The following is a 72,089-nucleotide window of genomic DNA, read 5'->3' as shown; positions in this document are numbered from 1 at the left end:
TGACAAAAAAGAACATAAACTAAAACAATTTTAAAATTAAGTGTAGGTTTTTTCTTAAGCTTTGGATTAGCACTATTTTTACAGCTAAGATTGATTTTAGTAACTTATTCTGTTTTACGATAAAATATATAAATTCGTTCATTTTTTGGTTTTTGCGTACGATTTGTTAATTTTTGCAATTATCAGAAACAGACAAACAAAACAGAATAAAAACTCCAAAACCATTCTTAGCTCTAATTAAAGTACTAATCTAGAGCTATAAAAATAACCTTTACTTATTTTAAAAATTTTTTTTAGAATATGTTTTTTTTTGTTGTAACTGAAAAGCTGGTCGCACGCGACATACCTCAGAGAATTACACATATATAGTTTGCTTACCAGTGCAGGCTTCACATTCCATGGATTTTATTACAACAGATGGTTTACTAGTGCTCCTTCCTTAATATAATGTATTGTGCATGAAATATATCCATATCCATATCCAAGCTTTTAAAAACTAATTACTTCTTGTGTTGTTGTTTTCAAAATAAGTTTCGTAGATTGTTAAAATGTTGCGCGATATTGTTGTGGAATGCGGCACAATTTTTCTACATTCACATTGGCCAAATGTTGTCCAACTTTAATAAGGAACGATGCAAATTGTTTTTAGGCCGGAGTCCTGAATCATTTTAAAAGGAGCGGCAATTTTTAACGTGCCCATTTTTTTTATTAGTTCCACGCCCTCTGTTTTGTTTCCGAGTTCACTTCGACGGGCGTAGCATCAAGATCGGCGTTCATAATGAAGCATGTGTGCTTCGTTAAGTTTGAAGTGCTTCCAGTAAATTTATACACACTGTAGCACTTTTGCAGGAAACTACACCTGTTAAGAACCTCCCCATCCTATTTTTTAATAATTGCGAATATTTCCCAAAATTTACTTCTTCCCTTTTTAGGTTGAAAATATATTTGCCATTTAAAAGTTTCGATTTAATATCTTTATGCGTAGATACTGCTGCATCCGAAAGCATCCGAACGAACACACAGACACTAATTATAAATTCAAATATACCAACATAGAAGCATCATAGACTTATGTGATTACAAACATGGAAAAGACAGCACTTGGTAGACTAAACGTTTTGTTAAAGGAGACAAACACTTCAATTGAGCTAATTGTTAATGTATTAATCTATTTACACATATATTATGTATGTACATATATTGTGTTGTACATACGCAATTTACTAAAGTACTTACGCTTTCGTCCAAGCCCTGCACTTTTAAAACTCAATTTGATGCTCTGCTGCTTCTGCTCTGCTTGCTATGAACGACGAGAATGCCAAAATTTCATTCGAATACTCGAACATTTACTCTGCATTCACTCATTCTATCCATTACGCATTGGGTTGATTTTCACTCATATTGCATACAACGAAAACAACCCTTACCAATGCGCAATTCACTTTGTTGAAACCGGTTTGGTACGCTGAATTGCAACTTAAGCTTATTGTACTCAAATAACCGAAAATTTTGAGTGCATTCATGCAGACCTCTATTACACACTAACAACTATTTCACCCACGCTGCGTGTCTCGGTTTCTATCATTCGCGCGAAACACAGCATCTTCCCGTTAGCTGTAGTAGTGGGACTACAAACTACTACAGTCAACACCGGAATAGTTGTACACTGCAACAAAATCAGTGTGCTTACGCACTGACACCTGTGACATCCACGCCGTACTCCTCGTGTTTTCCTCGCCAAGTAACTACAGCCAAACCCACTGTGTATATATCGACATAGTGGTAGTGTGTCTATATCCGCCCCGCAAAACATTTCAATCGACGTTGAACCTGAGGACAATCCCAGAAGCATAAATACCCATATTTTCGTTGATTTATCCAGAACCAGTGAAACAAGAAATAAAGAAAATAAAACTCAAAACTACTGTGTCTTTTCTTTCCCATCGAGATCTCCGCCCCGATCAGGTACGAAGATTTGTCTCACACTGTGTGATACTCGACTTGTAGGGTTTCAGCAAACACAAATTTCTTATTTCGACCCCTGGACAGCGCTAGTTACCCCGGCGTTGTGACGGTTCGTTACAAGAGGCGCCGAGCAGCAGGGACCCTACAAGTCAAGTGGAACTCAGTTTCCGTGTGGCATAAAAAGACTAGCAAGGTGTGATTTCGAATGCTAAAAAAAAAAAGAAATAAATTAGTGGTCATGAGAGTGATAGCGACGCGTTTTCGCAGTGATACCAACCCTGGAGTTGGCCTAAAATGGATTTACTACAGTCGGCGTGATGGTTAGAAACATTGGCGCAGGAAATCAAGTTCTCGCCGAAGGGAAAATCGAGGACTTGAGGAAAGCGATTCGCCGAACTAGAGATATTATACACACGGCCGCGCACACCACAGCCCAACGTGCAAGCCACCACCTCAGGCTTGAGCCAACAATTTTTACACGCCCCGCCGTTTACCCTGCCCAAGACGGAAGCACGTACGACGTCTCACATCCCGGTGCTATCTTCCACCCCTGCCACTTCAAGTCCACACAGGCCAATCGCCCCGGCACTCGTCAGTGAATCTCGGCCGAACCCGATCGCCGTCCAACCAAGCCCTTGGCCATACGGTACTCATCTGGATCGAATTCGGAAATGGGGAATCCAATTCGACGGTCAGGGTGATCCGTTGGCTTTTGTCGAGGCATTGGAGGAACGGGCTCAGGCATACGGACGCGGTCGATACATTGCCAAGGAGCATGGCCGAAGGCTTGGTGGATGTGCCGCGCGTTGGTTCCGAACCAGTGGGCTAAGCGCAGTCGGAGTTCCGTAGAGAATTTCTCGCATTTTTCTTGCTCACGCGGTACTTCGAAAGGTTGGAAGATAATATCCGCGATCGTACACAACGTGACAACGAATCCTTCAAGGACTACGTCACGGGAAATTCGGTTCTTCATGCACCATGCTGACTACAGCACGACGCAAGAGTTGGACCAAATTATGATAACGCCCGCCTCACAAGTCTCAACCAACTGATCCAGTTGGCCACGGAATTTGAATATAGCCAAGATCAAATCCAGCCACGAACCTCACTGGCGACAGCGACTGCCATTTTGCCCCGGCACCAGCCCGTCGCGAGGCATACCCGCCAACCCAGACCCCACCGACGTGGCACAACCTATTCCGAGGACCACCCGAGACAGGACCCGCCAACCATCCGTTCGTACACACTCCCGTAGGACAACCTTCGGTGCGGACGTAGCCAGGGTGTGTCGACGATGCGCGGAACCAGGACACTTACAGGCGGTATGTCAGAATCCAGCCGTGATATTCTGTTGGGACTGTGGCAAGCGAGACATACGCACGATCCATGGCTGTCGGAACAACGTGACGGGAAACGGTCACCGTCCTCTACCACGGCGAGAGGAGCCGAGGACGATAGACACCCGCAGTAACGCCGACGATATATTTAACCGTGGAAGAATCGTGGCCAAGATCCATATCGAAGGCATGCCCACCGAGGGAACTGTGGATACCGGTGCCACCACGAGTTTCATCAGTGAAGAAGTGGCCGCGCGACTTAGTACCCCCGAGAACACGTTGATTAAGGATTTCGCGAATTCGTCTCGCTGACAGATCCGTTCGGGAGGTCACGAACGCGCGTCCGCCTGGTGAATCGGAAGTTCGCATACATTCCTAGTCCTGCCACATATTGTTGAGCCCCTGATCCTGGGCCTAGATTTCCTCTGTTCTATAGAAACAACGATTAGCTACGGTACAGCCCAGATTCGTTTGGATAATTTTTTAACATCGATAAAAGCACCTTTGTACGCTCGAGCCTCGCACGCCGAGCCTATCCTGGCGACACCACTCCCTCCAGTTCCACGAAAACGAGCAGAGGCGGATCCAATGCCCCGACGGAATGACAGGGTAACCTCAATCGCGGAGCACACCATAACACTACGAGTTGGCTACAGGAAGCCGAGAGGCCACAGCTTCACCGTGCCAGGACGCGGCCTTTATCAATGGCGAGTTATGCCATTTGGGTTACATTCGGCCCCCGGCAACATTCCAGCGTACTTAGACGCCGTGATCGAGTTGACATGGAACCTTTCGCATTCGCGTACTTAGACGACATCTAGAAGAACACACTAAACATCTTAGAGAAGTGTTCAAAAGGCTCCAGCGGGCGAACTTACGCATAAACATTAAGCCTTTCGGGCACCTGAGTATAGTTGTGTGTGTCATAAATTAAACAATGAAAAGGGTAAAGACCATAAGGGGCTTTACAGGACGGGAGGGTATAGAAGAGGATCCATGACATCTAGGATCTTCGACTTTTAGGGCTTGTTCGTATGCCGATCAGATTTTTGATGTTTAAGATATCGATAAACTCTGCTTACCTCTTTTAATAATGTAACCTCAGCTCCTATAGATAACACAAACCCACCCCATTTGCCCTGAGCAACAGTCGGCCCCCGTAAGCAGAGTACGTTATCATAGGCTGTGTATAATCGGTTTGTTACATAATCAAATGGCGCCCGAACGTGGAGCCAAACAAACTCGAGAGGCGTTTGTTACAAGTTTATATTTTTTAACTCTACTTCTAATATTCTAATCTTATGTTAATAAGAATACTATTTGCATTTATATTTTTTACATCTCAGTTTATTTTCAGTATTATGTGTTGCAATACTGAGCCAAATTGCCAATATTGTGGCACCGGCAACCTTGCGATCAGAGGAGGACATCGCCGTACTCAATACGAAAATAGAGGAATCTCCATTAAAGTATGTGACGATGTTCAGGAGGATGCTCTGCCCAGATGGTATATTAAAAAAACTGGAACGGATTTTCCACAAGGATGTGCTGATGGGGATGAACTACGCCGGCACTGCAAAGATGAAGCGCATTCACAATTACCGCCATTTGAACAATGCCATGTTTGAAGCTCTCAAGACCGACAACTATAGCTTTGAGGACCACAAGAAAGCTGTGCGAGAGGCGTTTTCAATTTACACATAAGAAAGCTACAGTCGAGTATGCTCGACTGTGAGATACCCGCTACCCATTTTGAATAAAAGCAATATATTTGCGGTATTATTCTCAAAACATACCAATATACTACAAAAATACTAAAAATATATTTGGTATTATTATTAAAATATACCAAATATACTAAAAACACTAAAAATACCAAATGGTATATTAGACCCCTAGTAAGTAGGCGTGTTTGCCCATACAAAAGTATTTCTTAATAACTTCGACAATTTTTTATCTGATCGCAACCAAATTTTCAGGAATCATAAATACTATACTTGTATTGTATATACCAAAATCGCAATTCTAGTTTTATAATTACGCTTGTTATTCGATTTTTTGAATTTACGAGGCGCGAAGTGGGCGTGGCAAAAATTTGAAACAAACTTGATCTGCGTGCAAACATAAAACAATGCTGTCGAAAAAAAATTATAGCTCTATCTCTTATAGTCTCTGAGATCTAGGTGTTCATACGGACGGACGGACAGACACACAGACGGACATGGCCAGATCGTCTCGGCTGTTGACGCTGATCAAGAATATATATACTTTTATAGGTCGGAGATGCCTCCTTCTACCTGTTACATACAATTCCTGCCGGCACAAAGTTATAATACCCTTCTACCCTATGGGTAGCGGGTATAAAAATAAAAATTACAAGGCATTGGCCAGGGCAGACAATTAGAAATATTAGAAAATAATAAATAGAATATAAATATATATTTTTAGTAATAAGTTAAACTAAATTAGAGAACATAACTAAATTTTAAGTACTCATTGTTTTAGTTTTAATAAATTTAATTTGAAGTATAATAAACATTTTATTACTGCATATATTTTTGAGCGTATTTTTATTTTGCATATTCCGAACTACGCACTAGAATCTAAGCACAGATTTTCTGCTAGAGCTGGACCACATATTTTCTACAAGAAACGTCGAGTACAAATTCTGCCAGCGCAGCAAGGGAATTTAAATTTCCCTTTGGCAGAATTTATAAATCGACGTTTCTTGTAGAAAATCAGTTCCGCATATACGGCTAACTGAAAGGGATAAATTCTTTTTCTCATCTTTGTGTCTACACAAAGACGTGACTGGAATAAAACTTGTATAGTGTCTACTAATAAAACACAATTGAGTCGTCTCACCGTACCGTACATCCCGGTTTCAAACATTCGCGAAATACTGTAGTAGTGTGACTACAAACTACTGCAGTCGACACTGGAACAGTGCGTACAGTGTGACTGGGCCAGTGATTACACACTAGAGGTCTGCATGAATGCACTCAAGCAGCATTTGGTACTCTTACTCAAAGTTCTGACTGACTGAGTAGACATTGAGTAAAACGGATTTGCAAATGTGGTAAAGGCATGAGTAGAAAATTTACTCTATCCAAACGGCGACGCAATACACGAATGAGTTTCGCGCGAGTACTCGGCTAGTTATGCAGAAACATAATTTTATTTATTGTATCTGCATTGTTAGCAATGATACATCGCTTTTCAGAAATAAATTTACTAGCATCTGAAAATGCTCTTTCAGATGCTGCAGCTGCTTGCAGTATACAAAAAAATTGTGCAGCTACATACATAGTTGTTAAATAAGAATGGAAAAATATTTTTTTGAATGTGCCACCATTCAAGCAATTAAATCATCTGGTATAGTCACTGTCACATTTCATGCTTTAAGGGCGTCAATATCATTGATTTGATTACGGTCTGAATAAAATCGGAAAATGCATCGTCACACACAGGCTCAAAGATATTAATTAGAATTGGAACTTACCGAGGTTTAACGAAAATGTTCATAATTTTTTTTACAAAGTTCTATAATTTCTAATTTTTCAGTCGCTGAGCATTGCACAAGCTTATTAGTTGTGGAAAAAGGAACATAGCTGTTTTATGGTAGTTAGAAATATATGGAAGGATAATTATTGAAATTTGATCGGACAAATCGGACTTTAGTTGTGCGATACAGTCATTATCGTTTATTCTGGCAGTGCAACATTCTGTAATATTTCGAATATATGGGAATAACTAATAATAACTAACTGGATAGTTACTGCCTTCCAGTTTTTCAGACCTCTTCAAAACTGAAACTACACGGACAAATGATTTACATTAATTGCTTCATTCTGGCTGTTTGGTTTTTTTTTTTTTTTCAATTAAAATATTTGTATTTCAACCCAATTGACCTCCACTGACTTAAAAAAAATAAAAATAGTATTCCAACCTAGTTGGGCAAAGACTTTTTAAGGTAATTCCTAGGTTGGAATTGCTACCAGACTTTTTGAAATACTTCACAAGCTTGCTACATTTGATAACAAGATCCGCAACTTCCTGTACACCTTTAACTGATTTCCCCACAAAATGTGAATTAATGATGATCATGCAGTGAATTTGCCGTTATCACGAAAGGCTGCTATCATATTGGAGCCACGGTCCGTCCACTATGACAGGCTCCTCCAGGCAGCAACCAAAGTCATTTAGTTATGCCACGCATTTTCTTTAGTATACTGGTATCTTTAAAATAAAATGAAATTGAATTACCAATAAAAAGTTACATATGGGTAATTCTCTGGTAAATGCCGCGTGCGAACAGTTTTACAGTGACAAAAAAGAACATGAACTAAAACAATTTTTAAAATTAAGTGGAAGGTTTTTCTTAAAGCTTCTGGATTAGCACTATTTTTACAGCTAAGATTGATTTTAGTAATTATTCTGTTTTACGATAAAATATATAAATTCGTTCATTTTTGGTTTTGCGTACGATTTTGTTAATTTTGCATTATCAGAACAGAAAACAAAACAGAATATAAAATTCCAAAACCATTCTTAGCTCTAATTAAAGTACTAATCTAGAGCTATAAAAATACCTTTACTTATTTTAAAATTTTTTTTAGAATATGTTTTTTTTTGGTAACTGAAAAGCTGGTCGCACGCGACATACCTCAGAGAATTACCCATATATAGTTTGCTTACCAGTGCAGGCTCACATTCCATGGATTTTATTAACAACAGATGGTTTACTAGTGCTCCTTCCTTAATATAATGTATTGTGCATGAAATATATCCATATCCATATCCAAAGCTTTTAAAACTAATTACTTCTTGTTTTGTTGTTTCAAATAAGTTTCGTAGATTGTTGAAATGTTGCGCGATATTGTTGTGGAATGCGGCAACAATTTTTCTACATTCACATTTGGCCCAAATGTTGCTCCAACTTTAATAAGGAACGATGCAAATTGTTTTAGCCGGAGTCCTGAATCATTTTTAAAGGAGCGGCAATTTTTAACTGCCCATTTTTTTTATTAGTTCCACGCCCTCTTGTTTTGTTTCCGAGTTCACTTCCGACGGGCGTAGCATCAAGATCGGCGTTCAATAATGAAAGCATGTGTGCTTCGTTAAGTTTGAAGTGCTTCCAGTAAATTTATACACACTGTAGCACTTTTTGCAGGCAACTACACCCCATCCTATTTTTTAATAATTGCGAATATTTCCAAAATTACTTCTTCCCTTTTTAGGGTTGAAAATATATTTGCCATTTAAAAGTTTTGATTTAATATCTTTTATGCGTAGATACTGCTGCATCCGAAAGCATCCGAAACGAAACACACAGCCACTAATATAAATTCAAAATATACCAACATAGAAGCATCATAGACTTATGTGATTACAAACATGGAAAAGACTAGCACTTGGTAGACTAAACGTTTTGTTAAAGGAGACAAAACACTTCAATTGAGCTAAATTGTTAATGTATTAATCTATTTACACATATATTATGTATGTACATATATTGTGTTGTACATACGCAATTTACTAAAGTACTTACGCTTTCGTCCAAGCCCTGCACTTTTAAAACTCAATTTGATGCTCTGCTGCTTCTGCTCTGCTGCTATGAACGACGAGAATGCCAAAATTTCATTCGAATACTCGAAACATTTACTCTGCATTCACTCATTCTATCCATTACGCATTGGGTTGATTTTCACTCATATTGCATACAACGAAAACAACCCTTACCAATGCGCAATTCACTTTGTTGAAACCGGTTTGGTACGCTGAATTGCAACTTAAGCTTATTGTACTCAAATAACCGAAAATTTTGAGTGCATTTCATGCAGACCTCTATTTCACACTAACAACTATTTTCACCCACGCTGCGTGTCTCGGTTTCTATCATTCGCGCGAAACACAGCATCTTCCGTTAGCTGTAGTAGTGGGACTACAAACTACTACAGTCAACACCGGAATAGTTTGTACACTGCAACAAAATCAGTGTGCTTACGCACTGACACCTGTGACATCCACGCCGTACTCCTCGTGTTTTCCTCGCCAAGTAACTACAGCCAAACCCACTGTGTATATATCGACATAGTGGTAGTGTGTCTATATCCGCCCGCAAAACATTTCAATCGACGTTGAACCTGAGGACAATCCCAGAAGCATAAATACCCCATATTTTTCGTTGATTTATCCAGAACCAGTGAACAAGAAATAAAGAAAATAAAACTCAAACTACTGTGTCTTTTCTTTCCCATCGAGAATCTCCGCCCCGATCAGGTACGAAGATTTGTCTCACACCTTGTGATACTCGACTTGTAGGGTTTCAGCAAACACAAATTTCTTATTTCGACCCCTGGACAGCGCTAGTTACCCCCGGCGTTGTGACGGTTCGTTTACAAGAGGCGCCCGAGCAGGGACCCTACAAGTCAAGTGGAACTCAGTTTCCGTGTGGCATAAAAAGACTAGCAAGGTGTGATTTCGAATGCTAAAAAAAAAAAAAAGAAATAAATTAGTGGTCATGAGAGTGATAGCGACGCGTTTTCGCAGTAGATACCCAACCCTGGAGTTGGCCTAAAATGGATTTACTACAGTCGGCGTGATGGGTTAGAAACATTGGCGCAGGAAATCAAGTTCTCGGCCGAAGGGAAAATCGAGGACTTGAGGAAAGCGATTCGCCGAACTAGAGATATTATACACACGGCCGCGCACCCTACAGCCCAAACGTGCAAGCCACCACCTCAGGCTTGAGCCAACAATTTTTACACGCCCCGCCGTTTACCCTGCCCAAGACGGAAGCACGTACGACGTCTCACATCCCGGTGCTATCTTCCACCCCTGCCACTTCAAGTCCACACAGGCCAATCGCCCCGGCACTCGTCAGTGAATCTCGGCCGAACCCGATCGCCGCCAACCCAAGCCCTTGGCCATACGGTACTCATCTGGATCGAATTCGGAAATGGGGAATCCAATTCGACGGTCAGGGTGATCCGTTGGCTTTTTGTCGAGGCATTGGAGGAACGGGCTCAGGCATACGGGACGCGGTCGATACATTGCCAAGGAGCATGGCCGAAGGCTTGGTGGATCGTGCCGCGCGTTGGTTCCCGAACCAGTGGGCTAAGCGCAGTCGGTGTTCCGTAGAGAATTTCTCGTATTTTTTATACCCGCTACCCATAGGTAGAAGGGTATTATACTTTGTGGCCGCAGGAAATGTATGTAACAGGCAGAAGGAGGCATCTCCGACCCTATAAAGTATATATATTCTTGATCAGCGTCAACAGCCGAGACGATCTAGCCATGTCCGTCTGTCCGTCTGTCCGTCCGTCCGTCTGTCCGTCTGTCCGTCTGTCCGTATGAGCACCTAGATCTCAGAGACTATAAGAGATAGAGCTATAATTTTTTTTTTGACAGCATTTGTTATGTTTGCACGCAGATCAAGTTTTGTTTCAAATTTTTGCCACGCCCACTTCCGCCCCCGCAAATCAAAAAAATCGAATAACAAGCGTAATTTTAAAGCTAGAGTCCCGAATTTTGGTATATACAATAATAACTTTAGTATTTACGATTTCTGAAAGTTTGGTTGCGATCAGATAAAAATTGTCGAAGTTATTAAAGAAATACTTTTGTATGGGCAAAAAACGCCTACTTACTAGGGGTCTTAGCTGCTTTGGCTGACAATCTGATATATTGTGCCGTCTATGGTATATTTTGAATACGGTACTACGTCGATATACCAAATATACCATTCGGTATATTTTTAGTATTTTTGCAGTATATTTGGTATATTTTGAGAAAATACCGCAAAATATATTTCTTTTATTCAAAATGGGTAGCGGGTATCTCACAGTCGAGTACACTCGACTGTAGCTTTCTTACTTGTTCTTGCTCACGCGTACTTCGAAAGGTTGGAAGATAATATCCGCGATCGTAAACAACGTGACAACGAATCCTTCAAGGACTACGTCACGGAAAATTCGGTTCTTCATGCACCATGCTGACTACAGCACGACGCAAGAGTTGGACCGAATTTATGATAACGCCCGCCCCGAATACCAGTTCTACGCCCGCCGACACGAGATCACAAGTCTCAACCAACTGATCCAGTTGGCCACGGAATTTGAATATAGCCAAGATCAAATCCAGCCACGACCTCACTGGCGACGGCGACTGCCATTTTGCCCCCCGGCACCAGCCCGTCGCGAGGCATACCATTCCTAGTCCTGCCACATATTCTTGAGCCCCTGATCCTGGGCCTAGATTTCCTCTGTTCTATAGAAACAACGATTAGCTGCGGTACAGCCCAGATTCGTTTGGATAATTTTTTAACATCGATAAAGCACCCTTTGTGCGCTCGAGCCTCGCACGCCGAGCCTATCCTGGCGACACCACTCCCTCCAGTTCCACGAAAACGAGCAGAGGCGGATCCAATGCCCCGACGGAATGACAGGGGTAACCTCAATTGCGGAGCACACCATAACACTACGAGTTGGCTACAGGGAAGCCGAGAGGCCACAGCTTTCACCGTGCCAGGACGCGGGCCTTTATCAATGGCGAGTTTATGCCATTTGGGTTACTTGAAAGAATTACGGCCAACTTGAAAGAATTACGCCAGTGCATCGGCATGGCTTCATGGTACCGCAGATTCTTTCCAAATTTTTGCTACAGTGGTGCAACCCATGTCGCAACTCCTCAAAAAGGGGCGAAAGTGGACATGGGTGAAGAGCAACAGGTCGCTTTCGACGAAATTAAAAACTCCCCTGACCACCGTGCTAGCATGTCCTGACTTCCAAGTTCAGTTCGTGCTACAAACTGACGCCAGTAACGTAGGAATCGGAGCAGTCCTGACCCAGGCGATCGACGGCCAAGAACGGGTGATATCCTACGTTAGTCGACGGCTCAACAAAGCGGAGGAGAACTACTCCGCCACCGAGAAGGAATGTCTCGCAGTGATCTGGGCCATCAGGAAACTTCGTTGTTATCTGGAGGGTTACCGATTTGAGGTCGTCACCGACCATGTGGCAAGTGGTTGAATTCACTTGAGTCATCACATGGACGTGAAGCGCGATGGCTTTAGAGCAACAGCAATATAAATACGACTTGCGATATCGACCCGGAAAGCATAACGTAGTCGTCGACGCCCTTTCCCGACAACCCCTTACCAGGCTGGCCATGTTAAAGGAATAGGCCCAACCTTGTTCTTGGTTATCACGGCGCATGCAACAGGTGAGTGAGGAACCACAGCGCTACCCGGATTATACAATCAGCGACGGCAACTGTTCCGACACATCGTGCATCGGTCCGATGATTTCGACGACGTCACCTGGAAGTTGTGTGTACCTCGGGCCATGCGACCTCGCGTTCTCCACGAGTGCGTAAGACGATTCTTCGGATCAGTCAGCGGTACTACTGGCCAGGTATGCATCGGGACGTCAAGAAACACGTCCGGCAATGCCTGAGCTGCCAACAATTTAAGACATCACAACAGAACCCCACCGGACCCATGCATACTCGACCCGCGGAAGAACCCTTCGTCGTCATTGGAGCCGAGTTTGTCGGCCCACTTCTTTTCGTTCCAAGCAAAGAACATGGAGACGCTCTATCTTTGCGATTCATCCCCGCCGTCGACGAACCCCGGACTGCCAACCTGCGCCGGAATGGCCCCCGACAACACGGAGCCCCACTACTCCCCGTGGCCCGACATCGACTCTTTCTTCGCATCTGGCCAGCCCATGGCTTATAACCACGTCAGCGAGGAGGAATCAGAGGAGGAAGAGACCTACGAGGCGGACGAAGCTTACGAGGAGGAAGAGAGCAGCGGCGCAACCCGGCGGCCTGGTCACCCCGGCCTGGGACAACGTCGCGACCCACGGCAAGGACGCGGACGAACCAATTTACGTCCATCAGGTGGGGCCGTTCCGTGACGTACGAGCCGGCCATCCGACCGTTTGCGGGTAAACGCGCGTTGACCGGGCCGTGGTCGACGTCATCCTCCCTTCAGGGGAAACCCCCACCACATACTTCGACCTACCAGAGCAATGGAATTACCATGGACCAGCCATTGTCGACCGCCCAGTCCATCGTTTCCGCCGGCAGTACGCCAGGATTCCCCCCACAAACGAAGAGGCAGACGCCCTCTCAGACCTGCTGGAAGCTCTGGGGCAAGCTATGGTGTCAATGGAGAGAGCGCGCGAGGACAATGAACTAATGTCAGAGGTAGCCCGCGGAAGCGAGTTGGTGGAGGCTCCCATAAGCTGGACAGTGGAAACACCCCACCCGTCAACTACCCGGGGCCTAGTTGAGGAGGTCCGTTGTAGTGAGGGACGAGGTACGCAAACCTAACTAACTGGATAGTTACTGCCTTCCAGTTTTTTGAGACCTCTTCAAAAACTGAAACTACACGGACAAATGATTTACATTAATTCCTTCAATTCTGGCTGTTTGGTTTTTTTTTTTTCAATTAAAATATTTGTTATTTCAACCCAATTGACCTCCACTGACTTAAAAAAAATAGAAAATAGTATTCCACCTAGTTGGGCAAAGACTTTTTAAGGTAATTCCTAGGTTGGAATTGCTACCAGACTTTTTGAAATACTTCACAAGCTTGCTACATTTGATAACAAGATCCGCAACTTCCTGTACACCTTTAACTGATTTCCCCACAAAATTGTGAATTAAATGATTCATGCAGTGAATTTGCCGGTTATCACGAAAGGCTGCTATCATATTGGAGCCACGGTCCGTCACTATGACAGGCTCCTCCAGGCAGCAACCAAAGTCATTTAGTATGCCACGCATTTTCTTTAGTATACTGGTATCTTTAAAATAAAATGAAATTGAATTACCAATAAAAAGTTACATATGGGTAATTCTCTGGTAAATGCCGCGTGCGAACAGTTTTACAGTGACAAAAAAGAACATAAACTAAAACAATTTTAAAATTAAGTGAAGGTTTTTCTTAAAGCTCTGGATTAGCACTATTTTTACAGCTAAGATTGATTTAGTAACTTATTCTGTTTTTACGATAAAATATATAAATTCGTTCATTTTTTGGTTTTTGCGTACGATTTTGTTAATTTTTGCAATTATCAGAACAGAAAACAAAAACAGAATAAAAATTCCAAAACCATTCTTAGCTCTAATTAAAGTACTAATCTAGAGCTATAAAAATAACCTTTACTTATTTTTAAAATTTTTTTTAGAATATGTTTTTTTTTTTGTAACTGAAAAGCTGGTCGCACGCGACATACCTCAGAGAATTACCCATATATAGTTTGCTTACCAGTGCAGGCTTCACATTCCATGGATTTTATTACCAACAGATGGTTTACTAGTGCTCCTTCCTTAATATAATGTATTGTGCATGAAATATATCCATATCCATATCCAAAGCTTTTAAAAACTAATTACTTTCTTGTTTTGTTGTTTCAAAATAAGTTTCGTAGATTGTTGAAATGTTGCGCGATATTGTTGTGGAATGCGGCAACAATTTTTCTACATTCACATTTGGCCCAAATGTTGCTCCAACTTTAATAAGGAACGATGCAAATTGTTTTAGGCCGGAGTCCTGAATCATTTTAAAGGAGCGGCAATTTTTTAACTGCCCATTTTTTTATTAGTTCCACCGCCTCTTGTTTTGTTTCCGAGTTCACTTCGACGGGCGTAAGCATCAAGATCGGCGTTCATAATGAAGCATGTGTGCTTCGTTAAGTTTGAAGTGCTTCCAGTAAATTTATACACACTGTAGCACTTTTTGCAGGCAACTACACCCCATCCTATTTTTTAATAATTGCGAATATTTCCCAAAATTTACTTCTTCCCTTTTTAGGGTTGAAAATATATTTGCCATTTAAAAGTTTTGATTTAATATCTTTATGCGTAGATACTGCTGCATCCGAAAGCATCCGAAACGAAACACACAGCCACTAATTATAAATTCAAAATATACCAACATAGAAGCATCATAGACTTATGTGATTACAAACATGGAAAAGACAGCACTTGGTAGACTAAACGTTTTGTTAAAGGAGACAAACACTTCAATTGAGCTAATTGTTAATGTATTAATCTATTTACACATATATTATGTATGTACATATATTGTGTTGTACATACGCAATTTACTAAAGTACTTACGCTTTCGTCCAAGCCCTGCACTTTTAAACTCAATTTGATGCTCTGCTGCTTCTGCTCTGCTTGCTATGAACGACGAGAATGCCAAAATTTCATTCGAATACTCGAAAACATTTACTCTGCATTCACTCATTCTATCCATTACGCATTGGGTTGATTTTCACTCATATTGCATACAACGAAAACAACCCTTACCAATGCGCAATTCACTTTGTTGAAACCGGTTTGGTACGCTGAATTGCAACTTAAGCTTATTGTACTCAAATAACCGAAAATTTTGAGTGCATTCATGCAGACCTCTATTACACACTAACAACTATTTCACCCACGCTGCGTGTCTCGGTTTCTATCATTCGCGCGAAACACAGCATCTTCCCGTTAGCTGTAGTAGTGGGACTACAAACTACTACAGTCAACACCGGAATAGTTTGTACACTGCAACAAAATCAGTGTGCTTACGCACTGACACCTGTGACATCCACGCCGTACTCCTCGTGTTTTCCTCGCCAAGTAACTACAGCCAAACCCACTGTGTATATATCGACATAGTGGTAGTGTGTCTATATCCGCCCGCAAAACATTTCAATCGACGTTGAACCTGAGGACAATCCCAGAAGCATAAATACCCATATTTTCGTTGATTTATCCAGAACCAGTGAAACAAGAAATAAAGAAAATAAAACTCAAAAACTACTGTGTCTTTTCTTTCCCATCGAGATCTCCGCCCCGATCAGGTACGAAGATTTGTCTCACACCTTGTGATACTCGACTTGTAGGGTTTCAGCAAAACACAAATTTCTTATTTCGACCCCTGGACAGCGCTAGTTACCCCGGCGTTGTGACGGTTCGTTACAAGAGGCGCCCGAGCAGGGCATAAAAAAGACTAGCAAGGTGTGATTTCGAATGCTAAAAAAAAAAAATAAATAAATAAATTAGTGGTCATGAGAGTGATAGCGACGCGATTTCGCAGTAGATACCCAACCCTGGAGTTGTCCTAAAATGGATTTACTACAGTCGGCGTGATGGGTTAGAAACATTGGCGCAGGAAATCAAGTTCTCGGCCGAAGGGAAAATCGAGGACTTGAGGAAAGCGATTGGCCGAACTAGAGATATTATACACACGGCCGCGCACCCCACAGCCCAACGTGCAAAGCCACCACCTCAGGCTTGAGCGTACTACGTACGACGTCTCACATCCCGGTGCTATCTTCCACCCCTGCCACTTCAAGTCCACACAGGCCAATCGCCCCGGCACTCGTCAGTGAATCGCGGCCGAACCCGATCGCCGCCAACCCAAGCCCTTGGCCATACGGTACTCATCTGGATCGAATTCGGAAATGGGGAATCCAATTCGACGGTCAGGGTGATCCGTTGGCTTTTGTCGAGGCATTGGAGGAACGGGCTCAGGCATACGGGACGCGGTCGATACATTGCCAAGGAGCATGGCCGAAGGCTTGGTGGATCGTGCCGCGCGTTGGTTCCGAACCAGTGGGCTAAGCGCAGTCGGTGTTCCGTAGAGAATTTCTCGCATTTTTCTTGCTCACGCGGTACTTCGAAAGGTTGGAAGATAATATCCGCGATCGTAAACAACGTGACAACGAATCCTTCAAGGACTACGTCACGGAAATTCGGTTCTTCATGCACCATGCTGACTACAGCACGACGCAAGAGTTGGACCGAATTTATGAAATTTATGATAATTAATTCCCCCGGCCAACTTGAAAGAATTACGCCAGTGCATCGGCATGGCTTCATGGTACCGCAGATTCTTTCCAAATTTTGCTACAGTGGTGCAACCCATGTCGCAACTCCTCAAAAAAGGGGCGAAAGTGGACGTGGGGTGAAGAGCAACAGGTCGCGTTCGACGAATTAAAAACTCCCCTGACCACCCGTGCTAGCATGTCCTGACTTCCAAGTTCAGTTCGTGCTACAAACTGACGCCAGTAACGTAGGAATCGGAGCAGTCCTGACCCAGGCGATCGACGGCCAAGAACGGGTGATATCCTACGTTAGTCGACGGCTCAACAAAGCGGAGGAGAACTACTCCGCCACCGAGAAGGAATGTCTCGCAGTGATCTGGGCCATCAGGAAACTTCGTTGTTATCTGGAGGGTTACCGATTTGAGGTCGTCACCGACCATGTGGCAAGTGGTTGAATTCACTTGAGTCATCACATGGACGTGAAGCGCGATGGGCTTTAGAGCAACAGCAATATAAATACGACTTGCGATATCGACCCGGAAAGCATAACGTAGTCGTCGACGCCCTTTCCCGACAACCCCTTACCAGGCTGGCCATGTTAAAGGAATAGGCCCAACCTTGTTCTTGGTTATCACGGCGCATGCAACAGGTGAGTGAGGAACCACAGCGCTACCCGGATTATACAATCAGCGACGGCAACTGTTCCGACACATCGTGCATCGGTCCGATGATTTCGACGACGTCACCTGGAAGCTGTGTGTACCTCGGGCCATGCGACCTCGCGTTCTCCACGAGTGCGTAAGACGATTCTTCGGATTAGTCAGCGGTACTACTGGCCAGGTATGCATCGGGACGTCAAGAAACACGTCCGGCAATTCCTGAGCTGCCAAAAATTTAAGACATCACAACAGAACCCCCCCGGACCCATGCATACTCGACCCGCGGAAGAACCCTTCGTCGTCATTGGAGCCGAGTTTGTCGGCCCACTTCTTTTCGTTCCAAGCAAGAACATGGAGACGCTCTATCTTTGCGATTCATCCCCGCCGTCGACGAACCCCGGACTGCCAACCTGCGCCGGATGGCCCCCGACAACACGGAGCCCCACTACTCCCCGTGGCCCGACATCGACTCTTTCTTCGCAAGTAGGTAGGATATGGGAGTTCCAGGCCACTTTTTCTGCTCTAAATGATGATTCATCAAAAAATCATGGGGCTTCCGGGGGCACATTTTGAGCTCAAAATCGTGACTCATCAAAAAAAAAAAATCAGCTCTCGAAACCGTGACTAATCTGTTATCAGTTCAAGTTTACTACGCGTTCAAGGTTACTACGCCGGTCATGAGCATGAGTAATGTTATCAGTTCAAGGTTACTACGGCTTTACTACGTCGGTCATTTCGCCGGTCAAAAGATTGTGAGTACTACTATAGTAATAGTATAGTAATACTACATTTAAATGAGTAATACTATAGTAATAGTAGTTTTAGTCAGTTGATTTTCTAGCAATCGCAACGTCATTACGCCCGGGCAAGATCATGAGTAATACTATAGTAATATTACATTTAAATGTGTAATACTACTTTTAATCAGTTCATTTTTTCTTGTGTGTGTGTGTTTAACCCCGCAAAGTCGCGAGTGGCGCGTGTGCGCGTGTTTGTGTGCTGGCGGCGGGGGGCTGTTGTGGAGGGTTGGGCGTAGGTCTGGATTTGACCGGAGGTCTGGATTTGAGCGGAGGTCTGGATCTGGATTTGCCCGGAGGTCTGGATTTGAGCGGAGGTCTAGATCTGAGCAGAGGTCTGGGTGGAGGCCTGGATCTGAGCGTGGGCATAGCTTATCTGTAAGTGTGCAGCAACATTGTAATTGTTTTTTCCTGTCTGTAGTTGATGTTTCTTAGTTTATCATATTCATAACTAGTATGAGGCCCTTTTGTTTTTAAGTGCAAGTATTGATAATTCCAAATCTCGTAAGCTAGCATTTTTTAATAGGGGGTTAAAAAATGTATACCAAATTGAAAGTTAGTTTTAACTTAAACGTTGAAGGAATCATGAGTGGCCAGTCCCCAGAAATTGCAACAACTGTTCGGTCTGATGAAGACGAAATGGATATAACCCGGAGCGACAGTACATCAAGTGGTAGTTCTATGGAAAACCATGTTGGATCTGATGTTGATGATGCAGAAGAGCTTTTCGCATTAATGGCTGAGGTAGATGATTACATTGCATTAATAGAAGATGAGTATGAAGCAGAGGATGATTGGGAACCCATACCACCAGCAGTAATTAATATGATAGAGAACCGCTTAACAATAATACAAAATGGGGTTAATGCACGACGACTACGACTACAACAACTCAGTGAAGCAGAGGCTGCTAGAGTTAACGCACCACGACAACAACAACAACAACAACAACTCGATGAAGCAGCGGCTGCTAGAGATAACACACCACGACAACCACTACAACAACTCAGTGAAGCAGAGGGTGCTAGAGGTATTACACCACGACAACAACTACGGCAACTCGATGAAGCAGAGGCTGGTAGAGATAACGCATCACGACGGCGCCGAGTACGACGACGACTACGACTATAACAACAACCCCAATGAAGGCTGTTCAGTATGGGACTGCGGCCAAAAATACTTCTAGTTGTTATATTGCTAATAAAAATTTTGCCCATAAATCTATAAAAATATTTTTTTATATAGTATTATCAATTGTCTAGATCGGAATACTATATCCTATAGCTCCCATACAAACCTTAGTATGGCTTATATGCCGATAGTGCCATTAATACTTCGGTGGAGTTACAGTACATAAATTTTGATTATCTGCATAGAAAGATATGTATAAGACTATTTGTTCATTACCTTTCTGCTTTCTTCTACTAAACTGCAATTACTTATCGAGTTTCATGCATTCGTGCCCTCTTCTGTGCACCAAAGATCAAAGTTATACTAAAAGCCGTAGTTATAAGAAGCGCAATAAAAAATGATAATATAAAAATAAGCGAAAAAAATATGTAAAATTGTCCACAAAAACAAAAAAAAATTCTTCAAAGGCAAAGAAGGAGCAGCAGATTGCGTCGCAAAATTGACCTTGAAAACAGTAAGATAGCTTGAGTTTATTAATGAGTATATACACATCTGCCAAAATCTGCAGTTTAACTTAATATTTTTATTACCTGAAAACATTGGCAAATGCACTGATATCACTCATAAAGGGAATCGGGGGCAACATACCTAAAAAATCTACTTAAACAGAGATAATGACGATCACAATTCACTTTAATTAGTATTAATAAAAATAAACAATAACAAATAATTAATAATGTGAAAATTAATTTCAGTAAAAGATCTTGTAAAAGTAAATATCTTCAACTTTAATATTATTTTTTTAAATATTTCAAATTGGTGAATATTTTTGCGATACGTCCGATCCATTTGACCTTCACTTTTGTTTCGACAAAAAAAGCCCTCTAAACGCAGTTGCAGCAGCAAAATTGAAGACGTAATTCACACTTTGCATTCTATTTTTATGTCCCGTTAGATTTCCAGGAAATATCTAGTTTACCGCTAAGAAGCTTGGACATTTCGATAACGATTTGTTTAGGAAATGTAAATTTTTGTTGTTATGACTTTTTTATTAGAAGCCTATGGCCGAACCACTGTGCAATGAAGGCTGTCTATAACTAAAAATAAATAAAAATGCAATAAAAAGTTGAAACATATATTTATAAATTTGTTTATTTAATTATCAGGTGGTATTCTAACAGCATCTAATTTATAAACATACACTCCATCTTTACTTGCATTAATATTAAATGTCGTTTCAGGTACATAAATTGTGTTTTCTGAATAGAAAAATTGAATGGTTTGTTCAGGAACAAACAAATTGCAGGAAATAGTAAAAGTTTCATTATTAAATGTCCAGTTATCTATAGCCTTATTCATTAGCAATACTCCATATAATTTCACCATCAGATAGTCCACTTCTTCGCTGAGTATAAACTTAAGTGAGTTGATAGCTTCCGGTTGAAACATTCCTTCCCAGCAGCTGCAGTCACGACCAGGATTTGCTTCGCCATCAGGAAGTATTCCGTAAATTCGCTCCATGAACCAATCCAAAGACGACATTTCTCTAGCGCTTTTAATGCCCAACTAAGAGTATTTAAATTAATCGCCACTTGAACTTGCATTATGTATAGTTTTTTTTATTTAGATAGAATGTATATAATGTATATATAATGTATATAATGTGAATAATGTATATATATATTTTCAGTATATAGTATGTAATTCATGACTAATATTATTGTTGTTATTATCATAAATTATAATATGTTGGATATAATCGAAAATCCATTTAATAAAAATATGGTATATCAAAAATAAATTCATAAGAATTACATTGAGAGAAAAAGGTAATTGGTAATTGATATGTATTGAGGAAGTATTGGGGTTTTTATTACATCAGGATAGTCTTCCGTCATGTCATTGAGGCTTGTAGTTGGTGTAACATCATTCGTTCTCTCTATCTCTTCTATTGGGGTTACATCTGCGCTCTCTGGCGTTGTTGTTGTTAGCTCTTCTATTGTTGTTGTTGTCAGCATATTTTCGGTTGTAATTTTTTCTTCATTATATATTAGCAAGCTATTAGCTTGAGAAAAAATCACACAAACAATAATATATAAAAATCTCATTTTTTTTGTTTAACGTGTGTGGTTGTGGACAGCTCCAAAGATGTAAGCGAACTATTTAATTGAAATCGCCCCAACATATAGTTGACCATTTTATGTATACTAGAAGCCCTCATTTATTTTATCAATGCATATATGCATTATATTGATGGCATTGACCTTTAATTAGAAATAAGTTTTATTTCAAAGCGTTGTAATTACATATGTATATGCATATGTATGTACTTACAAAATGTGATAAGAAGTCATAATTTGCATTGCCTCATGTTCATCGACCAGCCTTTGTTGTTGTTGTTGGATTAAATGGGGTGAATCATCTACTTCGTCTTTTGTTATTTTATTTTGATTTAAAGTAATATTTAAATTTTCAATGTTTTCGAGGCGCATATGAATATTTAGAAGTTTTTCTTTGTCCTCAGGTGATAAAATGTTTAAATATTTTTGAATAAATTTAATAATTTTTGATGGAAGTGACACATTTTTTATTTATTTATTTATTTATTTATTTATTAGTCATTCAATATCCATATGTAAAACTTGAATATAATCATTGATGTCAGACGTTCCAATGTTTTCTCTCGACTGAACCAATGGCTGGGCGTGTGCTCTGTTTTCATTAAAGTCTCGTTCATATAAATAACCTTTCTGTTTTTTAGGTTCAGATTCATTATAATGAGTGCATAAGATTCTCAACTTTCTATTTACATAATCACTTTGATAAGTACACCGAATATCAACCTCACTTGTCAAGTATTTTAATTTAAAATATCTATGAATCTCATGAGGCGATTCAATTATACCACCAATATTGTGTTCTTTTCTAATTAAATGTTGGCGGAAATTTTCAACGGCTTCATCGACCGTTGGAAAAGAATCTGGCATTTTTTCATACGTATAACGTTTAATTCGATTATTATTATTTTGCCGCACATCACTTTCAATATTTATATATTCAGGATTAAGTTCAAAAATTAAATTTACTTTGATTGTAAATGTTTCGTTTAGAATGAGATTAAATGTGGAGTATTTAATATTAGTTTTATATTCACATTTTACACCTTCTATTATAATAATAACCATCGCAAATAATAACACATTTATTTTCATTTTTATTTTTTGTATAATTGTTTATTGGGCGATAATTTATTCTTTCTTCTTCTGCGCTTGCTTAACAACTGATTTCATAAACTCTATATTAAAATTATTGTAGGGCGTTTGCTCTCTCTGTTATTAAATTATCACCAGTGTTTTCCATTTACACCCAAGTAATAGTCATGTGGTGGTGGTGTTTGCCCTCTCTTTGTTATTATATTATCGCCAGTGTTTTCCATCCACACTCAAAGTAATAGTCATGTGGTGGTGTTTGCCCTCTCTTTGTTATTATACTCTTATCGCCAGTGTTTTCCATCCACACTCAAGTAATAGTCATTTGATAAGTTTGTGTGTAGTTGTTGATATCTTCGTTAAGAATGATTTCTTGGAGAGTTTGTGGATCTTTTTGCACAACTGTTCTCTCAATCTCTCCGTTTGCCATTAACCGTTCAATTACCGTAGTCTCAAAATATTCCATACAATTAATGTTTAACGTTTTTTTCTCATAGTTGCTTGTATATACACAACGAACTGTTATAGTTGTAGATTTATATTTTAGATTAAAGTGCCTGTAAAATGGTTCCGATGCATTCAATATTCCACCGATATTTCTCTCTTTTCCTATAAGATTTGTTTGAAACAATTTGATTGCCTCATCTACTGTAAAACCATCACCCCCATCATCGTCCTCACCACCAGCATCGGTGTTAACAAAAGGACTCGTTGTTGTTGTTGTTGTTGTTGTTGTTGTTGTTGTTATATTTGGAGCTGTAGTTGATGTTTTAATTTCACTCAATTCAGTTTTAGGAATCTGTTGTTTTATAAACTCAAATGAAAGGTTGACTTTTATCAATTCATTATTTGATAATGTAATGTTAAATTCTATACTTTTTTCATTTGTATTGATACTTTGATTATTAATATTCAATGGATTACAGTTTCCATAATTGAATAACAAAATAAATGCGAAGATTATTGTTTGTAGCATTTTGTTTTTTTTTTTATTTTTTCCTGCTTGTTATAGTACCTCAGTTGAGGTCTCATTTACTACTACTACTGATGTTTAAAAATATTGGCTCTTTTATAGTATTTTGCGAACCACGTTTGTCAATGGAGTATATTCAAATAATTTATCATGAATTATCAAACAATATGCTGATGTGTTAGCAGGGATATTATTTAGTGTTTTAACATCAATTCTTATATCAATAGGTCCACTTTTCACTGACTCATTTTGATGACTCACATCTAAAACAATAATAGGAGCTTTATCTTTAAAATGCTCAAGTGTTAACAAAGGTTGTGAATCACGTCCATAATAACTTTTTTGAAAATTTGCATACATATCATATAACAGGGCATATCTATTCAATGAAAAATTTTGATTCAATCCATCATACGGGTATACTTCTGAATTTAGGTAAACTTTCACGTCATTTAAATCACAATGAATGTACTTTTTATTATTGTTTTTAAATGCGATAATAATATAACGAGGTCGTTCAGTTTCAACAGCTAATTTTACATTCCATATAAAGGAAGTATTTTCAGGAACTACTGGATTATAATAGATATCCCAACTCCTGAAGGATATAAATAATGGTGTTTGTTTGTCTATTAATTTAAACATATATAATTTATAGGCATCAGATAATTGAACATGGGGCATTTTCCATACAATGCTAGTAATTTTCATCTTATTTTTTGAGGAGGTCATGCTAGCATCAGTACTTTTAAAAACATCATCATTATCCTTTGATCGCAATAGAATTAGTTCATGTTTTCCATTAAGTAAAATTTTGTTATAGTCTTCAGCAAATCCAAGTAACATGTTTAATGGTACGCAAAAATTAAAGTTCCCCTTTTCAATTTGTAAATCTTCTTTCATTGACCATCCAGAATTCCGATATATAGTTTCTTGATTATGATTGATTGATAAGAAGTTTTTTAAATCAGTTGTAATACCCAAATGTCGTGTCCGATCAATTTCAATTCCATTTAATTCATATCGTATCTCATTAAAAAAGGTATGCCATACAATTATTCAATAAAGCTATTTTAGTTGGGATTGAATCATTATTTCCTGTGATATGCCCTTGAATATGTAGGAAACTTTCGCTTGGTAAGACATATAAATCTTGATTTTGTATCGCAATCCGAATTTCATCATTGTTTTCGTATGAACGTAGATAAGATGAATAACTATGATAGTCTTTTTTTATTATTGAATTATCAATAGTAGGTTTCTCCAGTACATTAATTATATGTGCCATTTTTTTTTTTTTTTATTTCAATTTAAAACCTAAATTTAATAAAAATTGTTTATTGCACTCAGTTAATGGTTTTTGTTTGTATGTGTGTTTTGATTTTCTATTAGTTTTTCGTCCTTGTTTTTGTCGTATATTCCAATCTACACCCGATCTGTTCAACGTTGGTAAAGCAAGTGAAGATGGATTTAATGGTAATTGCTTATTATTGTTATATATAATCATGTTTACATCGGTTTCAAATGCAATCGTATTGTAATTCTTTCTCCACGAAAATTAATTAGGTTACCGTTTTGATCTACGATTCTTAAAGTTATTGAATGTATTTGTGATGTATTCACTGGTAGATAAATAACATGTTGCGGTGTCTCAGTTATTTTGAAGCCTGGACTAACGACAAGTGAAAACTGATGCAATGTGTGTGATGCTTCATTATTTATATATGTTCCATTTATAATATTACATTCCACGCATATGTTATTGATTTTTGTAATATCAATTGTCTTATCTGAGTAATGCTTTATATTAGGCTCCAATGTTTTAGAAGAAAATCCTAATAAGGATCCAATTGACCGATTTTTATTAAAATAGATTATTTCATTTGATGAAAAAATTTCCGATTGTAGAGTGTTATAGTTTGGACTTAGATATAATCGATGTTGTTTTTTATTTTCAACATTTAATCTATCATATTCACTCGTCAACAGATCGCTAATATCACCGATTTCATATGAACCAACCGGAATTGTTATTACATGATTCCCAATATGAAATAGATTATTTTCAACATCAACGTTAGGAATCGAATGATATGTATCCAAACTTATTAGGCCACAACTATAGTTTCGATTAATATCAATTGGCGGAAAATAATTTGCAACAAGTACTGATGTATCACCCGTTAGTGTTAGTGTTATTGACATCTTAACGTCTCAAAAACGAATGAATTGTGAATAGCCTTTACATTTAGCTACAAGTTAATCCATGAATTGTGCTCAGATGAGAATCCTAACCATTTAACAAATGCCCCTACCATTTCGTCGTCTGATAACCTTTTCCACTAGATAAGTGTGTGGAAATTTAGTTTTCATCAACTCATATTCATAAAATCCTCCTTTAATATTATGTCCTTGATAATCTTCTAATATATATGTAATAGGATTTGTATTTTGTATTAATTTGATTTTAAAGATCTCAGTTGTCCAGTTTGGAGTATAACCTTTTTCAAACATATGTTTATATTTACTTATACGCACATAATCATCAACTTTGAATTTTGGTTTGTGTGTAATTTTTAAATGATTGTAAACAGTATTGAGAAGGAATTTTTCATTTGTTAAGTTTACATCATTTGGTGTCATCTTTATGGTTCTATGATATGTATTATTATATTTATCAATTAGGTTCTGATAAATTGTAATCCATTTGTAGGTGCCTTGATAGCTGAACTCTTTCCACATCATATTTTTTATTGTTCTGTTAAATCGTTCGATTATACTTGCTTTTAAAATGCTGTACGTTGAGTAATGATTAATATGATTCAATTTCATCAGATTTTGAAATGATCTATTATAAAATTCTTTACCATCATCTGTTTGCAAGTTTTTTGGTTTTCGGTGTGAGTCATCGAAAATGCTTTTCATGCTTTTCGTAACGCTGTCTGCTGTTTTGTTTTTAATAGCCACACCCCACGCGTGTTTCGAAAACGTGTCAATAACAGTTAAAAGATAACGATAGTTTTCATTATATAATTCATAATTTATCATTTCAACTAAATCCGCTTGCCATAAATCATCAATTCCTTTGGTTATAACACGACGTCTAATAAAATTTTTTCGTCCTTGTTTATGTAACTCCTCGACGATTTGTCTCTTATTCTCATTCATGTCTACACTCATTATCATTTCTTTTTACTTGTGTTGTATATCTTTATAATGTTTTTTTAAAATTTAATAATTGGAAATTTTATTTTAATTTTTGTTACTTCTTCATCACTTATTTTAGATAACGTGACTATTTCAAAGATAACATCTTGAAGATTTTTAAGATTTTTCTGTAATTCATCTATATATTGATTGTAAATTAATTTTGAAAATTCGTCAAACACCGCTCTTATCAAATTTACATTATCATCAACATTCGTTTCAAGATTTTTAGTTAGTTGAATAATTTTACTATTAACAACTTTTAACTGTTTTTCCAACCTTGCAATTTCATTTTCTATCTTTTGTTGTTGCAACATGTTATATTTTTTCAGAGCTGTAATGTTTGTTGAATTTGATTGTGAAGAGGTTTCACCAAATTTGTTAATCTGATTCATTTTATTATATTTGCTTCTCTAAGTTCTTCTATAATAGATACAATTTCGTTTTTATGATTTTTATTCCCAGCACTCTCAGACGCTAATAGTAAACGTAATCTTTCTATTAATTCATTTGGATCATCCCAATATTTATAACCTTTATCCTTTTTTAAATAAGATTTTGTGGTAAATATACCTCTTCCGCTAAATGATAGTTGTGGTTTAATTAAGTTTTTAATGATACGTTGATATTTAAATGATTTAGTTCCTTTAACTTGTGAATTATCTAGATAATTTCGTTTATGTGCGTTTGTTGCTAATAAAATTTTCTGATAATTTTTCAAATCTTTATTTGAATAATGTAACGGTTTCATGTGAAATAATAATTGAAATAGACCGGGTGTTAATTTCCATTTTGTTTTATTAATAATAATTGTTTTATTATTATATTTCAATTTACTATTTGCATAATACCAATCTCCATTTTCATTCACATTTAATCCATATAACATATCCAATTGTTTTTTATTTTTCAAAAGCATAATGTTTTTCAAAAAATTTGATTTATTAGGGGCTATTTTAGTTTGTTTTTTATCAATAGCATTGGAATATACATCATCAAATTTAATTTTTTTCCTTTCCCCTCCTTCTTGTGATTTGTTCTTTCGTTTATTGTTTTGTTGTATTAATTTAAGATTTTCAGCGCTTGATAACTTCTCAAATCTAATTTTTTTCCTTTGATTATCTTCTTGTAATTCGTTCTTTCGTTTCTTGCTATTGTTTGAGTGTGTTAATTTATTTTTTTTTCTTTGATTACCTTCTTCGGATTTGTTCTTTCGTTTGTTGCTTGTAAAAATATGGTTTAAATTTAAATTAACAGGATTTAATTCCCTATAACTGCTAATATGAGGTTTTACATCAATATCATCAACATCATCGCCATTATTTTGTATAGTTTTAGATAATTTACTTTGAGTTATCTTACTATCAGAATCAGTTTGTTTCATTTGTTGTAGTGTTTTGTCATCATCATTGTCAACATTGTCAACAGGTCTTGTTAATAAATCAGAATATTTTTCTCTTTGGCTCTCTAAAAAACTATTAAAGCTTTTAAAGGCCTCATCAGAACTATCAGAAAAGTCGGGGAGATCTGGAAATTCCTCATCATACTGTTGTTGTTGTTGTTGTTGTTGTTGTTGTTCGTTTGAAGTGCTTCTTATTGGGTTATAATATATTTTTTTTCTGTTTATGCTTTTTGCTTTTCTCGTTTGAGTATTTAATTTAATATCACTGCTATCTGAGCTACCTATACTAACTTTTCTTCGCTTAACCTTTACAGTTGAATTATATGTAGGATATTTTATTCTTTCATGTTGTTTTGTATGCTGGGTTTGTTGATATGAATTGTTGCTTCTGTTGTTGTTAGTCTGATATAGATTTTTTTTCATCAAATTTTCTGCAATTACATTCAATGGTTTTGTAATTGGCTTAAATGTATTTTCCAACATATTCATTTTATCCATTTCATCTAACTTTATACTCTTTAATTTTTTGTTCAAGACTATTCTTGTTTGAACCAGATCATTTAAAACATTCGATTTTTTATCTAATTTTGCCATTGTTGTTGCTGTTGTTATTCGTTTAAAGTACAATTATTTACTAGATAAATATCATTAATATCATTACTTTAAATAACTGATCTGTAGCTGATTCAAAGCTGGTCAATAGCTGGTCTAGAGCTGATCCAAAAGCTGATCATAAATGTATAAAACTATCAAACCCTTTTCTATATCGTCCTTTGTCAATATCATTATCTTTACTTATAACAACAAATTCAAATTTATGTTTCCAACATTCCTCACAAATTTTTATGAATTGCTTAAAAGTCATATCACCTATAACGTGATCATTATAAATATGTTTAATATTCATTTCATCTTGTTTAAATATTATAATTAAATTGGCATTGTCACGTATTAAGTGTTTTGGTATTTTCGTATAAGTTTGGCATAGATAGAAAGAGTCTATGTATTTATGACGGCCCATACAAAAATAATCTCTTATTGTAGTTTGCTTATCACAGATTACGTCATCGAATATCATTATTGAATGTGGTTTAGCTTTATCTGGACTTAAAACTTTTTCCTTGTCCGAAAACGTAAACAGTTGTATTCCCTTAATTGGTTTAATTAGTTTCATCAAATATTGATACTTGGGTTGATACAATGATTTTGAATAGATGTAAATATTTTTAAATCGAAGGCCATTAGGACTTTCGATTAAACTTATCATAACATTAGTCTTTCCACAATTAGATGGTCCCACAATTAGAGCACGTATCGAATTGGGTAATAACGGGCTATGCACAATTTTTTCTGCTCCTATCACGCTCACCACAAACGTGGTCAACATTTCGTATTTTGATTTGCTGCTGTTGCTTTATTAAACGCATTTTAACAACTAATAATAAAAATCACTATAAATATTTGTTTATATATTGTTTTTATTTAATATATGTTCGTTAACGAAACAGATCAGTCATACATACATACATTGTAAGTGTGTGTGTGTATATGTATGTTTAACAACTAAATCATATACACACATACAAAAATATATATTTATAAATAATGACTATAAATTATAAACAAAAATTTAATTCAAATCAGTGTAAAACTGGTGGTGGATTCGTTAACAACTTAATTAATAATTTACCCATCGAACTTCATTTGCCTGGCTATCAATTTTGTGGGCCAGGCACAAAACTTGCTGAACGTTTGGAACGTGGTGATAAAGGTATTAATCCATTAGATGCAGCGTGTAGAGAACACGATATTGCATATTCACAATTCAAAGATTTAAAAGATCGTCATCGTGCTGATGATATATTAGCTACAAAAGCCTGGGGACGTGTTAAAGCAAAAGACAGTGGTATCAAAGAGCGTGCTGCAGCTTGGTTTGTGACCAATGCTATGAAAACAAAAGTTAAATTCGGATTAGGAATGAGGAACAACAACAAAAAAAAATCCCATCAACGAGGTAAAAGAAGGCCAATTAATCGAAAACAGCAACAACAACAACGACGACGACGCCGTCGTCGTCGTCGTCGTGCCCCCCGTTCAACAAAAGCAGCACTCTCTAATAGAAAATCATTTGTAAACATTGTGAGACAAGCAACACGAATTTTGAAACGAAAAAATCCAGTAGATTTGAAAGAAGCAATTCAAATAACACAGCAATCAATTCCAGAAAGTTTTCGCCATCAGAAAAAGAAGTCAAACGGGAGATCAATCATTCCGAGAGTGATACCAATACCGAAAATTGGTGGATTCCTACCGTTGGTACCAATTATGGCAGCACTTTCAGCACTTGGTGGTCTTGCAAGTGGTGGGACAGCTATTGCCAAGGCTATAAATGATGTTAAAAATGGAAAGGAACAATTAGCTGAAGCGACACGACACAATCGATATATGGAATCAATTGCTATGGGAAAGGGTCTTTTCTTGAAACCATATAAACGCGGATATGGGTTATATTATTCACCATATCCCAAAAAAACCTTTAGATTTGCTACCCAAACGAGCGCTTACCGATATTGATTTAATTGACTTTGCTAAACAACAAGAGTTTAGACACTTTCGTGGTGTTTTTATGCGTGATCGTTTGCCAAAGAAACCATGGATCAATGAATGTGGCATAATAAATTTAGATAATGATAGCGGCTGCGGTACGCATTGGGTAGCATATTTTAAAAATGGAAATTATAAAGAATATTTTGATAGTTTTGGGGATTTGCAACCGCCGATTGAAATTGTCAACTATTTAAAAACACCTATTGAATATAACTATAGAAATGAGCAAAAATTTAACACATATAACTGTGGTCATTTATGTTTAAAATTTTTATTGAGAAAAAATAAAAATATATATAATTATTCATACACTTTTGTTATTTTATTTATTTTTTTTCTTTTTTTTTTACAATTATTTATAGTTTAAGGTATATCTTTATGACCCCATGCAAGGGTGTCTTTATTATTATCTGTTATATAGCGCTTATCATCTAAATAGTTTAATGTTACTTTTGTGTACTCTTGGGTATAAATTTGGTGTAAATTTGATTTAAATAAGTACATTGTTCCAAATTGTTTTTGTTTTCGGTATAAACATTTGCGAAAATCATCAATAGTTAATTTTGAAGTTACACTCATCTTTACACCTTTTATTTTTTTAATTTCCGTAGTCACATCATTATTTATATTATTTATTCTTATTGAGTACATTTTTGATCTAAGCCCAATAAATTCTTTAATTATATTGCCTTTGCATTCATCTTTCATCATTCCCAGTTTTTTTTTGTTCAACAATGGTAAATTAAAAATATTATCTTCATCATATTCTGATGTATCATAATGTTGGTTAATATCACTACGAATATCATTATAAAAATCTATAGTTTTAATATCATAGATAAAGGAATCAGTATCCATATACATTAAATTGATGTTTTCGTGATATTTAGGTATCATATAATCATAGTGAAAACTATACATTTTATATTTTGATAATTCTAGGACTGTGAAACCAATGTAAACTGGTTTATTATAGACAACGTGGGCTTTTTTCATTTGTATTGCAATCATATTATCAGTAAATTGTAATGAGTTTTTAAAATTAAATTTTGATATTAGTGCTCTAGCCCCTAATCTTTTACCTTTACTCTCCCAATCACATACCAATTTAATTGTTTTCCTCTTATCAACATTTTCCATAGTTTTACCATACACAGCGTTGTTTAGTAGTTTAAAAAAATTTTTTTCAAATTCATTAACAGCCAATGTTCTATGATGATTATTGCATTCGATATATTTTTTAAGCCAATCAGATTGTTCAAATTGTAATATTCGGTGAATTTTCTTTAAAATCATTCCATGTTTAATACATTGCTGTAAATTCCTATAGTGAATTACATATTTATACTTGTGCGTTAAATCAGCAACCAATTTTGTATTTTGGATATTTTCATTTCTTTTGTTTTGTGGACAAAATGGTAAATCATTATGAATGTTGTGTAAACCTTCGCTATATTCTAAGTCCACTTCTAAGATACAACCAATTGCAGAATCGTCTGTGTATGTGTTCAAATCAAATGTTTCTAAATTTTCTTCTAACCATTTAAAGTTTTTATATGGAAGAGCTTGTGACATAGCATATCCATATAAATTATTAACATCTAAATATATGATATAATTTGATTCTTTGTTACTATCATAGTCTTTTAAATATTTATTATTTGCAACTGAATGACGTTTACTACATTGAACAAGACCACCTCTAATCCCTTTCATTACAAAATTATACATATCAATGTCGGTTAGTAATTCTAATTCTATTTTAGTTATTTTTAACATTGCATCCCATGATAGGCCTGGTGTTGTATAATATTGACATGGGTCTAAATTGTAAATTTTTTTACATACTCTTCTAAAATTCTCAAAAACGTCACATAACAAAAGTACGTCTACCTTTAAATACAACAATAAATAATCTAATAAATTGTCACATTTAAAGACATTCCATACATTTTGGGCGTACTCATAATTTTCGAGTGAACAGTTCTTATCTGTTAATTGATTATAAAAGCTTTCACGTGATGGTAATTGTGTATCTTTCAATCGTTCAATTGAATTTAAATAGCTATATGGAAATACACCCTTACGTTTTATTAAATTAAATTCTTCAGTTATTTGGAAAAATGATTTAATAGTGCATAAATTTGAATCTGTTAAATAACTTGCTAAGTTATCTAGACTTGATGGCATAAATCTAAATGAATCCAAAAATCGAAGTTCTATAATTTCATTTTTCCCTATAACAATTTTCTTAGATATAGAAATATAAAATTCTTTGTTTAACGGTATTATATTAATTTCACCTTCAATATTTGATAATTCTTTAACAAATAAATGGCAATCGTACGCTGAGAGATTATGAAAAAATATTGGGAAAAATTTTGGTAATTTAAAATTTATATTACATTCATTATGTGCAGCACCTCTATATTCTCCTGTTAAATGGCAATGATCTACAACTTTATCATTTTCACTGAGTAAATTTCCACATATATGACAATTTTGTTCTAAATTAAAGGAATTTAATTGCTCAATTGTTAGTTCAAGTGGCCTAATTTCTTTTAAATGATTTTCATATAACATCAAACAATCATTATAAATGCTATCTATAAATTGTGATGTGCAGTCTTCACCATGATATATTCGATATATATTCAAGTTATTATTGTATGAACATTTTATGTAATAGCTATATGCATATGGTATATGCTTTTGAATTAGATTAATATTATCTGATTTTTTTAATATTTATCTCTTCTAATATACATTCGAAATCAGCATATACTACAAAAGGAACGTCTAATTGTTTTTTGTAATTTTTTAAATTTTAATATCGAATCTTCATTACCAGCTTGAGGCATCTCAGTTACAATTTTATTACACTCCAGGCTATGTTGCTCCAGTTTGTTGGCATCATGGAAATGTTGTAAACATGTGCGGCATAAATACATTTTTCCATTATGTTTCGTCAATTGTTTTTTCAGCATTCTAGAGTCAATTAAACGAGAATAAACAATAGAATTTTAGGTATTTTCTTAATGTGATTCAATATTATATATATATAGATACCTTGAAATATTTTTAATCCAAACATAGTGACATTTATCTTCCTTTTCGAGCAGCAACAAATATATGTTGTATAATACATTAGTGGTTTTATTCTTGGTAAAATAATATGGTCCGATTATTGTGGTGTCATCTGTATCCAATCCGAAAACAGTTATACTTATTTCAGGATTATTGTCTTCAAATATTTTAATGCTATTAACCGATGTGGGAAATTCCAATCCACTAAAATTTAATGTTGTGTTATTTATAATAAATGTATCTTGTTGAATGTTGTGAATTCCTTTTTTTTGATATAGAGAAACTCTTTCTTTGTGATCGTTATTGATGTCAAATAAGGCTGATATTAATGCCCACTTAAAACAATATACATCATTATTTTTCACATTGACACATGCATTTCTCTTTAATATTTGCTGAGGTAAACAAATGTAATTTGTACCTCTTAGAGGTTGGTATTTATTTATGTTCACTTCTAAATGCATGATTTCAGTTAATGACCAACCGCTGTCTCGTTCTTGAAATTCACTCATTTCATTTTTTATATAATTATATAAATTATTAATCATTTCATTTAAAGTCTCATCGTTATCACCCATTGTTGAATGCAATGTATTCATTTTAGTTTGGTGTGATTTAAGTTCAATTTTGCAATCGTCTTCACTTTCTTTAATTAAAACGTAGTTGCAAAATAGTTCAAAATTAAATTTTATATTAACATGTTTTTGCAATGCATCTTTTAATAATTGTTTCACCTGTTCATCGATTGATTGGAAAAATAATGTAATGTTTAAACTACTTTTGTTCATATTTTGAATTATATATGTTTCAATTCGACTATTAAATACACTTTTCACACATTTTAAGTTAGCATTTATTTGCACGCTAGATAATTGTTTATGTAAGTTTGTCCGTAAATGATGTGACCAGTTAACATTCGCAACATTTTGGTCACATACATCACAGTATCGTGTTTCGCCAGATGTTGTGTTGACTGTATTATGTTTCATTCTTATATGCCGTCTTAAAGATGGGTTGAGCTGAAAACTTTCCCCACAATATTCACAAATAAATAAGTCCATTTTTATAGTTTTTTTTTGTTTAGTTTTTTGTTTAGTTTTTTATTTAACTTTCTTGTGGAGTCAATGAAAAATGAAATGAATACTGTGGTCCGATTTTTATTTTACGAAAACTATATCGTCCAGTTTGAAGCTCCGTGACAGTTGAACTAGTCAAACGACTATAGCGTTCTGGCAGGAAAACGATGTTTGTGTCACAAGTTAACATGAGGCGAAGTCCATAAACAGTCCTCTTCAACTCAGCGGTGTTGATAACGACATCCACATCATAGGGTATGTCCCGAACGCTCAAAATGGTTCTTGGGTAAGAAAGCATCACAGCGTTGAGTTCGTCCAAAATATTTGCCATTATTGTTGTTGTTTTCTTTTTAAAAAATTTAATGTAAGTATACGGGAATCTTACTTGTTAGTGAGCTTTTAATGAGTTTTTCCCTCATCTTTTATAGCAAAATTCTTGTATATAATGCTCTTTGTTCGCAGTTGACGAAAGTGATTATATATATTATATATATATATATAATGAGCGTGAGGATGCACTTAATTTCCGGGGGGCTTATATAACGATCATGGGATTGTTTCCCGTTTTTTCCCTCTCTTATCAAACAACGAAGACGTTTGATTTTTTCGCGTGGGTTGATGTTTTTTCCATTCTGATTTTTCTGCTGACATACTTTTATTTATATATATATATATATAATGAGCGTGAGGATGCACTTAATTTCCGGGGGGTTATATATATATATAACGATCATGGGATTGTTTTCCCTCTCTTATCGAACAACGAAGACGTTTATTTTTTTTTTTTTTTTCGCGTGGGTTGTTGTTTTTTTCCGTTCTGATTTTTCTGCTGACATACTTTAAAAAACCTTATGAGAACAAAGACCTATGTATGAGGGTTTTTTTTTTCGCGTGGGTTGCTGTTATCATACTTTTGTATACGGAAAAACTATGAGAACAAAGGCCTATGTATGTATGTATGATTTTTTTTCGCGTGGATTGCTGACATCACACTTTTGCACACGATGACAACGATCCCGAACAGAGGCTAGCGTTCTGTTAGAGTGATAAAAAACTCCATACTAATGCTTTGCGGCTTATAAATACTGCCTCACATTCAGCTGCAGAAGCCAGTGCAAAAAGTTTTGTCAAACAGTTGTCCCCATAATACTGCTTGCTTGCGGCTTATAAGTACTATACTACATTCAGTTGTAGAAGCCAGAACAAAAAAAAAAATTTAGTCAAACAGTTGACAGTTGAAAAATTTAGTCAAACAGTTGAAAGTTGACAGTTGAAAAAGTAAAAGTGAATATATAATGGATGACTACTATTTTTATCAAAACTCTCAATACGTTGTTCTTGATGATGATGATGATGATGATGTAGAAATGAATGCTGACGCATCTCAAAATGGTTGTTCTAACGAACAACCACCACCACCACCACAACAACCTCAAAATGGGAGTGAACAACTGCCACCAGCACTACCACCATCAGCACAACAACAACAACCACAACAACAACAACAACAACAACCACCAACAACGTCACGTGTGAATGAAGAACAACATCAACAGCAACCACCAACACCACATGAGAATGATCAACCGCTAATATTACAACAACCATTAGCACCACAACAACAAAATGGTAACCATTTTTTTTGTAATAGTTGTAAAAAAAAAATTAAAAGAGAGGGGTGGATTTTACCTCTAGATAGAAATGAATTCTGCCTTCCATTGTTTGCAAATAAATATAATTACCAATATGATTATCTAGTATGTAGAAAGTGTAGAGGTGATTATTATGAAACCATAATAAATTTAAAGATAAGGGACATAAGAGAAAAATACCCAAAAACAACAATAGAACCCTTAACAAAAAAAAAAAAAAATATGAAGAAACTTAACAATTTTTTTCTTCTCTTGGTTAGTGCGTCTTCCAGATCACCCGGAGCTGTGACATCATCGGGGGTCCCCTTATGGTATACACACACACACACACATATACAATATTGTAATACTATACTATACATACATATATAATACTACCACACACACACACACACACACACACAACAATATTTTTTATACTGCACACGACATATAATATTTAGATATTTTAAATATATATGTGTGAGCATAACCCAAATATAGAAAGTAGACTCATTGATAAATGCGTTCGTCCATGTGCCTTCGTTTCCCAAACCCAAGAAACTCTTGGGGTTTGGAAGCGAACACACACTGACGAAAGTATTTCTCAATGAGACTACTTTTTATAATTGTTTTATACATACATATATATATATATTTAAAATATTGTTATACTATACACACACACAATATTTTTATACTGCACATGATATATAATATTTAGGTATTTTAAATATATATATATATATAATTACCAATGCATATGTATGCATAAAACAATTATAGAAAGTAGACTTATTAAGTTTACTCATTGCGAAATTCTTTCATCAATGTGCCTTCGTTCCCTAAACCTAAGAAGCTCTTGGGGTTTGGAAGCTCTTGGGGTTTGGAAGCGAAAACACACTGACGAAAGCATTTCTCAATGAGTCTACTCAATGAGTCAACTTTTTATAATTGTTTTATGCATACACATATATATATATATATATATATATATATATATTTAAAATATTGTTATACTATACACACACACACACACACATATTTTAAATATATATATATATGTGTGTATGACACAATTATACTAGGTAGTTTCATTGATTAGTGCTTTCGTCATTGTGCTTTCGTTTCCCAAACCTAAGAAGCTCTTAGGGTTTGGAAGCCAAATCACAATGACGAAAACATTTCTCAATGAGTCTACTTTTTATAATTGTTTTATACATACACATATATATATATATTTAAAATATTGTTATACTATACACACATATATTTAAAATTTATTATGGGACAAAGCCCTCGCAAGTACAAAATCTGTAAAAGTTATAATCTATATATAATATATATGTAATAAAAATAAAAAAAAAAAAACATTTCTTATTTTGTTTTATTTATATATGCAATACAGTTCAGTAGTAAAATTGGAAGCAAACATGTCAACACGTACAACCGCTGATCAGCTAGACATGTTAATCACACAAATACATAAATTTTGTGAGGAGTTTAAGGATGTAATTTCTGAAAAGGATTTAAAGAGCATAAATGCTACGCTAAAATTACTATATTTGTTAGAACACGTTTCAATAGCTCTAACAACAACAACAATAACAATGGAAACACCGCGGAATTCATTGGAGCAATGTATTCAAAGCAATTGTTTCAACCCTCGCAACATTTGTCATCGCATTGAGAGTGTCATAAGAGCAACACTAAATACAATGCAACATTATCGCAATTTAAATACAAGAATGAACAATAACACAGAAAAACAATAACAATGCGGATAAAATTTTTCTATAATAAAACAACATATATAACATACAAACAAAAATATTATTTTTCATTTTATTTAAAATACTCTTAGACGTTAATATTAGAAAGATGGTATCCTTGGTTTGGTTCATAGAACGTATGAATGGAATAATCCCTAATATCGAAACAAATCCTGTTTCCTGCTGGGAAGAAATGTTTCAACCTAAGAAGCTAAATACACTAAAGCTTATACTCAGCGATGAAGTTGAGTATCTGTTGGTAAAAAAATATGGAGTATTCAATAATACTGTAATTGATTGGACATACAATATTGGAACATTCACAATATCGTGCAATGTATTTACACCTAAACAAATAGTTCCAGTTTACTATTTAGGTATTGAAATAGAGGAACCAGATGCTAAATTTCAATTTATTGCAACCAAAGAAGGTCTTAAGATTTATAAATGTAATATAATTGATATATCATACGATTAAATAAATAAACAAATTTATATACCTCAACTTAAGTTTTTGTGTGTTCTCCACCCAGACCTCCGCTCAGATCCAGATCCAGACCTACGCCCAACCCCCCACAACAGCCCCCCGCCGCCAGCACACAAACACGCGCACACGCGCCACTCACGACTTTGCGGGGTTAGTAGTTGAAATAACCCGTTTTTATACATAGCACATTTCTGTACAAGGAAGTACTAATTAGGGTCACATGTCATTAATGTCAATTTAGGGGTAATAAAGATGCAATTTAATTAGGGTAACCTCTTGAAATGTCAAGTGTGAGGTAATAAAGATGCAATTTAATTAGGGTTAGTTGTGGAAATGACAAGTGTGGGATTTGTCTGACGAATCGTACGCGACCCGAGACGGGGCGATGAAAGGATCGGGATCGGGGTCGGGGGCGTTTCGTCAGACAAATCCTTCGGAGTCGGGGTCGGGGTCGAGATCGCTTGTCCCGAGACGCTCTCGGGGTCGGAGTCGAGATCGCTTGTCCCGACACGCCCTCGAGGTCGGGGTCGCAATCGGTCTCGTACTCGAGGTCGCAATCGAAAACGATTCGTAGATCGAGGACGAAAACGTGCAACGAACACGTACTACGATACGCTCTCGAGGTCGTGTGTCCCGAGACGAGACGGTGGGGGGTCGGGGTCGCAGTCGAAAACGATTCGTAGATCGACGGCGAAAACGTTTAACGAACACGTGCTACGATACGCTCTCGAGTTCGAGACGAGACGGGGGTCGCAGTCGAAAACGATTCGTAGATCGAGAACGAAAACGTGAACGAACACGTGCTACGAAACGCTCTCGAGATCGTGTCTCCCGAGACGAGACGGTGAGGGGGTCGGGGTCGCACTCGAAAACGATTTGTAGATCGAAGGCGCCTTGCACGCTAGCTAGCATCGCTAGCTGTAAAACGATCGTAGGCGCCACGCTATCTATAAAACGAACGAAGGTGTGGCGCCCACTTGTCTCGTCATTTCGAATGTATTCGAAATCGGAGCGGAGGAAGGACGTTGTGATGACGTGACGCAGCGCCACATCCAAGACGATCGAATACGTGAACGTCTAACACGAATCAACGTTACGAAACGTGATGAAATATATTCGGAAACCCAACGCTACCTGAAAAACGATCGAAGGCGTCTTGCACGTGACGCATGTGATGTAATTCAGACGAGAGTACAACACCATTTCCAAGACACTTGAAGATAAAATAGAAAATCTGAAAGAAAACCGAATAGAGCTGTAAAAATTCCATTTCCCGTAAAGATATAATATTCTTCTTTGGATGTTCTGTATGTAACATAATTTTATTTTCAAATACATTGTTTAAAATCGATTCTCTAAACTAACATACATTTTTATAATTTTTCTTGATTTTTGTGAGCGAACAGTATAGAAATGACAGGCACATGTATCGACTCCATCCTCCACATCGTTATGAGCCCAACAGCAGGATGCGAAATGTTCACCATGAACATTAGAAACCAATGGTCCATCACATATTCTATTATTAAAATATTTCAATGATTCTGATAAATATTCCATGTGTTCAGGAAAAAATTTTATCGTTAAACATTTTCATAAAATTATTTATGCCAGTTATAAGTTGTTGTATCGAAATATGAGTTGTGGAGTTGGTATTGTTTTCAATCAATATCATTTTAAATTTCTTTCGATCCGTTGACGTCTACTCGTAATGATTTCCAAAAGGTGAATGAGGAAATATTTTGAGAAAAAATTATACGATACGTTGAACTAATCCGGTCAGTGGGGTATATTCAACTAGACGATCGTGAATGAGAAGGCAATATACCTTTGTATTCAACTCACTTGGTACTCTTAATTCAGTTGAAATTTTAACATCAATTGGCCCTGATTTGACCGACTCGTTTTGATATGAAAGATCAACAACAACAATAGGAGCCTTTGACTTGAAGTCTAGTGGTGATAAAAGTGGACGAGGCTCACGGTTGTAGTAACTCTCTTGGAATTTCACGTACATATCATACAAGGCAGCAAACCGATTTTCATTGAATTTTACATTTAAATCTTCATATGGATATACTTCAGAATTTAAATACACTTTTGCATTTCTCAAATTGTTTGTAATTAGATTGCCATTTAATGTAAACGCAATGACTGCAAACCGTGGACGTTCTCTATTTGCAGCTAGCTTAACGTTCCATACATGATGAGTCCCCTGTACCAACGAGGGATTTATATAACAATCCCAACTGCGGAATGAAAGTGGAAGTGTAGCTCCACTTTTGACTACATTGAACATTTTAATTTTAGTAGTATCGCTTGGAACAATGTGGGGTACTTTCCAGCTAATGTTCTGTATAGCAATTTTATATTCAATACCTCCGACCGTTTTTTCAAACATTTCATTCATATTTTTAGCTAGCAAGAGAATGAGTTCATGTTTACAATTTAATATAACTTTTTTATGATCTTCAGCGAATCCCATTAGCATTTTTAGTGGTAATGAAAAGCTGAAATGACCTCCGCAAGATATACTCTCTCCTCCACTCCACCCGGCATTACGATAACATAGAGACTCCTGTCCACCAATGGAAAGAAAGTTTTTCAGAGTAGATGAGATTCCAGTAAACCGTGTTCTATCCAGTTCGCATCCGTTCAATTCATATCTTATTTCATCAAAAAATAGGCCATGCAATTATTTTTAAGCAAGCCGGCAACATCATTTGTTGTACTTGTGCCCGAATTTTGGTTAGTAATTTTACTAAGTGTTCCTTCAAACTGGAGGAAACTTTCAGACGGTAATACATACAAATCTTGGTTTTGTATTGTAATACGAACTTCATCATTTGTTTTGAAGTTCTGCTGATATGGGTAATAAGTGTGATATTCTTTTTTCGTGATACTCTCATCATTGTGAGGTTTATCTTGCACGAAAAAAATTTCATTCATTTGAAATGAAGGTAGTAATTTTACTGAATATTAAATCCAAGTGATTTTAAAATCAGTTTATTTTTTAATGATACCGCAGGTCGTGGATATGATGGTCCTCGAGATGATAATGATGATGGTGTTTTCACTTCACCTTTACATTTAGTAATGGGAGTTGTGAGGTGATGTGACGACCTTTTATATATAAATAATCATTCTGTTGCTCGTAAATGAAGACGAATTGATATAGTTTCCCCTCGAAAATTGATTAATTCCCCCTCCTGATCAGTTATCCGTACTTCGAGCGTGCTTATTTCTCTAGTGTTGATAGGTAAATAAATCAAGTTTCGTGGGTGTAATACTCATTTTATATCCCGGAGGAACATTGATTCCAAATTCATGAAGCACATGATTTGGTCTATTACCTACATATGAACCACTGATAATGTTACATTCCAATCTAATTGTATTTACTTTTAAAATATTCACAGGATTATCTGAGTCATAAATTTCAGCATTGTGCGGTTTTAGAATACGTGCACCAAATCCAAAAAGCTTTCCAATACTTCGTTCACGATTAAAATATACTGTTTCTTTTTTAGTAGTAACTTGAACTTTCAGCGTATTATTGTTGGTTTCTATTTTTAACTCATCATAAGAACCATACCCCTTTAGAACATCAATAATATATGTTGCAATCTCTTCGAGTTCATACGATCCAACAGGTATTTCTATACATTTATTTCCAATATGAAATAGATTGTTCCCTCTATCTACGTTTGGTATAGAATTGTATGTGTGAAAGTCAATGAGAGCACACTCATAATTTCTATTTAATTCAATTTGTGGGAAAAAATTTTCGGTTATAACTGATGTGGTTCCATTTAATGCAAATGTTAGTGATGTAGACATTTTGAAGTCTGAGTTTGAACTGTTGTTTAATCATCATATCATTAGTTTTATATTCATATTTTTAAAGTATAATGAATTGATCAAAGCCTTTTCTGTATCGCCCATTTTTCATATCATCATCTTTAGAGATTAGTAGAAATCCAAATTTCTCCTCCCAGCATTTTCGTGAAATTTCCATAAATGATTCATAGTCCATGTCACTGTTTACGTGATCTCGATATATATGACGCATATTCAAATCATCTTGTTTAAACATTATAATAAAATTAGCATTGTCACGTATTAAATGCTTCGGTATATGTGTGTATGTTTGACATAAATAGAATGAATCAATATTCTTATGTCTTCCCATACAAAAATAGTTTCGGATATTATCCTGCTTTTCACATGCCACATCATCGAATATCATAATGGAATTATTTTTAGCTTCGTGCGGTGATAACACTGCATCGTTTCCGGAGAATGTAAAATATCCCATTCCTTGAATTGGCTTGATAAGTTTTTCCAAATATTCATATTTGGGTTGGTATAAACTCTTTGAAAATACATAAATATTTTCAAATTTGAGACCATTGGGACTCTCTATAAGACTAAGCATCACATTGGTTTTTCCACAATTTGATGGTCCAACAATTAATGCTCTAATTGTATTGGGTAGCAAAACACTATGTCGAGGTTGTTGATTATTCTCTCCATGTCCACCACCCTCAATGTTTCGTACTAGTATGCTTTTCTTATGTCTTAAAAAACGCATGTTAGTGAGATAAGTACTTCATTCAATGGGAAACGTTTGATGATTGAGGTTGCTATAAAATGGCCAAACGTTTTTATAATTTAATTAGTTCAAAATCAAAATTCAAACAGGGTAGTGGTCTTGTAAACAATATAATAGACTCTCTACCTTTTGAGGCTCATATACCTGGATACAATTACTGTGGACCTGGAACAAAGTTAGAGAAACGATTAGCACGTGGTGATCGTGGAATTAATGGTTTGGATGAAGCGTGTAGAGAGCATGATATTGCATATTCAAACAGTAAAGAGTTGAGTGAACGTCATAAAGCTGACTCAGTTTTAATTGAAAAGGCTTGGAATCGTGTAAAAGCGTTAGACAGTAGTATTGGAGAGAGAGCAGCAGCATACTTTGTAACAAACATGATGAAGACGAAGAAAAAATTTGGAATGGGATCAAATCAGGAGAGAAAGAAAAGAGTGAAAACATCATTGACTACAATAATCAAAAAGGCTACAAAGGAATTGAAAAAGAATAAACCGCTTGATATCTTGAGTGCAATAAAAGTTGCACGTAAAGCAGTATCAAACTCGATGGGATGTAGGGAAAAATGTTGTTATTCCACGTATTATAAATGTACCCAAGATAGGTGGGTTCTTGCCACTTGTCCCAATTTTAACAGCTCTGAGCGCTGTGGGTAGTTTGGCGTCAGGTAGTGCAGCAATAGTAAAATCTATTAACAATGCAAAGATGGCTAAACAACATCTAGAGGAAAACAAGAGGCATAATAAAAAAATGGAAACGGTTGCATTGGGAGCTGGCTTGTATTTACAACCATACAAAAATGGATATGGTATATCATTTGCTAGAAATAATCAAAGTCAAAAACGCATTCAAAAAAACTAATAGGTATGCTACCCAAGAGAGCATTATCAAACTTTGATATAATGAAGTTTGCCTTTAGAAAGATTCCTCATTTTCGAGGTGTTTATATGAAGGATCAATTACCCAAATTTCCACATCATTTCGAGTGTGGAATAATAAATTTAGCCGACTCAATATCGAATGGAACGCATTGGGTAGCATATTACAAGAGAGGATCAGATTCTTATTATTTCGATAGTTTTGGGAATTTACAACCACCATTAGAAGTAGTCAGATATTTAGGAAAAAATATTAAGTACAATTATGAACGTTTTCAAAATTTTGGGACTGTAAACTGTGGACATCTATGTTTAGAATTTTTAATGTGGTGTATGTCGGTTGAAGAGTAGGGAGACACTTAAGAGTGGGATGGTTGTCCTTCTCTAGCACTTGAGAAGTCCTACAGCTAGCAACAGCTAGAAAGTCAACCAATCAAAGGAAAACGTCCTTAGCTAATGAAAACCTTTGAAAACAACAGTGGAAGGGGGAGTGAGAAGTATAAAATCAGCTACCCACTCGAAGGAAAATATCATTCAGTCATATCCACTCATCACTCAACAACACCAGCAGCACCAGCAACAGCAACAATATCATCACCATCATCAACATCCTCACCAACAGCAGCATCAACAACAACGAGAACTGCACTATCAGCAGCAACAGCAGTACTAGACACACACACACACACACACACAGACCCCAAATAATCAGGATGAATCCATCGTTTGAGGTTAGCAACGGAGAGGAGATTAACTTCACCGAAGTTAATCTTCCTCTTATTACTCCTCTTGCTGAGGACATTCAATTCCTCGCAAATGACATGGAGATTGAATCAACACTGAAATATTTGAATGGAATCAAGAAGAAACAGAAGCTCCCTTTCCGCGCTCTTCCAAGGAATACGGAATTCAGGATATATGAAGCGTCGAAGGTTCCAAGTAAATTTAATACCAATTCACTAAAATTAACATTGGAAAACTATTTAATTTATCTTCCGAAATGTTATGATAAAGTTGAAAGTGCATACATTAAAGAATTAAATACTGGTAATTATACCATAACAAAACAGGATGATGGAGAAATTCTTTTCAAATTGAAAATGTAATAAAATATATACAAAACAATAAATTATATTAAGAAAATAAAATAACAAAATTTTTTAAATGGGGACTGCTAAATTTGGGGAATTTCAGCCTTCTTTTTTCAGCTTTCTTTTCCAGCTTTATTAGTTCTGATACTTATTATAAATAAACGTGATGAAATATAAATTCGAAAATTTTTTAAATGGGGACTGGTAAATTTGGGGAATTTTCAGCTTTCTTTTTCAGTCACTTTTCTTCTTTTTACATTGTGTCAATAAATGTAATTGAAAATTTAATTTCATAATTTTAGATGGGGATATGGGAAATTGTAACAGATCTGTTAACAGAAACAGGTCCGTTACCAGAACCGGATACCTGATCTGTATAACCAGGTCTGTTTAAAAGAACAGCTAGCTGTTCGATACAACCAGGTATCTGATCTCTACAACCAGGTCTGTTTAAAAGAACAGTTACCTGGTCGATACAACTAGGTATCTGATCTATACAACCAGGTCTGTACAACCAGGTCTGTTTAAAAGAATAGCTAGCTGATCTATTTAACAGTCTGATAGCTGATCTATACAACCAACTCTCTTCATAAAAACATGCTAATGTATCTGTTTATTGGTTATATATGGTTATGTTTCGTAAAATAGATCACAGTACACTAATGACCACAAGACTGAAATAATCATTAATCCACTAACAGTTGAATGAGATAAATTTGAAAGAAAATGAATCAAAAAGTTTTAACTCAATTAACTAAAAGCCGAAATGCTCTAAAAAAAAAAATTTTCTGATCTTAAACAACTCAAAAGTCAGAATAGTATTGGTCTGGAGGAAACATTTAAACCTATAACTGAACCACTACATGAACTTGTGAATGATAACAAAAAATTTCATACATTGATACCATCAGAGTTTAATAATGTTGAGACTGGAAAAAAAAACTATGCAAAACTACTCTCCAATCGATCGAGAGAGAAACACACCACCTAACAAGAAAAGGAAACTCACATTTCACAGTGCTAAGAGTCAATTCTCGAAACCTAAATATGATATTGAGAAGGCATTGGATTGGGGGATGGATAGTATTAATGTTCAAGATGATGATGATGATGATGATCAATTCTATTCTCAACCAGCTATAGAAGACACATCGTTTGAAGGCTTACCTCATACCTCGAAATCGTTAGCGAGAGAAGGTTCTCCTTATTCATCAACTAAGTTTATGAAGCAAATATCCCCCCACACTTCGCTTCCATTACCGGTTCAAGACTCACCCCATTCATCATTGCCGTTAATGAGTCAAGAGCCCTCTCATTCATCGAACGTGTTATCAAATGAAACAGCTATACATTCAACGCCTTCGATAGCGAGTCAATCAATCCAACATGAGGACAACTCAAAAAATTTGAATATCAGTGAACTGGCACGGGAAGATCTTTTGGATAAGACATATGGTCCATACAAAAATGCAAGTGGACAATTAATGTTGGGGAATTCACATATTAATGTGACTCACAAAAAAATTGAATTGGATGATGGGAAAAACTGGCGTCTTACAAGTGGATTATATTCATTAATATTCCACCGCCTACCTCAAAATTATAATCCAAATGATCTAGAAATATATAATGAAATTTTATTGATAACTAATGTGCACCGGAGAAATTTTAATTCCGATGGACAGATCAGAGGAACAAGGCAAAAGAAATATACAAAAATTATTAAACCGCTCTTAACAAAATCACGTACTGCCGAGTCTACACATAAATTCTCAAAATCTATTGTTTCTGGAACTGGTTTCATGTCACTCGCGCGACGAATAAACCCAATTATGTATATTGGGACGATCCAAATGAGTTGGTTGAACGATTACAACTCTTAATTGCCTCTCAAACAGCTGGAAATACGAATCATACTAATGAAATTACATCAATAATTGAAGAATTGAGAGAGGCTCAAATTATACACTAAATTCATATATAATTGATTGATAATATTGAAATGAACTTATAATCATCATGTCTGTTGACAAGTTTGGACGTTATGTAAATGATAAGCAGATCTCTATTCATTTAAAACGACGTGAGAAAATACCAGGACTCTACATTGATAATGATGGAAGTTATAATATTCAAGGAAGACGTTTAAAAAATGGTCGCTTACCAATTGAGAATGCCGACTTGGCGATAAAAGAATATGTAGACCAAGTTGTAAACGATTTGAGAAATTTTCTAACATCAATGATTTCAAGTCATCAAGAAAGGAATGAGAGATTATTATCCGATAAATTGACTACAGTTGATCAGCGAATAATCAAGACTGAGAAAACTACATCAGATATTCTTGATAAAATTATACGCTCTCATATTCGAAAGTAATAAATATGTCTAGACGGGGAATAATTAATGAAATACATGCTCCTTCACGTAAGCATTTTCTTAGACGTAGAGTCATAACAAAAGGGATAAACGAATTATGGCAAGCTGACTTGGTTGAAATGGGGAAGTATGCACACTCAAACAATGGGTATCGCTACATGCTAACAGTGATAGAGACACATTCTCAAAATTTGGATGGGGGGAAGCAATAAAGTCTAAAAATGCAAAAGATGTTGCTGAGGCCATGGAGAAAATATTTCAATCAGGGAGAGGATTCCCCAAAAATCTTCAAACAGACGATGGAAAAGAGTTCTTTAACACACCAATTTAAGATATTAATGAAACGATATGGAATCAACCACTATTCAACATTTAGTAGTCTAAAGGCCTCAATTGTTGAACGATTTAATAGATCATTAAAAGACCTAATGTGGCGTGAATTTAGTTTCAATGGTACATACAAGTGGGTTGATATATTCAAATCACTAATTTCCGTTTACAACAATAGACATCATAGAACTATACGAATGCCACCCGTTAATGTAAATACTAAAAATGAGAAACATATTTTGAAAACCGTCTACAATAACATTAAAATGTTTGCGGGAAGCAAATTGAAAATGGGTGACTATGTACGCATCAGCAAGTACAAACACGTATTTGAAAAAGGCTATACTCCTAATTGGACAACTGAAATTTTTAAAATAAGCAAAGTACAAAATACTTACCCAACAACATACTTACTACAAGACTTCAATGGGAATCCAATTCAAGGTGGTTTCTACAAAGAGGAACTGAAAAAAACAAGTTTTCCTAACACTTATCTGGTTGAAAAAGTGTTAAAAAAGAAAGGCAATAGAGCTCTAGTGCGCTGGTTGGGCTTCCCCAAAACCGAAGACAGCTGGATTCATAAGAATGAAATTTTGTAATATTATAAGATTGAAAACAATTTTGTGTTTTGTATTTTTTCTTTTTATTTTATCTTCAAGTTATTTATAATTTTTTATTTTTCTTAATTTACTAATATGTACACTTAATTTTAAACATTTTTTATTTTTTTTAATTTATACATTTCAATTTCAATAAAGTATTGTTTATTAATCTAATCATCTAGTTTTCTTTTTTTCATATTATCTATTAACAAGAAATGACATATTAATTGTCCTTCGTAAATGTTGATCGCACTTTCATTATTATCCAACTTTCTTTTAAGATTATTTATTTTGTTCACACTAGTTTGGTTACTGTGTGAGTTCTGTAGTGCAAACATTTGGCTGCGCCAAACTCTTGACTCCGCTTCTAAAATTGATATGGAACTCTCAATTTCAAAGGGTATTACTAAATAATGTGCTCTTGCTATAGTTGAAATCTTATCTTCTTCTATTATTCGTTTATCATCCTGACTATCTAATGTAGTTTTTGTTACTTCGACTGTAGTGATTTCATGCCCTCTAGACCTAAACAACTGCATACTAGAACGTTCTTGCTTTCCTGTATACAAAGTATTTGAATAATTTGATAATGAAATGCCCATCAAACAACATGCCTTTACCCCCTTATTTTTTTTGACGCATATTTCACCAGAGTTATCGAAATTTTCATAAGTGTATGCATACATTTTTGAGCGTAAACCAACAAACTCAGTCATTGGTTTACCATGCAACTCATCCTTAAAGAAACCTAATCGTTTCTTATTACATTTCTTAAACTTATACAACTCGGCCAATTCATCTGGATATTCGGACGTGTCAAACTTTAACTCCACATCATCCCGAATATCTGCATAAAAATCATTGTGTTTTTATGCTATAAATAAATGAATCCGTATCCATATAATTTAATTTGAGTGCTTTCCCAAACTTAGGTTTCATGTAGTCATAATGGAAGTCATACATTTTATATTTTGACATCTCCAACACTACAAATCCTAAATAAATTGGTTTATCACAAATGTTGTGTAACCTCTTCATTTGAATTGCATACATAGTTTCACTGAACCTTGATGCACTATGAAAATTAGATTTTGATATTAAATCCCTGGCACATAATTTGGGTCGTCCTAACTTCCTATTTTCAACTGGATAGTCCCACTCCGTTATTATTCGTACATCCACCCTTTTTTCACTGTTTTCCATGGTTTTTCCATAAACAGCATTGTTCAATAATTTAAAAAAATCTTTTTCAAAATTATTTTTGGCTCTGGTCCTATGCTCAGTGTTTATATCAATATATTTTTTGAGCCAGGCTTTCTGCCTAAATTGAAGGATGGAGTGAATTTTTTTTAATTCCAAGCCATGTCTCATACACTGTTTTAAAGTCTTATAGTATATGATATAATTCTTCTTTTCAGCGAGATCGGCTATTAACTTGGGAGTTTTACAACTGCTTGATGGTAGCTTGTTATCCGGACAGAATGGTAGATCATTATGTTCATCATGAAGTGAGTAAGGGTAATCTAGATCAACCTCTAGAATATATCCATACTCACTATTTTCATGAATATTTTCTAGATTAAAACTCTTAATCTGATTCGTGTCTAACCATTTGAACTCACCGTAAGGTAGTGGTTCAGACATAGCCCATCCATACAAATTGTTTGCATCCACATACATTAAAAATTCCGATTCTTTAGTAGGATCGAAATTTTTTAAGTATTTGTGGTTTGCTTTTGTATGTCTATGACTACATTGCACCAACCCACCCCGAATTCCACTCTTAACATATGTAATCATATCAATATCAGTGAGTAACTCGAGTTCAATCTCTGTGGTTTTTAACATAGCATCCCACGACAATCCTGGTGTAGTGTAATAATGGGCTGGGTCAAGATTGTAAATTGAAGAACAAATTGCCCTAAAATTTTGAAAAACGTCTGTTAACAATAAAACATCAGTTTTCAAATACAATTCTAAGTATTCCTTCAATGAACGACAATTAAAATGATGCCATACTTGGATGGCATGAGCGTAATCCTCTTCTGAACATTCTGACTCTGTTAAATTACTATAGAACTTGGATCTCGGTGGGAGAGAAGTTTCATCTAGTTTTTCAACAGAATCTAAATATTCATATGGGAAAACTCCTTTCCTGCGAAGTAGTTCAAAATCGGACTTGTTTTTGTACTGTGATTTCAGCACATTAAAATTCTCCTCACTCAAATTCCCCGCGAGTGTGTCTAGACTAGAGGGCATGAATCTGATAGTATCCAAAAACCTGATTTCTAGCATATTTTTCCTTAGAGGGAGATATTTAGAAATTGAAATATACAATTCCTTATTCAAAGGAATAACTTTTATTTCCCCCTCAATTTCTCCAAGTTCTTTAACAAACAAATGAGAATCGTATTTGGAGAAATTGTGAAAGAATACGGGGATAAAATCACCCGTCTTGTAATTAAGATTACAGGAATTATGGCTGCACCTCTATATCTACCTGTAAAATGACAATGATCTTTCACTCTATCATTATTTAAAATACCCTTACATATGTGGCAAATGCTCGCTTTCCTAAAATTATCTAACTCATTATGACTCATGTGCATTGGAACCACTATTTTCATGTGGTTCTCATACAAATCGGACAAATCTGACGTTAAATTTTTAATGAAAGTGCGAGCAACATCACCTCCTGTCTTCGAAACAAACTTATCTAAGCCAGAGTCAAATGCACACTTTATGTAGTATGCGAATGCTACTGGCACATGCTTATTAATAATTTTCGTGTTTACACTTACATCTAATGATACTGGTTCCAATATACATTCAAAGTCTGCATACACGACGAACGGAACCTCCAACTGACGGTGATGATTTTTAAAGGTGATCTTCTGATCCTTTCTTGGTCCCTCGGTAACCATCCGACTACATCTCAATGTATGTTGAGCCGCCCTCTCCTCACTCGTCGAGTATTGTAAGCATTGATTACAGAACCAACGCTTAACTCGATGTTTACCCAGTTGTTTGGCAAGTAGACTGTGAATGAAAAATGAAATTGTAAGGTGATTGTGATATTTTCAAATTTAATGAATGTACTTACGATGAAATATTTTTAATCCACACATAGTGTCCATGAATACCCGCCGTTGGTCCGTCGACGAATAACAAATTAATGTGGATTCTCATTTCCACTCCATCGCAGTAAAGTGGTCCAATTATTTTGTCAGATTCCTCATCATACCCGAAAACATTTAAACTTATGTGAGGGTTTCGTTGAGTGAACTCTTTTATTTTTCGAATTTCCATCGGGAATGTTAATCCATTGAAGTCAATCTTTATGTTATTCACCTCAATTATTGGAGACGTAATCTCAACACCATAACTATTACAATGGTATGATCTACTTATTGGTTTGAGGGCTGATATAATTGCCCACTTAAAACAGAAAGCATCTTTGTTTTGTACATTAACAACTGCCTTTCTATTTTTTAATTTAAGCGGAAGCTCAAAATGATTAGATCCTTTTGTCGGATCACATTTGTAAACATTAAGCTCCAGCCTAATAATTCGTGTCAAGGTCCATCCACTATCCTTTTCCTGAAACTCACTCATTTTTGCGTCTATCACATTTTTATGTAATTCAAAGAAGCGGGTGAAGTCGGATCCAGTCGTAACCTGAGACATTGTGCTCTGGAACGATTTTATTTCTTGTTGAATATCATACTCTTTTATTAGCATGTACTCAGCAAACAACTCAAAATTGCATTTGGATGATAGGTGGGTAGTCATCACGCATTCCAAGTGAGGGATCAGTGCTAATCCAGCCTCATTTAGGAATTCCATAGGCATCCTTACATCCGCTCCCTCATTCTCAAACATGTATTGGAGAATACGTCCCTTGTATCCATTCACAATCTGCTTGATTCTTCCGTCCACCGGACGGATAGACTTGTATTTATGTATATCAGTGCGAGCGTGGAAATGCCATTGCATACCTGCAGGTAGGTAATGCTGGCAGGAATAGCAATACTCCCCATTGATGGTGTTGGTGGTGTAGTTGAAGTTGTTGATATTCTCGGGATTCATGTTGATGTTTTTGTTTTGTTTCTTTTTTATTTGTTGGTTGAATGTAATAAACTTTATTTTATTTGTAGTATTGTTTTTAAAGTATTTGATTGTGTATTGTAAAATTGATTTTTACAATGTTGTTTAATAATTTTCGAATTTTATAATTTGTTTAAACAAACTTGATTTTGAAAGTTATTAACAATTTTCACTCCACAATTATAATTTGTTTTCGACGAGCGTTTATTGTTAATACCGAATGTTTAAACAATTTTTCACTAGACAATTATTCACTTAACAATTTTTAAATATTGTTAACTTTGGAGAATCGCGGAGCCGATGTGTATCTTCGAGTCACAAACTAGAAGTGATTTTAAGGATTTTAGGGTTTTGGATGAAAACCGAGGAAAATTGAATAGTGGACGAATATCCTTGGGTATTCATGGTGTATTAGTCTCATTCCATCTTGGTTATAATATTCGGCTTTTCTTTCAGATTTTCTATTTTATCTTCAAGTGTCTTGGAAATGGTGTTGTACTCTCGTCTGAATTACTTCACGTTCCCATCCTTTTAACGTTCATCACATCGTCCTTCCTCCGCTCCGATTTCGAATACATTCGAAATGACGAGACAAGTGGGCGCCACACCTTCGTTCGTTTTATAGATAGCGTGGCGCCTACGATCGTTTTACAGCTAGCGATGCTAGCTAGCGTGCAAGGCGCCTTCGATCTACAAATCGTTTTCGAGTGCGACCCCGACCCCCTCACCGTCTCGTCTCGGGAGACACGATCTCGAGAGCGTTTCGTAGCACGTGTTCGTTCACGTTTTCGTTCTCGATCTACGAATCGTTTTCGACTGCGACCCCCCGTCTCGTCTCGAACTCGAGAGCGTATCGTAGCACGTGTTCGTTAAACGTTTTCGCCGTCGATCTACGAATCGTTTTCGACTGCGACCCCGACCCCCCACCGTCTCGTCTCGGGACACACGACCTCGAGAGCGTATCGTAGTACGTGTTCGTTGCACGTTTTCGTCCTCGATCTACGAATCGTTTTCGATTGCGACCTCGAGTACGAGACCGATTGCGACCCCGACCTCGAGGGCGTGTCGGGACAAGCGATCTCGACTCCGACCCCGAGAGCGTCTCGGGACAAGCGATCTCGACCCCGACCCCGACTCCGAAGGATTTGTCTGACGAAACGCCCCCGATCCCGATCCTTTCATCGCCCCGTCTCGGGTCGCGTACGATTCGTCAGACAAATCCCACACTTGTCATTTTCCACAACTAACCCTAATTAAATTGCATCTTTATTACCTCACACTTGACATTTCAAGAGGTTACCCTAATTAAATTGCATCTTTATTACCCCTAAATTGACATTAATGACATGTGACCCTAATTAGTACTTCCTTGTACAGAAATGTGCTATGTATAAAAACGGGTTATTTCAACTACTGGGGTTCAACACACACAAAGAAAAAATGAACTGATTAAAAGTAGTATTACACATTTAAATGTAATATTACTATAGTATTACTCATGATCTTGCCCGGCGTAATGACGTTGCGATTGCTACAAAATCAACTGATTAAAACTACTATTACTATAGTATTACTCATTTAAATGTAGTATTACTATACTATTACTATACTATTACTCACAATCTTTTGACCGGCGAAATGACCGACGTAGTAAAGCCGTAGTAACCGGCGTAGTAACCTTGAACTGATAACATTACTCATGCTCATGACCGACGTAGTAACCTTGAACGCGTAGTAACCTTGAACTGATAACAGATTAGTCACGGTTTCGAGAGCTGATTTTTTTTTTGATGAGTCACGATTTTGAGCTCAAAATGTGCTCCCGGAAGCCCCATGATTTTTTGATGAATCATCATTTAGAGCAGAAAAAGTGGCCTGGAACTCCCATATCCTACCTACTCATGTGGACAGACGGACAGACGGGCATGGCTAGATCGTCTCGGCTGTTGACGCTGATCAAGAATATACAAACTTTATAGGGTCGGAGATGCCTCCTTCTACCTGTTACGTTTCCTACCGGCACAAAGTTATAATATCCTTCTACCCTATGGGTAGCGGGTATAATGATTCCTGAAAATTGCGATCAGCTAAAAATTGCCGAAGTTATTAAAGAAATACTTTTGTATGGGCAAAAACGCATTAGTTACTATGGCTGAGAATGTGGTATACTGTGCCGTCTGTGAAATATTTAGATTAAGGTACTATATCGATGTGCAAAATATACAATTTGGCATATTTTAAATATTTTTACAGTATATTATGTTGGTATATTTTTTGCTTTTGTTCAAAATGAGTAGCGGGTATCTCACAGTCGAGCATACTCGACTGTAGTTTTCTTTATTTTTTTATGTTCTTTGCATGATCAGCTTAAAAGTATGCAATATTCTGTTCTCATGTTTACATAAATTAAGAACGTAAACAGTACATTTTACTTATTTGCCTGCTGCAATTCTCAAGTGGTTTCTGTCGGCGTTTGACGACCCGGATGCCATCTGCATGGCGATTGAGTCGCTCATCACGGACGTTGGCGTATGCGTGAGTGTCACTGAAAGATTTGGCTGTCAAAGTTTATTACATTTTTTAAATAAAACATATTTCGTTGGGATTAAAAAATTGCTCATTTAATAGCCGGCAATTAAATGGAACTGCGTTCATAAAAGCTATTTAAATATATATTTTGAAATTTAAGGTTAAAAGTGCCGTAATTAAAATCACTAAACTAATAATTGAAATATTTGCTAAAACTCACTTTTGATATGCAAAAGTGTGTTTTGTTTTTTTTTGTGGCTGCAGTTTTGGCTTTATGCCTGTATTTAATCTCTTTGAAGCACCCTCAACGGGTAAAATACGAGAGCTCTTCTTCTTCCAGCTTCCCTTAACAAATTTGATGGTGACATATGATTTTTAAATTCAATTTCAAAGAGGGGGAAAAAAAAAAAGAGGAAATCATAAACATGAACTGAAAATTGCCTGAACATAATTACAATAGCAAATAGAGAGAGAAAGAGAGAGAGAGATAGATAGATAGAGAGAGAGAGAGAGATAATATTGTGTATTTAACAATATTTTTTCAGTCTCTAGCTCTTTATATAATAGATATGTAAGTACATACTATATAATAATAAATTTTACCAACGATCTGGTCGTCTACTTGCGTGCGCCCTTCTCGATAAGTAAGTTCGCGGTCGTGAAGTGGCCGGCACGACTAGCCTCCATAAGAGGCGTACGTTTGTCCGCCGTCATATGCTCCACATTAGCGCCATAAGATAGGAGCACACTAGCCGCAACGGTGTGTCCTTTCTTACACGAAATCATGAGCGCCGTTTCTCCATTTTCCATCTCTGCATCCACAGCCGCACCGTAACCCAATATCAATTCCACCATTCTCTGGTCCCCCTTGCCAGCTGCCATCATTAGATATGTGTTGCCATTTGAAATGGCCCCATTAATGTTGCCGCCGGCCTCAATGGGCAAAGTGGTAACGTCAAGGTGACTATTGGAAATTGCACATTCCAGCGGCGATGGCAGTGGAAAGGTGGAACTATTGATTTCCGCTCCGTATTCTAATAATAACTCCACTACTGCCACTTGGCCACCTTTTGAAGCCGCTGAAAGAGCGAAGTTCAAATCATCAGCGCCAGCTTCCAGTAGGATATACACCAATTCGGGATGACCCTTGTAACTAGCCACTGACAATGCACTCTCGTTGTGCTCATTGGAGCGGGTGTTGATGCTTGCTCCACGCTCGAGAAGCACCTATGAGAGAGACATTAAACATTAGATTAATCAGCAGATTAAAATGTGAGAGTAGTTTATACATTCTGTATACTGCCTATGACTCGATACTAACCTTGGCTACTTCCACATGCCCGCCACATGCGGCCTTCATCAGCGGTGTACGTCCAACCACATTGTGCTCATTCAAGCTAGCGCCGTGGCTTAGCAGTACATTTACCACATCAAGATAACCGCCCGAGTTACCACCACTGCTTCTTCCCCTACCTCTGTCTCGCCTCCGCCCAACAAACCGCCACGAGCGACCCATATGGGTCACTCGGTATGTTAACATTGTTGCAACATTGTTGACATCCGCTGGATATGCTGATCCACGTCTGGACTATTTTGCCGACTAAGCGAAATAGCCCAACGGCAGCGATCAAGCCAGCTGCCTTTCGAAATCCGCCGACAATGCAGATTTCGATTCCATTCCATATTCCATGTACCATAGAACCTAAGCATTTTTTATAATAAAGAATTATTCTCAACAAGCAATTCAAACAAGACGGTTGTCATATCTTGGAACTTAATCTCATAATTTTATTATAACTTGGACTCAAGACTCATAACTGGCGCAGCCGCTTTACGGACTTCTCCCGGAGGATGAAGATTACAATAATATTCCTAATGTAAGATAGTTGTTAACAAAATGTGTGTAAAAAAAAAAAAGAAAGAAAGAAAAGAAACTTTGTGCAAAAGAAGAATGTATACATAACATAATAATGAATTAAAAAAAAAAAAATGTTGGACAGTGAGTTCGGAAATATCAAATTGTAATGCCAAACAGTGAACTATTAACAAAATAAGTGAAACAAAAGTTGTTTAGGTATGTGTAAAGTGTAATTTAGTTTCAACATCAATCGAGAAAATTGTGAGTGAGCCGACGCATTAGCCGCCGCACGAACGTTGTGCCAACAATTTGGTTTGATCATTTAGTAGCAAATCAAACTTCTTGTTGGACCCGATACGGTCTGACGCAGGTTCAGGGCGAACATGTGTCGACAGTTGGTGCGATACAACATGTTGCGAGGTTTGGTGTTGGCTCAAATCACAACAAGTGCACAGCCATTTAGGGCAAATGGTTTGAGCTACTCGATGTCGTGTGTTGGGGTTGCTACTGCAGTCCTTAAGAGACATTGAAGAAACATTACTTATTCACTGTACGGACAAAAGGGATGAGCCAACCTTAATGCGCGAACTGCACGGTTTGGCTCAAAAGAACCTCTCTATTCAAAACCTTTATGACCAGATTTCAAGATGCAATGCAGCACTCCATAGGTTAGCGGAAAACGAGGAGTCTGAACCATTATTGGTAAGGACTAAAAAGCAAATGTTTTCCAGTGCAAGTCTGCACGTGTTTTTGACGGGCCTTAGAGGTCCACTTGGAGGCACTATTAGGTCTATGAGACCTGATAACCTCAGAGAAGCCTACAGATTGGCAATTAAGGAGAGGGACATTTACATTAGACAGAGACAAGACAATTCCGGAAAGCGGAATTGGAATAGCGCTAATCCGACTTCAGACACTAACTCAAACAATAACCAAATTAGAAAATGGAAAAAATAATCAACAGGGAAATAACCAAGACAATCAACAAGGAAACAATCAATACGGATATAATCAACAGGGAAATAGTCAGTACAAACACAATCAACAGGGAAATAATCGTTACAAATATAACCAACAGGGTAATAATCAGAACAGAAATGGCCAACAGGGATACAACAATAGCAACCCTTTTAATCAGAAGAATCATTCTAATACCAGGGCAATTCAAGGCCCTCCTACTCCCACAACATCATCAGGAAACGCAAACTCACATTTTACTGAACAACAACAATACGAACTGCACAACATTAGCGAGGGAGAAAATTTTCAAGGACCGGCCTCGATCCACAATCAGGGTACTTAAACAAAGATAAATATGGCCCTATACTTCCCTACGTAGTTATCAATTTGAATAACAAACCTTTACGTTTTCTGGTAGACACAGGGTCCTCCGTCTCTTTTATTAACCCTGATTTAATCCCTATAACAGAACACATAGAATTGACCAATCCCGTCATAATAAAGACAGTTATTAATACACACAAACTCTACACAAAGGTCGATGTTCCGCTATTCAAAGAATTCAAACACCACCAACGCTTCTCCATGATTTTATTTCACTTCCATGATTTCTTCCATGGCTTGATAGGCATGGACTTACTCTCACCAATTAACGCCGTTCTCAACCTGCCTGAATCAAGTCTCCAAACTACACTATGCAAATTACAGATTTTTCAAGAAAGAAACCCCGCTACCAAAGTTCACATAATCGAAGAATTTTCTAAGGTCGTGTTATCTTTACCTGTAAATTTGACTAACGGCACCTTCTTCTGTGAGGATCTTCAAATTAATAACAACTTGATAATTTCCGGTGGCCTTTATGAAGCCAATGATAATAATAGTTTGATGGAGGTGGTAAACTATGCCGACCACAGACAGAACTTTGTACTAGATTCACATTTAAAAGTCGATCAATATCATAGAGATCAATTTTTAGAATTTGATCCTAAAACCAAATCAAAGACGATCCAACCACCAAATGTAAAAGACGAATCAATGTGCATTAAATGCGATCATTTAAATGCCGAAGAAGACTCTGCTTTAAGGAAGCTTTGCAAAGAGTTTGCTAATCTTTTCCATACTGAAAACCAAAAACTTTCTTTTACAAACCACATTAAACACCAAATCAAAACCACTGACGACATTCCTATCTATAATAGACCGTTTAGATACAGTAGAGTTGAAAGTCAGGAAATCCAAACGCAACTAAACAAATTACTCGACCAAGACATAATTAAGCATAGCCATAGCCCCTGGAGCGCTCCTATATATTTCTGGTGCCCAAAAAATCGAATGACCCTACAAAAAAGAAGTGGAGATTGGTCATAGACTATAGAAAGCTTAACGAGAAGACCATAAAGGATAAATATCCAATGCCGAATATTAACGAAACGCTAGACAAGATCGGTCGAGCAAAATATTTCACGGCCCTTGATTTAGCAAGTGGTTACCACCAAATCGAAATGGAGCCAAAAGACTCACCCAAAACAGCCTTCACGGCAGAAGGTGGTCACTAAGAGTTCATAAGAATGCCATTTGGGCTTACTAACGCCCCAGCTACCTTTCAACGTATTATGGATAATATTCTAGCCGACCTCAAGGGAAAATGTTTTTTAGTATATTTAGACGATATAATTGTCTTCTCTTCATCATTGCAAGAACACATAAATGACTTACACAGAGTACTCTCGAAACTAGCTGAGGCAATCTTAAACTTCAACCGGACAAATCCGATTTTTTCCGTAAGGAAATCGAATATTTGGGACACGTAGTCACGAATGAGGGGATAAAACCTAACCCAAAGAAAATTCACGCGATTAAAGCGTTTCCAATTCTGAAAACCAAGAAGGAAATTAAATCATTCTTAGGCCTCTTAGGTTATTATAGGAAATTCATTAGGGACTTTGCTTCAATCACCAAACCTTTGACACAGCAACTAAAAGGAAAGACAATGGTCAAGATTGATGAAGAATACATCAGAGCCTTTGAAAAATGCAAAATCTTACTTCGCAATGACCCAATCTTACAATACCCTGACTTTACAAAACCATTTGTACTAACAACGGATGCCAGCAACGTGGCAATCGGGGCAGTACTATCGCAGGGCCAAACAGGCATTGAACGACCCGTATCATTTGCTAGTAGAACACTGTCCGACACAGAGAGAAATTACTCTACAGTGGAAAAGGAAATGTTAGCCATCATCTGGGCGACAAAATACTTCAGACCATACTTGTTCGGCAATAAATTCAAAATCAAGACGGACCACCGACCCTTGACATGGTTAATGAACTTTAAAGAACCCAATTCCAAGTTAGTTCGTTGGAAACTCCAACTTTTGGAGTACGACTATGAAGTGGAATACAAAAAGGGAGCTGAAAACGTAGTGGCTGACGCGCTAAGTCGCGTCGAAACTAACGTCCACGACTTGACACCCAAAAACAACCAGGACATTAGAAGCTCCAATTCCCCCCTGAACGAATTCAATTTACAAATTATACTCAAAACAGGACCCAAACCTAACAAACTCACACAGTCAATATTCAAGAACAAAATCAGAAAAACCTTCACCGAAAAAGAATTTACAGAAGAGATTCGGTCAAAATTTTCAAAGATCAGATCACCCCGCATAAGACTTACGCTATCATGACGAATAATGGCATATTCCACATTTTCAATCAAACATATACAAAATATTTTGCGAATTCAGGGTTATACAGAATAGTTAGGTGTAACGTACTACTAAAAGATTTAACTACGACAGAGGAGCAAGACACTTCTATCAAGGAATATCACTCCCGCACAAATCATAGAGGTATAGATGAAACACATAATCAATTTAAACGACAAGCGTACTTCCCATATATGAAACAGAAAATTGCCAAAATTATAAATGACTGTGACATTTGCCAGTCCCTAAAATACGACAGACAGCCCCAGAAAAACAAATTCCAAGTAACCGAAACACCGGAACTACCATTATCTATTGTCCATATCGACTTATATACCATAAACGTAAAGACAATTTTAACCATAATCGACAAATTCTCTAGATTCGCTAGTGGATATACAGTGCCAGCTAGGGATTGTATAAATATTGTAAAGGCTCTTACAAACTTTTTGAATACATTCGGTATACCCCAAAAAATAGTACATGACCAAGGAGCCGAATTTTCTGGGAAGATTTTTAAAGACTTCTGTTCTCAATACAACATAGATACACACATTACTTCTTTCCAACAGTCTTCAAGTAACGCTCCAGTCGAAAGACTCCATTCCACATTGACAGAAATTTACCGTATTATATATGAGGGTAAAAAGAGGGAAAAACTAGAAATCAATCATGATGATATTTTGAATGAAACCTTTATAACTTATAACAACAGCATACACTCAGCTACGAAACTGACACCTCACGAGCTCTTTACTGGAAGAACACACACATTCCTAAGGGAAATAGAATTCAACAACGAACATGACTTTTTAAAAGAATTAAACGAATTTAGGGCCAAACTATACCCAGAAATAGCACTAAAGGCCCAAGAAAGGGTCAAAATTAAGACAGACAAACTCAACTTGGACAGGGAAGACCCTATTCCTGTAGAACAAGATGACATAATATTTAGGAAATAAAACAGAAGGAACAATCTAACACCTAGGTTCTCTCAACATAAAGTGTCGGAAGACAATGGGGTAACAATTACCACCACTAAAGGACAAAAATTACACAAAGACAAGATTAAAAGAAGAACTAAAAAGAAAAGTGACTAATTTAATTCCCCTATTTCCTCAAACTAACTTTTCAGGATGAGCCTGTTTTCGGCCCAAGAATTCCAGATTCGACATCCTGCACCCCAATCCCCTTTCATAAAAATCGATCTAGGAGATGCAAAGGTAATACGCTCTTTCCGAACTATAGCGCACACGATAGATTTAAACGATTTCATCAAAAATATTAAAAAAATTGAGGAAAATATTAAGATTACAATGGATATGACTTTTTCCAAAGAATTAATTGCATCCTTACAAATAAAAATTAAACAATTATATGATAGGATTCATTCTATCCATCCGAATATCAGAAAGAAAAGAGGAGCCATAAATGGCCTCGGTAGTTTAGTTAAGATCATTACGGGCAATATGGATACCGCGGATGAAAGTAAAATCAACAACAAACTCCAAGAAATTGAAGGAATAGAATATAATTTGAGTAATACCATTAAAAATCAACTTATTATTAATATCAATATAATCGATAGATTTAAGAATATTACTGAACATATAAACAATGAACCAAACACTATCAACACATTTGTAAACAATTTTAAAGACAACGTATATACTACGTTAACACAAGAACACAGAGAAATACACATGTTACAATACTTTAATCGCATGGGCTATAGTATAGACGTTTTAAGTAATCACTTGAATAATATTGCCGAAAGCCTTCTCTTAGCTAAATTACAGATCATTCCGAAATTTATTTTGAGTCCATTAGAAGTCCAAGTTATTAAAGACATTCTTTCGGAACAAAACATTAACATAGAAAATGAGGAGCACATTTACAGGCTCATCAACTTGGAAACAACTAATGAAAACAATAAAATCATTTTTAAAATTAAAGTACCGATATTCGAAAAAGAAGTCTATACCCTAGCACACATGGTCCCATTACCCTTAAATAATATACAATTTGTAATACTTCCTAAGTTTTTATTGTTCAATCCAAAATTTCAATTTATGTACTTAGAATCTAAATGTCCTAAAATTCATAATTTGTACGTTTGTAATAATGCGGAGTTTGGGCGGACGAGCAACGGAGATTGCATCAGGAAAATTTTGGAGGGATGGCCTGCTACCTGCGACATGCAAGAATCCGGAAACGACGAAAATAAATTGAGCCGGAAATTTGACACATTATCATCATGAACGCCATGAACGTCAACATCAACTCTTCGTGCGGCCCTTATACCACTATCAACGGCACAGCGGTTATTAGCTACAAAAATTGCACCGTAGAGATAAATAATATCACCTATGACGATTCCGAAGTTAATTTCCTTGAGGATGTGAAGATCTCCTTACCCAACCCAAGCCTAATACTGGTTAAGAATAACACAAGAAAACTTAATCTACGTCACTTGGAGCTGCAAAATCTGAACAACACTCAAGAGATTCTAGAAGTCAAGGAGGCAACAACAAGCCACATAATCTCTCTGTACTCATGGCTAGGAATAACTAGTGGCCTGCTAATCATCATATGTCTGCTGAAAGGAAGAACCATAATTTTCACTCCAGGCGAGACACAACAACACGTCGTTCCGACCGTTCCTTCGTTCTGGCCGTCACTATATTCCAGGGGGGAGGAGTTACCACCACTGCTTCTTCCCCTACCTCTGTCTCGCCTCCGCCCAACAAACCGCCACGAGCGACCCATATGGGTCACTCGGTATGTTAACATTGTTGCAACATTGTTGACATCCGCTGGATATGCTGATCCACGTCTGGACTATTTTGCCGACTAAGCGAAATAGCCCAACGGCAGCGATCAAGCCAGCTGCCTTTCGAAATCCGCCGACAATGCAGATTTCGATTCCATTCCATATTCCATGTACCATAGAACCTAAGCATTTTTTATAATAAAGAATTATTCTCAACACGCAATTCAAACAAGACGGTTGTCATATCTTGGAACTCAATCTCATAATTTTATTTTAACTTGGACTCAAGACTCATAACTCCCGCGCTGGCAACCATGAGCGCCGTTTCCCCATTTTCACATTTTTCATTCACGTTAAAGTTTTTCCGTAGCATCAGTACGACAATATCCAAATGACCGAAAGCAGCCGCTTCAATTAGCGCTGGTCGATTTATTTGATTTTGGAATGAAAACATTTTTAAGAAAATTTTTGTCAGCGCAGCAAAAATGAAACACAATTGTGAGAAATATTTGACAGGCGAGAATAGTGACGGCTCGAGAATAGTGATGGCTCGATTAATCGTATGATACATATTAATCGATTAATTTGTTTCAATTAGCGATTTAATTGTCTCGAAAAATGGCTTTCGATTTATTGAATCATTAATCGATTATACTACTGTGGAAAAAAGTAAGGTGAATTTGTTTGTAAAATGAAAAATCTTTATTTATTCTTCTAAATCAATATCATGCCCTTCAAAGTAATCCTCTCTCGATAAAATACACTTATGCACACATTTTTTCCTATCCTCGAAACATGTCAAATAGTTCCTTTTCGGTATAGCCAACAGTGCCTTCTTTGATTTAGCTTTTATCTCCTCAATCGACTCGAAACGCGTTCCCCGAAGTGGTCTCTTCAGTTTTGGGAATAGTCAGATGTCACACGGAGCCAAGTCAGGCGAATACTGTGGTTGTGGAACGATGTGCGCCAAATTTTTGACGAAATGGTCAAGAAAAACGTGTACAGAAATTGGTCGTTTTAGGTACCAAACGAGATTAACCTTTTCGTAGGCCCAAATGGTCTTTCAAAATGGTTTTCACAGATCTGATAGCTGCAAGCGGGAGTCAGCACTGCAATGTGGCACAAATTAGGAGGAGCGATTTGTAGAGCTACTGCACCGCCGCCACCTCAAATTGCATTGGGAGTTGTCCCTAAGAGGGAAACCAAGGAGAACGCCAACATTACCCCAGATGTGGTATATGTGCAAGTGACCGTGCGACCACCTGAAGAAATGTCACCGAAGCTGATGACCGTGCCATAGATGATTGTGTTGTTTAGTATATGTATCTCGACATTGTTCATTTTGGGCCTTCTGCCACTTAATTAGTGCTTCTTTGTATTCTATTTTGTTCATGTAAAGTCTTGTTTGCGTTCATATATACATATATGTTGAATGGAAGATAAATTGTGATGTAAATTTACATATGATTTCGCGATATAATATACCAGGTATCAGATGTAAATAAACTTCATTAGTCATTTGGTCGACCCACATATATCTTGTTCGTAAACACTTTTGTTTTCTGTCATGAATCTGCAATTTTAAAATTACATTTATAATTGTTTACAATGTAAACAATGGATCATCTGGCATAAAAGCTCAGATCAACATTTGAGTAGAAAGCTTTTGGTAAGGGCTTTAAATTTTTTGCTCCACAGCTGCAACCACAACAACAACATAACAACACACACGCTTACAGCGGTGAAGCAGAAAAGTCTACCGATGACACAAACACAAGTGCACAGCACTGGCACAAAGTCAATTGTTTGTTTATATTTTATTTTATTTAGCGACCGGCGCGAATTTGTTTTGTTTTCTGTTTTGAATCACTCGCGTTCAACAACAATTAGAGTCCACCCGGGGGCGCCATGAAAAATCACAAGAGTTTTTATGATTATTAATATTCCGCTTTATTCGCGAACACAAAGAGTAGGCCTAATTGTTGTTGGTACAACGAAAACGAAACGAAAAGAGTGATGACGCGCTGATAAGTTCTTGATTTCAACTGTCTTTATAATTCTATGCTAAGTTACATTAAGCCTAACTTAACTAGAGCGGCGAAGCGAGGCGAATTCACTCAGAGAGCAACAAACGAAAGCTTTATTGCGCTCTCGCTTCGCCCTAATTCTAACAACTTCATTTGGTATTTCATGCTCTTAACTAATGTTACTCAAATGCGTCAACACCAAATATACCATTTGGTATATTTTTAGTATTTTTGCAGTATACTCGGTATATTTTGAGAAAAATACTGCAAAATATATTTCTTTTGTTTAAAATGGGTAGCGGGTATCTCACAGTCGAGTACACGCGACTGTAGCTTTCTTACTTGTTTCTTTAATAACTTTGACAATTTTTATTTGATAGTAACTACATTTTCAGGAATCAAAAAGACTATAGTTCTTAATGTATACCCCAAAATTCGACTCTAGCTTTATTATTACGCTTGTTATTCGATTTTTTATTTTCGGGGGCGGAAGTGGGCGTGGCAAAAATTTGAAGCAAACTTGATCTGTGTGCAAACATAACAAATGCTGTCGAAAAAATTATAGAATATAGAATATATTTGGAATTTATAGCTCTATCTCTTATAGTCTCTGAGATCCAGTGTTTCATGTGGACAGACGGACAGATGGGAATGGCTAGATCGTCTCTCTCTGTTGACGCTGATCAAGAATATATAAACTTTATAGGGTCGGAGATGCTTCCTTCTACCTGTTACGTTTCCTACCGGCACAAAGTTATAATATCCTTCTACCCTATGGGTAGCGGGTATAATGATTCCTGAAAATTGCGATCAGATAAAAATTGCCGAAGTTATTAAAGAAATACTTTTGTATGGGCAAAAACGCATTAGTTACTATGGCTGAGAATGTGGTATACTGTGCCGTCTGTGCAATATTTTGATTAAGGTACTATATCGATGTGCAAAATATACAATTTTGCATATTTTAAATATTTTTACAGTATCTTATGTTGGTATATTTTTTGCTTTTGTTCAAAATGAGTCGCGGGTATCTCACAGTCGAGCATACTCGACTGTAGTTTTCTTTACTTTTTTTTATGTTCTTTGCATGATCAGCTTAAAAGTATGCAATATTCTGTTCTCCAATTACAAATTTGGCATACTTCCAGGTTTGTTTACATAAATTAAAAAACGTAAACAGTACATTTTACTTATTTGCCTGCTGCAATTCTCAAGTGGTTTCTGTCGGCGTTTGACGACCCGGATGCCATCTGCATGGCGATTTGAATCGCTCATCACGGACTTTGGCGTATGCGTGAGTGTCACTGAAAGATTTGGCTCAATCTTCCTGAACTCCGTGAACTGCCAATACAACACTGAGTTGGCACCGTACCTTGCTTACTTAGATTCCGTGCTACTACTTGGTGGTAGCAATCCGGTTATCTTTGGCTTAGATGCGAACGCAATGTCCCCCATGTGGTTCAGCAAATAGCTCGAGCGTGCTCGTGGCGACTTGAACCACCAACGGGGTGAGCTGCTAACTGAGTGATTCCAAGAATCCCGAGCGGGTGTGCTGCATGAAGTCAGCACTTTGTATACGTTCGATAATCACCGCGGACGGAGTGATATCGACGTCACGATTGCCAACTAAGCAACATCTATGTGGGCCACATATGACTGGACAGTGGGCGAGTGGGACCTCAGTGACCATAACATTGAGGTGACGCGAGGCCCCAGAGATACAGTCGAGAGCGATGCTCCTGTTCCGTCCAGGAACTTATCCAATGCGTGTTAGCAGTCGTGCGTGAACTTGTATGCAATGTTGAGAAACCCGCAGGACTACACGGAGATGTCCGTTGACGACCAGTTGCCTGCGAGGCGTGCACTGGTATACAGTGTATGCGATCATGTATTTGGACGCAGGCAGCCGAGAGCCGTTCTTAGTACGAAACGACGTGACGTCACTCCGCGGTTGCGCTCAACCTCCAGGCCAATCTCGTTGAACTTCGCTCCATGTTGAATGGAATAAAAACTTTGATGTAAATTTACATATGATTTCGTGGTATAATATACCGGGTACCAGATGTAAATAAACTTCATTAGTCATTTGGTCGTCCTACATATGGGCAAATCCCAGAAACAGTCCACCAGCGACCAATTTTTAAACTTTATATGGAACATTAAAGTAGATATCAAATTATAAGAATTTAAAGCAAAAAAAAAAATTTCGATCATTATTAATGCACAAATTTGTATCAAACCCAATTTTATTTATAATTTTCATAATTTTACTTACATTCGTGCTCTGCGCACACCTTCAAATCCCTATTGTATATTCTTCACAATTTTTTGCATCTGCTTGGGCTCACATACAAATCAAAAGTAAATCACGTTGAAATAATTGTGAAGCACATTTAGGAATATAATAAATAATGTTTAGTTCAAATTTAAAGATTTTTGGAAAAAGGCTTTGTTAAAAATCTATAAACATTATTAAGACCAAACGATCGGTTTTTGTCTTCTAATATTCTTAACTTTCTTTAGGATATTAACTTTCATAGGGTTTATTTTGCAGAATTCGCAAAAAATTGCGTTTGAAATGAAAATTTTAAAACTAACTTTCACTTTATGTAGCTTGCGACACGTCACAATTTTATTAATTATTTTCAAAACAGTGACTCCAGTGAAATTGAATCTTATACCCTCCGAAAGTACTCTCAATTCTCTATAAATCTTAAAAAAAAAACCCCAAAAAATTGATTTTCATTAGCTAAAATCGTGCGAAGGGTGGGATTTGCCCATATATACATATATTAAAAAAAGAAGAAGAAGAGAATTTTTATTTATTCTACAAAAGAAATAAATACTTTTTAACAAAATAAAGAAATACTTTTAGAGCAATAGAATATACAAATTTTGTAAATCGGGCAGCTGATTAACAAAGCTATGCAAATAAAATGAATAAATTGTGATTAATTTTAAAGCTGCGATATCATGAATACACACATTAGAAAAATTTCATTGAAAAATGATTTTAAATATACAAATTGAATTTGAGTTTCATTTCAATAAGGAACAAATTTCAATGTATAGAAATTTATGAGAATAAAAACTAAAATTTATCAATTTTCTGAAAAATGCCAGAATAAGCATTGAAAGTTTTTATAATGAATTGAATTCTATGATATAAAAATCTATTATAATGTCATTTATTAATTTACGTTACTTTCTATATATGCCAAATTTTTATTTTTATTTTTTTTTTAAATTCATTAATTTAAATGACGCCAAACTTGCTTTGTTTTGAAATTAGCTTAAATGCTATTTAGTAATTTGTTTTGTTTTTTTTTTTTTTTAATTTAAGAATACTTGTTTTACAAATTCTTCTAATTTTAGAAATAAATACTTTTATTTTATATTAATATTGCAAACATATTTTAATTCGAAAAGTTCCTCATTATAATCGTTTTTTGTTAAGATATTGTATTTTATAGAGTTTTTTGCCATAAAAATATTTACACAGATATATTATGAAAATGATTTGAAATGTTTTTTTTTTTCATTTTCGTTTATCTTGTGGTTTGTTTTGTGTGATGTATTTCAAACACGTTTTAGAAAAATTATGGCGTTAGCTGCTGTGCAAAACATAAACAAAACAAACGCATAAAAAACAGAAAAAGAATGAATGAAAAGACAAGAAACGAAAAGAAGAGAAAAGAGAGGAAAATAAAAAACTATTATTCGCCGCATTTTGTTGTTGTTTCGCTCGACTTGTCCAAATAAAATAAATCTAGAGTTTGAAATGATTATTTCTCCTCTATTCTTCTCTCCCTCTCCCTCTCTCTTTCTCTTTATTGTTGTTTTTGTTTTGGTTTCTTTGTGAAAAGAATTCCGACCATTCCGATGTTCGCTTCGGAGGAATCATTTCTGGTTCCACATAGAGATCTATTAATATAATTTGATGCATTGCCTTCATCGTACTCTTCGGTCAGTCTTCTTACTCTTCTTCTTCTTCTTCTTCTTCTTTTTCTTATTGTTGTTGTTGTCTTTGTTCTTTCGTATAAACGCTTCATATGCTTCACCTCTCCAATGGGGCTTAAGACCTTATGAAATATAGATCGAAAAAAAAAATGATTGCCAATTAGAAATCTCTTTCATCTTTTTGACAAATTTTGCTGTGACAGATTATTTTATCGAAGAAAAACTAAAATCAAAAAGTGTTCTATACTTTTTCAGTTTTTTCTTTCTATATTTTTGAAGTGTTTTCGAATGAATTATTTGGATTAGTTTGGCTGTCAAAGTTTATTACATTTTTTGAATAAAACATATTTCGTTGGGATTAAAAAATTGCTCATTTAATAGCCGGCAATTAAATGGAACTGCGTTCATAAAAGCTATTTAAATATATATATTTTGAAATTTAAGGTTAGAAGTGCCATAATTAAAATCACTAAAACTAATAATTGAAATATTTGCTAAAACTGACTTTTGATATGCAAAAGTGTGTTTTGTTTTTTTTGTGGCTGCAGTTTTGGCTTTATGCCTGTATTTAATCTCTTTGAAGCACCCTCAACGGAAGCATAAAAGGTTGGCAAATTACGAGAGCTCTTCTTCTTCCAGCTTCCCTTAACAAATTTGATGGTGACATATGAAATTTAAATTCAATTTCAAAGAGGGGGAAAAAAAAGAAAAAAAAAAAAAGAGGAAATCATAAACATAAACTGAAAATTGCCTGAACATAATTACAATAGCAAATAGAGAGAGAAAGGGAGAGAGAGAGAGATAGATAGAGAGAGAGAGAGAGAGAGAGATAATATTGTGTATTTAACAATATTTTTTCAGTCTCTAGCTCTTTATATAATAGATATGTAAGTACATACTATATAATAATAAATTTTACCAACGATCTGGGCGTCTACTTGCGTGTAGACGTACACCAATAGCAATTCCACCATTCTCTGGTCCCCCTTGCCAGCTGCCATCATTAGATATGTGTTGCCATTTGAAATGGCCCCATTAATGTTGCCGCCGGCCTCAATGAGCAAAGTGGCAACGTCAAGGTGACTATTGGAAATTGCACATTCTAGCGGCGATGGCAGTGGAAAGGTGGAACTATTGATTTCCGCTCCGTATTCTAATAATAACTCCACTACTGTCACTTGGCCACCTTTTGAAGCCGCTGAAAGAGCGAAGTTCAAATCATCAGCGCCAGCTTCCAGTAGGATATACACCAAATCGGGATGACCCTTGTAACTAGCCACTGACAATGCACACTCGTTGTGCTCATTGGAGCGGGGTGTTGATGCTTGCTCCACGCTCGAGAAGTGAGAGAGACATTAAACATTAGATTAATCAGCAGATTAAAGTGTGAGAGTAGTTTATACATTCTCTATACTGCCTATGACTCGATACTAACCTTGGCTACTTCCACATGCCCGCCAAATGCGGCCTTCATCAGCGGTGTATGTCCAACCACATTTTGCTCATTCAAGCTAGCGCCGTGGCTTAGCAGTACATTTACCACATCAAGATAACTGCCCGCGCTGGCAACCATGAGCGCCGTTTCCCCATTTTCACATTTTTCATTCACGTTAAAGTTTTTCCGTAGCATCAGTACGACAATATCCAAATGACCGAAAGCAGCCGCTTCAATTAGCGCTGGTCGATTTATTTGATTTTGGAATGAAAACATTTTTAAGAAAATTTTTGTCAGCGCAGCAAAATGAAACACAATTGTGAGAAATATTGACAGGCGAGAATAGTGACGGCTCGAGAATAGTGATGGCTCGATTAATCGTATGATACATATTAATCGATTAATTATGTTCAATTAGCGATTTAATTGTCTCGAAAAATGGCTTTCGATTTATTGAATCATTAATCGATTATACTACTGTGGGCAAAAAGTAAGGTGAATTTGTTTGTAAAATGAAAAAATCTTTATTATTCTTCTAAATCAATATCATGCCCTTCAAAGTAATCCTCTCTCGATAAAATACACTTATGCACACATTTTTTCCTATCCTCCGAAACATGTCAAATAGTTCCTTTTCAGTATAGCCAACAGTGCCTTCTT

At 36.4% G+C, this 72,089-nt stretch overlaps 5 protein-coding genes across 5 annotated transcripts; all 5 read right to left on the bottom strand.

Annotated features, from left to right (window-relative positions):
• Window positions 1-33,882: 33,882 nt before the first annotated feature.
• On the bottom strand, window positions 33,883-35,625 carry LOC127566359 (uncharacterized). Its single transcript, XM_052008385.1, has 2 exons — window positions 34,189-35,625; window positions 33,883-34,107 (listed from the first exon to the last, which is right to left on the bottom strand). The coding sequence occupies exons 1-2, from the start codon at window positions 35,265-35,267 to the stop codon at window positions 33,894-33,896; spliced, it is 1,293 nt and encodes a 430-aa protein (XP_051864345.1). The 5' UTR covers window positions 35,268-35,625; the 3' UTR covers window positions 33,883-33,893.
• Window positions 35,626-49,928: 14,303 nt separating this feature from the next.
• On the bottom strand, window positions 49,929-51,474 carry LOC127566360 (uncharacterized). Its single transcript, XM_052008387.1, has one exon. It carries the CDS (start codon window positions 51,363-51,365, stop codon window positions 49,929-49,931), a length of 1,437 nt encoding a protein of 478 aa, XP_051864347.1. The 5' UTR covers window positions 51,366-51,474.
• Window positions 51,475-51,546: 72 nt separating this feature from the next.
• On the bottom strand, window positions 51,547-53,159 carry LOC117577324 (uncharacterized). The gene is made up of 3 exons (XM_052008386.1): window positions 52,174-53,159; window positions 51,872-52,109; window positions 51,547-51,570 (listed from the first exon to the last, which is right to left on the bottom strand). Exons 1-3 carry the CDS (start codon window positions 53,157-53,159, stop codon window positions 51,547-51,549), a joined length of 1,248 nt encoding a protein of 415 aa, XP_051864346.1.
• A 3,165-nt stretch (window positions 53,160-56,324) lies between these two features.
• Window positions 56,325-57,222, bottom strand: LOC117577239 (ankyrin repeat and KH domain-containing protein 1-like). Its single transcript, XM_034262228.1, has 2 exons — window positions 57,028-57,222; window positions 56,325-56,933 (listed from the first exon to the last, which is right to left on the bottom strand). Exons 1-2 carry the CDS (start codon window positions 57,220-57,222, stop codon window positions 56,325-56,327), a joined length of 804 nt encoding a protein of 267 aa, XP_034118119.1.
• Window positions 57,223-69,699: 12,477 nt separating this feature from the next.
• On the bottom strand, window positions 69,700-71,624 carry LOC117577240 (ankyrin repeat and KH domain-containing protein mask-like). The gene is made up of 3 exons (XM_034262229.2): window positions 71,419-71,624; window positions 70,914-71,329; window positions 69,700-70,116 (listed from the first exon to the last, which is right to left on the bottom strand). The coding sequence occupies exons 1-3, from the start codon at window positions 71,622-71,624 to the stop codon at window positions 69,986-69,988; spliced, it is 753 nt and encodes a 250-aa protein (XP_034118120.1). The 3' UTR covers window positions 69,700-69,985.
• Between the last annotated feature and the right edge of the window lie 465 nt (window positions 71,625-72,089).

This window comes from Drosophila albomicans, unplaced genomic scaffold (genome assembly GCF_009650485.2).
Source record: "Drosophila albomicans strain 15112-1751.03 unplaced genomic scaffold, ASM965048v2 utg000102l_pilon, whole genome shotgun sequence".
Lineage (NCBI taxonomy): Eukaryota > Metazoa > Arthropoda > Insecta > Diptera > Drosophilidae > Drosophila > Drosophila albomicans.
This window is presented reverse-complemented; position numbering and strand designations above follow the sequence as displayed.

Bases quoted from the DNA above. Each gene is read 5' to 3' on its own strand.
- LOC127566359 (XM_052008385.1), bottom strand. From the start codon at position 35,267: ATGGACTTATTTATTTGTGAATATTGTGGGGAAAGTTTTCAGCTCAAC. The intron at 34,108-34,188 runs GTATCTATATAT...AATTGACTCTAG, and splicing joins TGGATTAAAAATATTTCAAG to AATGCTGAAAAAACAATTGA.
- LOC127566360 (XM_052008387.1), bottom strand. From the start codon at position 51,365: ATGCTAGAAATCAGGTTTTTGGATACTATCAGATTCATGCCCTCTAGT.
- LOC117577324 (XM_052008386.1), bottom strand. From the start codon at position 53,159: ATGAATCCCGAGAATATCAACAACTTCAACTACACCACCAACACCATC. The intron at 52,110-52,173 runs GTAAGTACATTC...TTTCATTCACAG, and splicing joins TGGATTAAAAATATTTCATC to TCTACTTGCCAAACAACTGG. The intron at 51,571-51,871 runs GTAAGTGTAAAC...GTCATTTTACAG, and splicing joins TGGAACCAGTATCATTAGAT to GTAGATATAGAGGTGCAGCC.
- LOC117577239 (XM_034262228.1), bottom strand. From the start codon at position 57,222: ATGGGTCGCTCGTGGCGGTTTGTTGGGCGGAGGCGAGACAGAGGTAGG. The intron at 56,934-57,027 runs GTTAGTATCGAG...TCTCTCTCATAG, and splicing joins GGCATGTGGAAGTAGCCAAG to GTGCTTCTCGAGCGTGGAGC.
- LOC117577240 (XM_034262229.2), bottom strand. From the start codon at position 71,624: ATGCTACGGAAAAACTTTAACGTGAATGAAAAATGTGAAAATGGGGAA. The intron at 71,330-71,418 runs GTCATAGGCAGT...TCACTTCTCGAG, and splicing joins GTAGCCAAGGTTAGTATCGA to CGTGGAGCAAGCATCAACAC. The intron at 70,117-70,913 runs GTAAAATTTATT...ATATTTCATAAG, and splicing joins AGTAGACGCCCAGATCGTTG to GTCTTAAGCCCCATTGGAGA.